Source organism: Ambystoma mexicanum, chromosome 8 (assembly GCF_040938575.1).
Source record: "Ambystoma mexicanum isolate Mex_15411 chromosome 8, UKY_AmexF1_1, whole genome shotgun sequence".
In the NCBI taxonomy this organism is placed as follows: Eukaryota; Metazoa; Chordata; class Amphibia; order Caudata; family Ambystomatidae; genus Ambystoma; species Ambystoma mexicanum.
Window position 1 is genome coordinate 807,301,178 of NC_090929.1, and position 72,089 is coordinate 807,373,266.

Sequence of the window (72,089 nt, forward strand, 5' to 3'; positions counted from 1 at the left end):
CTTGTGTGATTTTCCCGACCCCGACCGGGGGTACAGAGTGCAGCCGAAGAGGGACCATCGCCCCACGCAGTTGACCCCGCAGAGGGAGGGCGCCTGCGGCCCACTGCAGGCGCCCCCATGGTGCAGGCCCGAACCACGGCCCCAAGGAAGGGGTCGGAGCAAGCGCCGGCTGCGGAGCCAAGTGAGCGCCGGGGACAGCGAGGCCAGCCAGTCCCACAGAGCCACGGGAAGACTGGAGGGGTCATATGCACCCCCCCACCACCAGCAGAGTATGCCCGGAGGATGCGAGCCGGGGTGGCAACAGTCCTCAGGTGGCCTAGGGCGCAGGTCCACCTCACACGTACCCCGCCGAAACAAGCATCTTCAAGGGCCCGAACCACGGCCCCAAGGAAGGGGTCGGAGCAAGCGCCAGCTGCCGGAGCCGAGTGAGCGCCGGGGACCGCAAGGCCAGCCAGACCCACAGAGCCACGGGGAAACCAGAGGGGTCATATCCCCCCCACCACCACTAGCAGAGTATGCCCGGAAGACGCGAGCCGGGGGTGGCAACGGTCCTCAGGAGGCCTAGGGCGCAGTTCCACCCCACACGTACCCCGCTGAAACGAGGAACTTTAGGGGCCTGAGGGCCGAGGGAGGGCCACCCTGGGCCCCTCCTCAGATCATCACGCCGGAGCGGAGGAACTGGAGAAGAACCGCTGAAGGGACCCCAGGAGTGCCTCTCCTCAGTAGGGGCTGGGGCCCCCCGGCCCGAAGCTTGAGCTTGGAGGCCTACCCGGCCCCTCATCACTTGCAGCACCCACGCAGGAGGAGCCCAATCTAGGGCACCGGCCTGCTAGGCGACATCGAGGCTTCCTGGGCAGCGGCGCTCACACAGCAGGGCCCAACAGCGTGACAGTGCAGTTGTTAAGGTGAGGAGGCGGGGGGGGAAGCGGAACGCAGGAGACCCAGTAGTGGGGGACGCCCCCTGACCCCTCCCAGCTGATAAGCCCAAGGGCTATCCAGGGGACCTGAGAGGCCTCGGCCGTCACACACCCTTGGGGGCCCCCCCTCTCCATGGTGGCAGGGGCCCATCCTGGTGAGAGAGCCCCGGCTCTTGTCCCGGAACTTCCATAGTGCCCTGGGGACATTATTAAGTTAAACAAACGGAAACTCAGCACTCCGACAAAGAAGTAGGGCTGCGGCCCCGACCTGAACATTGCGGACACCTCAAGGAGAACCTGCGTATAGGCACCACCCCAGGTGCCTCACTTTACCAGGACCCTGGAGCAGACCCCACCCTCCGGAGCTATCACTTCCCTGCAGCGCTTTCGCCGGTATACTCCGGCCCAGACCAAGGCCCCCGGAGCCATCATGCCCGCTGTAGGAGTCCCACCCCCTGATGCACTCACCAAGGACGACCTCAGGGATATCCTCCAGGAGATTAAGGCAATTCGCACAGACATACAGGCGTCCATCGTAGACCTCAAGGGGAGATGGACACTCTGGAAGACAAAATGGAGGGGATGGAAAACAACCATCTCCAGACAGACCTTCTAGACATGAAATATGAGGCGAGGCTAACGGATTTAGAAATAAGAGAGGAGGACATGATTCTCAAGATGGACGATTTAGAAAACAGAGACCGTCGAAATAACCTGTGCGTTGTGGGCGTGACCCAAGAGAGAGGGGAGACAGCTGCCGACGTGGGGAGAAAAGTCCAGGGCCTGATCAATCAACTTTTTACACTTGAAGGGGGCAAGGAGGTCCAGCTGGAAAGAGCACATCGAGGTGGAGGAGGTGCAGGGGGTGGCCCAAGGACCATCGTGATGCGGTTCCTCCGCTATACAGAGAAAATAGAGGTCCTGAAGAAGGCAAAAAGGCTGGGGAGCTTCATCTTTGAAGGGGATACAATCAAGATTTATCAAGATCTATCAACCCTCACGCTCGCCCACAGAAGAGAATGCTGCCCGCTCACCCAGTGGCTTACAAGCCAGGACAGAAGATATAGATGGTCCTTCCCGTTTGCCTTATCCTTCAAACGAGCTGGGGTGGACTACAGGGTGATCAGTGGTCAAGAGGCCCCACAGGTGCTGCAGGTGCTTAAGGGAGACCCCCAGGAGGAGGGAGAAGGAGCGGGAACCCAGGCAAGGGCAGAACCCAGGAGAGAACTGGTGGGCCCCTGGTCGACAAAGAAGAAAACAAAGGGCAGGAGAAAATTAAAAAAACCAAACAGTCCACCGTCGGAAGCAGGAGGAGACTAGAGACATGAATATGGTCCGGCGGGGAGTGCGAGGACAGCAGCTGGATAACCCCGGCTGGGGACACGATTTTTGATCTTGAGAACTGCGGTGCACAAACATGCTTTCACTCTGGTGGCTTGCCCGTTGGTAGGTGTCTCAAACAGGGGAGGGAGGGAGTAGTGGGGAGGACAGGGAGTGGGGTAGGTGTTCTCGGGCTCAACTCAGATCCAGCTCCAAAGGGGACCAGGGCAGCTCCCACCGGACCAAGAAACTAATGAACACAATGTATAGAAGTAATAGCAGACAATGAGCGAAAGGGCCGGGTCGAGACAATCAGAATAAACTCACTCAATGTCAAGGGGCTTAATTCCCCAACAAAGCGCTCCCTTCTGGGGCGAGAAACAAAGAACGAAGGGGTAGATGTCCTCTTCATACAGCAGACCAGTACTGTGAGGGGCGAAGAGAGGGCCATCCCCGGAGCACATGTGGCCCAGGCATTTTGGGCATCCGGCCCCACAAAGAAAGGCGGGGTCGGGATACTGCTCCATAGGCACCAAAAACTAACTGAGGTAACCCGTTGGGGGAGGGAAGACGGGAGGGCTTTGGTAGTGTCCGGTAACCTGCACAACTCCAGGGTCACTCTAGTAGCCATATACTGCCCCAACGTAGGTCAGTGGCAATTCATCCAAGAGGTCATGGGAGAAGTGATGCTCAAGGCGGAAGGTTTCTTGTTCCTGGGTGGGGACTTCAACATGTGGGCAGACCAGGACTTAGACCATAGTGGGAGGATCATTCAGCCAGTGAGCATAGGGGGGAGCCCGGAACAAGGGCTCCGGGACCTGATGTGGGAACAGGGGCTGGTTGACATATGGAGGGAACTTCATCCGAGGGCAAGGGAATATACCTTTTATTCGGCAGCCCATGGAACCAGGACGAGAATAGATTATCTTTTTACAGGACACCAGTACATGAGCAGAATAGATGCATGTGAGATTCGCCCCGTCAGTTGGACGGACCACGACATGGTCTGGACAGATGTCAGCATCTCAGTTCTGAAAGCAAGGGAATCCTTATGGAAATGTAACAATTTCCTTCTGAGGGACGACGTGTTTAGGGAGGAAATGTCAACCGCAATCAGAGAATTCTTCGAGCTAAATAATAGGGAAGAAGTGGATCGGGAAATTGTATGGGAAGCAGCGAAGGCAAACTGGAGGGGTAGGCTGATAAGTGAAGGAGCTTCCAAAAAGAGGGTGGGGACCCTCCTGTCTCACAGGTTAAGGTCAGAGATCCTCTCCCTGGAAAGGTCGGAGGAGAAGGAGGAAGGAGAGAAAGAGAGGGATCTGGGCTTGACGAGAGAGAAGAGACAGGAAGTCAGGGAAATAGAGCTGGACAAAATTGTAGCAGGACTCCAACACCTGCGCCAGAGGTACTATGAAAAAGTCGACAAGGCCGATGCCATGCTGGCAGCCAAACTCTGAGGCCAAAGAGCGGACAGATGGGTGTCACAAGTTTGAAATGGCGCAGAAGGGGATAGATCAGACCCGGAAGGCATAGCAGAGAAATTTGCTAGTTTCTATGAGACTCTCTATGGGAGGGAGGGGGAAGTTGATAGGGAAGCACGAGAGACATACCTTGATGGGGTCACCCTCCCGACTCTTGGAACGCCTGAGTCTGTGGCCCTAGACACCCCAATAACAGAGGAGGAGGTGCTGAAAGCAATATCTGGGCTGAAGGTGGGCAGGGCCCCTGGGGAGGATGGATTTACCGCAGGCTTCTATAAGGCCTTCTCGGGTCTACTGGTGGGTTTTCTAGCAGGTCTATTCTCAAATATAATGATGACTGGGAAGGCGCCCCTGTCATTTGGCAAAGCGCTGATCACGGTGATCCTGAAGGAGGGGAAAGATCCAGCGGACTGTCGCTCTTATAGACCAATCTCCCTCCTCAATGTGGACGCCAAACTGTTCACGAGGATCATTGCGACGAGGTTGGAAGGCCATATGCCAAACCTAATTCATTTAGATCAGGTGGGCTTCATACAGGGGAGGCAGGGGGCCAACACGTTACGAAAAAACCCTGCACCTCATGAGGATTGCAGCTCTGAAGGGTGATAACCCGGTCTTGGTATCCATCGATGCCGAAAAAGCGTTCGATCGGGTTGACTGAGGGTTCCTACATGGGGTACTCGAGAAGCTGGGGTTCGGAATCGGGATCAGGCAGGCCATCAAAGCCTTGTACGAGTCACCATCAGCCCGAGTGACGGTTAATGGACGCCTGTCACGTACTTTCAGCCTCCAAAGAGGGACGAGGCAGGGCTGTCCCCTTCCCCCCTCCTCTTCGCCATGGCCATGGAGATACTTGCAGAATACCTCAGAGGTTCTTCTATGGTGGGGGGCATAGAGGTGGGAGACCGCACATTCAAACTTGGCCTTTATGCAGATGACATCTTGCTCCACCCGAGGGAACCCACACGATCAATCCCGGCCGCACTGCAGATAATTGAATTATTTGGCTGCTTCTCAGGCTTCAGGGTCAATGTAGGCAAGTCGATGGTCTTCCCATTTGCTTTAGATGCCAATAGATGTATAGCCGAATTGTCCCCTCTGGGTCTTCAAGTGTGCGCAATGGGATAAAATATCTGGGGATTAACATTGTAAGACCTAGCGAGGACCTGAGCCAGGCAAACTACCCCCCAAGGTTCGAGAAATTGTTCAGGGAGATGGAAGGCTGGGGGAAGGGGCAAATCTCGTGGATGGATAGAATGATATGATATGATGATATGATAGTTTATTTATATAGCGCCTATACACAATGTGTTTCAAAGTGCTTCAAGGCAAGGGAGGGAACAAGGGAAAAAACAATGACATTCTTACAAGCCATGAACAGTAAGGATGTGAAATTAACTATCATACTCGGCCTGACGACATTTCAGATAGTGCAAGAGCTAAGACATAGATAAGGAAGGGAGGGGGAGAGTGGGAAGGAAATGGAAACATACAGGCGACTACCGTACTAGGCCTGATGACATTTCTGGTAGCGCCGGGAAAAAAACAAGAGGTGAGGGAGAGGGGTGCAGAAAGGTAGGGGAGGAACAAAACAAGCGACTATCATATTAGGCCTGACGACATTTCAGATAGTGCTGGAGGAGGGGTGGGGAGGAAAAAAACAGTAAGGGGAGGGAGGAGGTTACAGACGAGGTTGCTATCATACTAGGTCCAGGGACAATTCTGATAGAGTAAGTGCATAGAAGAAAGTAAGGGGAGGAGATAGGAAAAGGAAGAAGGGAAAGGAGGAGAGAACAGAGAGTTAGCAGTCAAAAGAGTGGAGAAGCAAGAGGGGCGACCCGAATAAATGCGATAAAGATGAACCTGCTCCCTAGAGTGCTGTATTTCTTCCAGATGCTTCCCCTGGAGGGTCCCGCAATATATCTGGGAGAAGCCAGGAGGCGCATAGTGAAGTTCATATGGCAAGGCCAGAAACCCAGAATAGGGTACGAGACCCTAACCCTCCTCAAAGAAAGAGGGGGCGTCGCCCTCCCAGATCTTAATGCCTACCATAGGGCGGCCCAGCTTAGAGTTTTAGCCCCTCACCTTAGAGAGGACCCCAATAAGCAATGGGTCTACATTGAGAACTCCTTCCTAAACCCAGTCACTGTAGGCGAATGGTTATGGGTCCCATTAAAAAAGATCCCAAAAAGGATTAGGAACCACCCAATCTTAGGAACCATGTGGAAGGCATTAGCAGGGATGGGAAACAGGGAGAAAGTGACTACATGGCCCTCCCCACTAAGTCACATCTGATCCACACCAGTCCTAGAAGAGATTCCAGGCCATAAACATTACCAGTCCTGGTTTGACACAGGGCTTTGTAGGGTCGGTCAGCTGGTGAGGGAGGATTTGTTCATACCTATCCAGGAACTTGAGGAGGCACTGGGAATTGGTAGACTCTCACCACTCCTATACCTTAGACTCAAGGGAATCCTAATGAAGCCAAAACTGAAGGAATGTATACAAAGGAAGCTCACCCCGGTGAACAAATTCTGGATTCCCATACAGAAATGAAGGGGCTCTTCTCTCTCCTGTAGCAAGCCCTTTTGACCCCCCGGGAGGGAACGACTGGGAGCCTCAGAAGGAAATGGGAAAGGGATCTGGGCTGCGCCATTGGGGATGTCTCTGGGGGAAATTCTGTACTAGGGCTTTCAAGATGTCGATCTCTTGCCAATATAAGACCCACTATAACAAGGGGGTTTGTCCTACCCTCTATGAGTCAAAAAGGGTGCACACAATACATCAAGTGCACACTGGTTTTTAAACCCTTATGGGTGCCCATATGATTGGGGCAACCATGATTTGAAAAAAACACATGCTTGCTGCTGAAAAACACATATCTCGAATTTGTATGAAAGTGTCAGCATTTATTAGTTTTAGCTGATGCTTTTTCTTTTTTTGCAAAGTATTTTAGGTTTTTATATATACAGAACAGTACGAGGTGACCGTTGTAATAAACAAACAAATAGTTCTGTTGACAATTCAGTGTAACATTTTTACAGTATGACCCGATCACCCTTTCTAGGATGTTCTCTGATGTTGTCCCAGCGTGTTGGCATGGATGCGGGGGAAAAGCCGACTATTGGCACATGTGGTGGACATGCCAAAAAGTCCAAACTTACTGGTCGGAGGTGCTTAGTTGGATCAGAGAGGCGCGGGAGGGGACTACCCGCTATACCCTATCTTGATGCTATTTGGCCTACAACAAAGCGATGAGCACTGAGAGAAATTACCGGACTTGACACACTCTCTTTTGCTGGCAGCTAGAGCGGCGCGAGCCAGGACCTGGAAAAGAGAAGCCCTTTCAACAAAAAGAGAATGGGTGGCAGTGGCCAAGGACATCTACTTTATGGATAGACTAACGGCCGCGATACAGGGCTCAAGTGCGCAGATAGAAACTGACTGGCTGCAATTCATGGAGGCGTTTGTCAACACAGAGGACAGGTCCGGAGGATAACCGGAACTCTTCACTCAGCCCGAAACTATTTTTTGCATAGAACCCATTGCACAGGACTCAGGTGAGTCAAGTACACATCGACGGCCCTAGGCCCGGTTGGCGCTGCCCAAAGAGGTGAATCTCGAAAAGCGGACACTGAGTCTCGAGGAAAGGGTGTGGGGGGGAAGCGGAAGAACCACAGACTTATGACTCCTTAATGTTTTGAAGTTGTTACAGGCATGCGCCCAACTTATACTATATGCATAAGCTCTTTTGCTGTCTTGAAAAACAAATAAAAATTGTTTTTTTTTTAAAAAAAGCACAATCTTAATACACCACACCACTCCCAATAAGTTCCACCCAAGTTAAGCACACAGAATGAAATGGGAGCAAAATGGCACTCCAGCAATTTAAAATGGAAGGGAAAGACAAAGTTAATAGAAATTGAACCACACCAACAGGTAAGTACTCAGGGCAATTGAGCAAGAGGAACTACAGTGATAGAATCAGGTAGAAAAGGCTTAGGGCCAAAGTCAATGGGTCAAAAGTATTTTACTCAAGATCACACGGTTCAGGGTAGTTCGCAGTAAAGTTCGTGCCACTGATTCCGGACGAGGTTGGCTGGCAGAAAAGTTAGTTCAAAGAGAAGAGGAGGACAAGCCCTCAGATTGGAGAAAGATTTCACACACTTTCACAGCGGTTGAACGAAACGAACAACCGGATTTGCAGAGTACCTTAAAACGGAGAAGAAGCTGTAGCTGAGGCAGACGTTTCTGGTAGTTCCTGTAGGCTCACGGTTCCTGAAGTGACTGTCGGACTGACAAGAAGTAGGAAGACTGGAGAGTCCTGCACTACCCAGGGAAGAAACCAGCAGCAGAGCGAAACAACGAATAAAAGGTGCGTTCCTTAAAACCCAAGCAGGGTCCGACCTTCCTGGCTATCTGGCCCACTGTAGCTCTGTACAGCAAATTCGACCATAGAAGGAGTCCTGGCTTGCAGTTTGGGCAAACTGGTTGGTCCCACCAGCTCAAGGGGACAAGTTTCCTGGAGGATCTTCTCTGTGGTCAGATTCTGAAGATTCGGACACGCAGCACAGCAGGGCTTCAACGGGCGGTTCAGTCGTTGTACGTGTCCTCTTTCATCAGCTCCTCGTTGGTTCTTTTGTTCCAGTGGCGACTCTGCCTTTCCCGTCCCAGATACCTGCTTTTTATGCAGTTTTCCCCCATTCACACAGCCTGGCTGTCAATCACACAGCAGGGTGGCTGTCCTGGCAAGGACAGTCACCCAGCCAATCAAAGAGGAGTGTGACTTGGGTTAACAAGGGAACCCATGGCAGGGGTCCTAAAACCCCTCCCTCACATCCTGCCTACCCAGACTTTCATGCACCTTAAGGAGGGCTTCTATGCAGAAGCCCGCTAAAAAACGGCAAACAAAGAGACCAAACCTGGTTTGGCGCGCAGAGTAAAACATGAGAAAGACTTTAACAAAAAGAAATGGCAAATAAACCCAGCCAGAGCCGAAATAATATATATTTGTTCAAGCACGTTTAAGTCCAAGGCTAATAAAATAGCCTAAAACAATATCATGGTTATATAAGATAACCGCGGTATGAAAAATAGAGTAGTTACCACTGCCACCAGCGAAGTCTTGATGAAAAGGGAGCGAAACAGTGCTCCAAGAGAAACAGACAAAAAGGGATAAGAATTAACCCTTTCCAATACTCCATGTAAGATGGGTTGTACTGGGTCTGTGATTTAAAGAGACTACATAAAGTTAATGGCAACTTTACATGTTTCTGGGAGACAGTAGTCAGTCCCAGAAAAATTGAGTCAGAGGGAAGTCTAAAAGATAACCCTGTGTCACTGCACTGAAGGTGCTGTGTAACACACATAAAAATGATGCTCATGGAGTAGGTGAGGCTCCAGATCCCAAGATCACACAAATGATAAAAACACACACAGCAAAACACATATAAGAGTGGGAAAAAGGCTCACACTCTTACCAGGTGAAAAAAAGTCAACCCTAGAATTCAGGCAAAGCTGCTGAGGGACTCATTAGGTAAGGGAAATTAGCCATTTATGAGAATTCTCCCTAACAATGGACCACTTTTTCCGGCCGGAGAGGGTCCAGAGTCACTGAGTGCAGAGGCAGGTCTGTCAGTGGGTTTCCCACCACCAGAATCTAACAGGCATCCAAAGGGTCCAGGCTTGGTGAGGGTCGGTGGTTCACTCCAGTGGTTGAGTCCAGGTCACCAGAAGCCGCCCAGGCGACTGTGCTGTAGCTGCAGCACCAAAGAACCGAAGGTCAGAAAACCGTGATATTCCAAAAGCCAACACCAAAAGTGACCTATGCCCCTGTCGATGCCAGAAGTCATTGAAGGGCTAAGCAGTCGTACTCTCATCTTCCAAGCCTTTAAGGACCCCAAAGTAAGTCCCATCTTCACTTCAACAGTCAGAGAAATTGTCGACCACAGGAGAGCACCACGATCAGTAAAACTGCTGCACTTCAGAAAAACTTTGGTTAAAATGTTTTCATGAACTCAGCATCCCAGTGACTCCTTCTTCCAGGGGGGTCCATCCTCGGAGGGAATCGTCGAGCGAAACTGAGAAACCTTGCCACTTCGCCTGCCAAGGCACCAAAGGTACTGTAACTAGGAAGTGCATCTTCTAGCCTCAAGAGTCATCCAGGGGTCCCAGATTCATCTTAGATCCTGTTCTCCTGTGGCTTCTTAGGTACTTTTGGGTGGTAGAACCTTTTAAAGAAAGCAGAAGTTTGGGGGCATGGCCTGGAGCGCCGGCGATGAGGCAGCTCCTCTGATGGCCTCCGTTCGGATCCGCGGCTCAGCGTTAATTGTACCCGTTTCCAGCTAAGTTTGTTGGTCGTGATGGGGAGCTTTCACCTGCTGTGGTCCTGGGCAGTGGATGGCAGCGTTTTGAGGGCATAACGCCTTCGCTAACGGCGAAAACGCGATGGGGAGCGCGAAGGCCCGCTCCCGTAACACGACCTAAAATGGCCGCCGCATCCTCGCGACCCGTTCCAGGCTGGCGGCTGGCTGCCATCATCTGCCCATGAGACGTGTATGAGGCTCATCTCGCCCGACACCCTGCACCGGAGCGTCTCCCCCCCGTGCCTGGTCCTCGACGGTGCGAGGCCTGCTGCCGGGGCCCCTGTGATCACCCGACTCGGCGGTTTCCGCCACCGCCGCCTCGCTGGGATTGCTCTCACCCTCGTCTTCGGATTGCTCTCACCCTTGTCTTCCTGGGGCGCCCCTGCCCACTTTCTGCCTGCTGCCTCTTCCGGCTACCACCGGAGGCCCCTCCGTGATCCCGGCTCGAGTGAGAGCCACACACGTCGCCCGGCGGAGATTGGCGGCCCCTCAGCTCCACCTCAGCACCCTCTTCGATTCCTGGGGTGCCCCTGCCCATCTTCGGCCTGCTGCTCTCGGGAGTGGGGCCCTGCCTCCCCCGGCTACCATCGAAGGCCTACTTGTTGCAGCGTGGCCCCGGCTCGGGGATCGGCCACGCACAGGTGAGGTGGGCTGCCCCTCAGCCCTGCCCCAGCAACCCCCCCCGGCCAGCCTTCACTCCAGAGGCCCTCCATCTCCAGCTATAGCGTGGCCCCGATTTGAGCAACACACACCGCCCGGGGACGACTTTGTGTCTTCTGGCCCCTCTGCTACCTGCTCTCTGCCCCCCCCCTGGGGTTACCCTGAGGCCTACCACAACACCCCCTCCGGGCGCCTAATATCCCCGCCAGGAGGGCCCTCGAACTCCACCTACTCCGACCCCACACGGAGTGTGTCCCCCCCTGCGACTTCCTGGGGCGCCCCTGCCCACGTCTGCTCACCACCGGCCGGAGGTGCCGACCGCCACCTTCCTAGGCGGACGCCCAGCTCGCTGGACTGCCCAACTTTGAGGAACTGTTCTATTTCGCGAGAAGCTGGAGTCTTAACCTGTCCGATCCACCGCCTAGGATCCTCAGGCTTTGCCCACCCCGCACATCTATTTGGCCGCCCCCCTGAACCCCTTGCAAAACGTGAACTCGGGAGTCAGCCTCGGGGGACGTCCCCTCCCCGCGGAACGATGGCCAAAGCACTAAAGCCTCCTAAATCAACCGACATCTCTGCTATGCTGCAGGCCTCGGGGAAGGGTGGGAAGGCGGACCCCCTCAAGCTCACCCCCGAAAACGTCTGAGGGCGGCGGAACGCTCGCAACTAAGGAGGATCTTCAGGCTTTCATGAGCGATATTAAATCTGAATTCAGAGCCTGCATGTCGGAACTCACTGCCAAATTGGAACAGACCGAACAAAGAGTCGCCGGCATCGAACTGAGGGTTGGCGAGGTCAAGGACCTGACCACGGACCACTCCGCTTCACTGACGGAAATTCAACGCACCGTCCAATCGCTGGTGGCAAGAACCGAAATCCTCGGACATAAACAGGAGGACTTGGAGAACTGCTCTCGCCGCAACAACCTACGTCTTCGGGGGGTGCCCGCCTCGATCCCTGATCGGGAGCTCCCGGAATACATTAGCACCTTCTTCCAGTCCCTCCTGCCAGACCTGAGCGAGACTCAACTGCTGCTGGATCGGACCCACAGACTGGGCTCTCGCCGAGGGGTCGATACGGACCCCCCCGGACGTGATCACTAGGGTCCACTTCTACTCCACCAAGGAGGCCATAGCAGCAATTGGCCGCTCTAAGGACGAGCTCTCATTTCAGGGAATCCCGATACAGATCTTCCAGGACCTCTCCCCGCTGACTCTTCAAAAGCGCAGAATGCTCCGGCCTATGTCTCTCTTTCTTCGGGATCAGCAGATCCGTTATCGATGGCTCTTTCCTACGGCCCTACAGTTTTCGTACTAGGGCACTCAGCGCACCATTAGCCACCTCGACGATGCAACGTCAATCCTCCGCCCAGACTCAGCAGAGACCTTAAACCTCTCCGCTCCGGGCCGATCAAGCCCAGCCTCAGAAGCAACCTCCCCAAAACCGAAACGGACCCCATGGTCCAGAGTGCAGAGAAATCGCAAACCCAAATGACACGCCTTAATGCCTGCACTGGAACCATGACTCTGGAACGACCCTAAGCTTCACATCTTGCCGCGGTTCCGACGCGGTCCATAACCCCCTCAAAGGCGGATGACACCACTTTACCCTTGGAGAGACTTTCAAACATGTTGGTGCTGTCGAATGACAGCCCTGTTGCCTAGGGGACATGTCGATAGTTCTAAATCAACCCCCCTGGCCGCACCTTGGTCCTCCCGTTGGAGGTCGCTTTTGAATGTGTTTTCTCCCGTTGGAGACCAGTTAGACCAGTTTAAAAAACCCTCGACCACAGGAGACTCCAACTCAATCATGCTCTCACGTCCATGGCTGACCTAACCCCCCCACAACCCCCTTCCCCCCAGCAAGAGGATCGCCCGGACCAACCCCCTCACTTGAAACTCAAGTTCACCGCCTTGAACGTTAGGGGCCTGAACTCCACCCCGAAGAGGAAATCGATCCTACAGAGGCTACAAGACAACGGGTCGTCGATCGCTTTTTTGCAGGAGACGCACCGGATCCCGGCAGACTTTTCACGCCTGCGAAGCAAACTCTTCCCACTACAATTCCTCGCCTCTAACGGCACTAAGAAGGGGGGCACCGCTATTTTATTCGCAAAAGACCTGAAGCCTCAGATCCTTGACTCACTACAGTGCCAGGAGGGTCGCTTTATTGCAGTCAAATGCTCCATCCATGGCCAGCTCTACACCCTCATCTCGGTGTACGCCCCAAACGAATATCAGGAGAGTTTCTACCAGGATCTGGAGGTCTCTCTCCTCCCATTCATCGAGGGGCATGTCGTCATGGGAGGAGACTTTAACGGGGCTCCGGACCCTCTCAAGGACATATCTCACCCCCCGTCTTCTAAAGATTTGAAGTTGGCCGCTGGCTTGCTCCATCTGTTTCGCACACTAAACATTGTGGACTCTTGGAGGGTTCTGTCCCCAGACGAACGGGACTTTACCTTCTATTCATATGTGCATCATACCTTCTCCAGAATTGACCTAATCCTGACCTCCCCACAGATCCTGTCCTTCACTGATGATGTGATAATTGGCCCCCAGATCCTTTCGGACCATGCTCCAGTTGCTCTGACCCTGCGGTCTCATGACCCAGACCCCCCTGCGCGCCGCCGATGGTGCCTCTATGACCCTATCCTGGGAGACATGGCAGTGAGGGACTCAATCGCCAACTCCATTAGGAACTTTTCCATTGAAAACCGGGACGAGGACATTTCCCCGGCTAACAACTGGGACGCCATGAAGGCGGTCCTCAGAGGCGAGCTGATTGCCCAGGGAGCCGCATACCACAAAAGGAAGAGGGAGTCGCACAATGCTTTGGAAGCAGCAGTCCGAGAGGCTGAGGCTACACATAAAAGGAAGGGCTGGGCCCCTAAATCCTACAGGATCTTGCAAATGGCCAGGAAACGGCTGGAAGCCCATTACGCTGAGGCTACGGCGAATCTGCTAACCAAGTCTAAGCAATGGTACTACGTCCACAACAACAAGGCCAACAAGCTCCTGGTTAGCAAACTGGCAAAGGCGAAGAGCAGAAATACTATCTTAGGCCTCCGTGATCCACAGGGGGTGATCCACTACGCTGACAATGAGAAAATACGCTTGGCAACAGCCCACCACCTGGAAATAATGACGGCAGCCCCGAGAGATCCAATTAAGCAGCACTCATACATCCAAGAGGCAACCCTACCACACCTGACCCAGACGGCCGGGGAAGACCTGGAAGCCCCGATTACAATCGAGGAGGTGGAGGCAGCCATTAAGAGCTTAAAACCCAGAGCCCCGGGCCCGGATGGATTTTCCACTCGCTTCTACAAAATCTTCCGGCCCCAACTAGCGGCCCCCCTGGCCCGCCTCTTCAACTCATTCATGGCCACTGGCACCGTCACCCCAACGATGCAAGAATCTATTACAGTCCTTATCCCCAAGCCCGGGAAAGACCCTCACGATATTGGCTCATATAGACCCGGTGCGTTGCTAAATTTGGACGCCAACATATACTCTAAAGTATTGGCCAACCGTCTGGCACCTATCCTCCCTAATATCATAGACCCGGATCAAACAGGCTTTATAAACCACAGGTGTAAAGACAATATCCGCAGGGCCCTGGATCTCATTGAAATCGCCACTCGGGATTCCCAACAGCTAGCCCTATTGGCATTGGACGCAACTAAAGCGTTCGACAAGGTGGACTGGTCTTACCTGCGCCTCACTCTGGGGGCCTTTGGCTTCGGTCTGACCTTTCAGAAGATGATCCTGGCGAACTACCAGTCCCCCAGGACGAGGCTGAGAGTCAACGGCCGCTTGTTGGACCCAATCTCCCTCACGTGCGGAACGAGGCAGGGATGTCATCTATCCCGTCTGCTTTTCACTTTGGCCAAGGAGCCGCTGGCTCAACGAGTCTGGAAGAACCCCCGAATCAGTGGCCTGTGCACCGGCTCATAAATGGCCCTCTACGCAGATGATGTTTTGCTTACCATCACAAACATTGAGAGATCCATGAGCGAGGCCTTAACTGAAATCCACAACTTTGGGATGGTCTCAGGATTTGCGATTAACTATCAAAAGTCGGCGGCGCTGGGAGTGGGCATGACGCCAGCTGAACGGGAGGCCCTGGTGAAGAGAGGTCCGTTTCATTGGAGCATCAAATCGATCCCCTACTTGGGGGTTCATATCCCCGCACGCCCAACGGAAGTTTACCGAGCTAACTTCCCGCCACTCTTCGAGGAACTAGAAAAGGATCTAACCAGCTGGCAACCCCAATAGTTCTCCCTCCTAGACCGGATCACGGCGTGCAAAATGAACTTACTCCCGCGCTTCCTCTATGCCTGTGCCGCCCTCCCGATCACCATTCCGCTTCCCCCCTTGCAGCGGCTCCAAAGGTAGATGGTGGACTTTATCTGGAAGGGGAAGAAACTGCGCATCCCGTGGAGAACAATGATGGCCAGCACGAGATTGGGAGGCCTGGGGGTCCCTGACCTCCGCAAATACCATATGGCGGCACAGCTGGCCCACCTCCAGGCATGGGGACTTGCTACGGGTCGACCGAAATGGGTGGAGATCGAACAATCCTGCCTCTCTCTTCCCCTTCGCTTCCTCCCGTTCTTACCCACAGCTTTACGCTGCAGCTGGCTGGGCACTCTCACAGCTACAAAACAAACAATTAGGGCCTGGGAGTGGGCTCGCAGACACCGGGGCGTCCCAGGAGACTTGAGTGCACTCTCCCCAATCTTCCTCAACCCAGCTTTCTCCCCGGGGGCCCGTCCCCAAAACTTCAGAAACTGGGTCGCAGGGGGCCTCGCCACTTTAGGACAACTTTTTGAAGGGGACTCCCCCTAACCTTTGAACGCTGCAAGATGACTTTTCAGTTAGCGGAAACGGATAGATACTCCTACGCTCAGCTCAGACACTGGTGCTCTCACCCACAGACCCAAGCGGCGGCCACAAGACCCCTTACCTCACTGGAACTGACGGTGAGCGACCGACCGACCGGGGGAAAATATCAACCCTGTATAGGCTGCTACAGGAGGACTCCCTCCGGTCCAGGCCTTCCTACATGTCCCAATGGGAAACGGACCTCGGACACGCCATTGAGGACCATACATGGGTAGACATTTGGACAAGAACGCGGACGTCTTCCTGCTGTATAACCAACAGGGAGTGTGCCCATAAACTACTCCTGCGCTGGTACTACCCCCCTCTACGCCTTCATCACTTCCAACTAGCACTAAACCCTCTCTGTTGGCGACTTTGCAGCCTCCCAGGATCCTACTTCCACATGTGGTGGACCTGCCCCCGGGTGCAGGAGTTTTGGTCTCTCTGTCTAGCCACCATTAAAGACATCACCCAGGCGATCATTCCACTCACGCCCAAACAGGTCCTTTTAGGGATTCCATTGACAGGCTCATACCCGCGGTCGGGGAGAAGAGCGGCCCTGATATCCCAGTTCCTATTAGCGGCTAAGGTCACGGTGGCCCGCACCTGGAAGTCCGCGGACGGACCCTTGATGGCCCTTTGCTGGGTCAAACTTTGGGATATTTTAATAGCTGAGAAAGTCACGGCAGCCAGGGCGGGACTGCTTCATCGCTTTCGGGATGTCTGGGAACCAGTGCTAGACTATGACCGGAATTATCCGGCCCTGACCCACAAACCGCCCCTGATCGCAAGGGCCCTTCACGCTATGGAGGACCCACCAGTGCCGCCGAGCCAGTCTGACTAAGGCCGAGAACTATGCTTGCCGGGGAACGTACGGGGTGGGTGACGGGGACTCTGGGTTACATGACCTGAGATACTATATGTAATGTCCTTGTATAATCTCTCCTGTGTGTCGATTGATAAATAAACACATTTTTAAAAAAAGAAAGCAGAAGTTTATTGCACATTATTGGGCTGGGCTGTAAAAGACACAATATGTTACTCCCTAAAATTACAAGTTGCCCAGGTGGGGTGATCTTCACACAGAATTGTATATCTATTCTAATGAAATAATTCTCCCACTATTCACACCTAACCTGCCTTTCTTACCTATTCTATACTGATATACCTCACTGAAGAATGCACCAGCCCATTTAAAACTGTCTGCAGCTATTGCATCTATTACTGAATTTAAGTATTGTGTGGTACCACATAGAGTGTATATATTTTCCATTCTTTGAATAAGTATTTCCAAGTACAAAGTGTTATTAAATAAATGTTTATATATTACTGAAACTTGTTTTATATAAAGAAGCCGTAGTATCACCTAACATAGTGTGTGGAAATCCCTTTGTGGGGGCTTCTGGGGATTCACTGTACTTAAGAACCAGGCTGCTTCACCTCCTGAAAGCTTAGGTCTGGCTGCTCGTCCATTGCTACCAAATTGAGAGCCCTGGCTGGGGTGTTCTGTGCCTTTACCCTACCATATAGAGGGCAGAAGTACAGATACCCCCTCCAGTCTTTACAGCCTGCTTGTTCAGAGCTTATTCTCCCCTCACTACGCTGCCGGACTCTACTTACCTCGCAGCTCTATGACTACCCACTACATCTACTCTAGCTGCCTAACCCAGACCATAACGTATCACTGAGGATATCATTCATCCTGCTCTGTGTTACCTACTATCTGCTGTCCTCAAACTGTTGTTTTCCCTCCTCTACTTGATAGCCATAACTGGGCTTCCAGGCCCATTTGTGTTGTTAAAGCCTCTCATACTGCCTGTAGCATATTTGTATCTGCCTACTTGCATTTTCAAAAAGTATGCTTTCTTCTCTCCTGCTGGAAAGTTGAATCTGCCTATCTGCCTATTACACCTTTATGTTTTTAAGAAGTATGCTTTTTACCTGCCTGCAGGATAGTTGAATCTGCCTGTCTGCCTATTCCACCATTGTGTTTTTTAAAAGTGTGCTTTTTACTTGCCTGCAGGATAGTTGAATCTGCCTATTCCACCTGCGTTTTTAAAAAGTGTGCTTTTCCATATCATTCTTGGTTGCTCCTACTAGCTTCGCTTCTGTTCCTGTGAAATCTGTGCCCCCGGTGCCTGTTGTAACCTAGGACATTTCCCTCGTACCCTGTGGTTTTTACTGTTTTCATTTGCTGTGTACTGCATTTACTGTTTTCATTGGCTGCATAGACTTATCTCCCCTGATTGCTGCTAGGTCGCCTGGTGAGTTGGCATGTATTGTGCAATCCCCTTTCCTGTTCTCCACCCCCCCCCCCTTCAACTATGGTGCTCTCCATCCAGCCTGTGTACTCTTATTGCTATTCCTACCCCTCTATAGAAGTCTGGAAGGAAAACATTTTAAAAAAAACACTCCTGGTCTCCAAATCTGGATTTCCCATTGCTGACACCTACGTCAACGCTTCCTCCAAACAGACTATAACTGACATCCACTTCACTGTTCCCTCTCCTGGCCTATGGACACTCCATATGGTCTCTATCCTCTCCCCTTTTTCCACTTCACCCATTAATGTTGGCAGTAGATGGGAAGTGCTTCATTAATGTATATCAGAATGGCACTATCACGGCCCAGGGCTCTCAGCCCAACCTCCTCCTTCTTGACAGTTGTCTTCCCCTCTCATTAACTTCCTCCCTCCTCCTGACACTGCCTCTTCTGCCACCCCCAGGGCCTCTTCTACCCCACCAATAGATGTACCCCGTCCCTGTACCCTGCCTCGGAAGACATTTATACTTGGCAACCTGCTTCACCTCGCTACCCCCAATTCTCGCTCTGCTGTCAAACACTCCTCTGATATCTGTGACCTCCTCGAAGACTTTGACCATGACGTCCTCGCTCACACTGTGACGTGGTTCAATGCCAGCTCCCATCTATTGTATTCCCTGAATGGGTCCTTGCATCTGTCATACCCACTCAATCCTACTCCTCCTTTGAATGTCTTGTCTGTACGTTTTGCGTCTCCCCTTCCCTCTCGCTACCATCTACAGGACCCCAGGGCCAACCTTCATCTTCCTCTCGGAGTGAGCCGACCTTGCCTCTTCTCTCCTGACCCCTACCTCGAGGCTCCTCTTCCTTGGAGACTTCAACATTCACCTAGACATTTCTGATGCAGCCACTCTATCCTCTGCAACCTCTGTGACTCTCTTTACCTCATCATTCTTCCCTCTGGTCCAACCCACTAAGCTGGGCAAGACCTTCCCTTTCTCCTCCTCCTTCCCCTCTGTCTCCCCTGCAAGTTCCATCTGTCTCTATGGGCCTCATTACGAGGTTGGCAGTAGCCCATTGGTGCCACCAGCGGGTTGACGCCAACCCCGTAACACCATTTCCGGCGCCTGACTTCCCAGTGCCACTGGGACATTACAAGTCCCGGCGGATCGGGAAGTCAGGTGTCCGAAAATGTTAGTCCCCATTCCCGTGGACTCCTATTGATCTCCACGGGAATGGGGACTCAGAAATAGCAGCACTGTTGCTAACGGTGCTGGACCTTCCGTGCCAACTCTGCTTTCCGGGGCCGTTTCGCCTGGCAGGTCACACCTGCTGGAAGCAACGGCCCTGGCAGGCAGAGCTGTAGTTTGCCGGTCCAGAAAGGATGCCGGTAAATTTCTAACGGCACCCTTATTTCCGGACCGACAAACTCGGAATGAGGCCCAATGTCTGGTGACCTGTATGCCCCATGTGCCTTACTGGGGCAAGCCCTCCTTCAACCAGTCTCTCCCTTACCAGTACTTGCCTTCAGGTACCCTACTCCGACTAGCCAGAGTCTGGTCCACCTCCCCTCTCTCGCACTAGCTGGCCCCTACCCCCTTGCCTGAGCATTTGCCCTCCTGGGCCTCCCTTAGCACTTGCCCAGCCCCTGGGCCCCTTCTCCTTGCACTTCTCCCTCTTCCCCTCTCCATGCACTTCCTTTCACTGCAGTTGCACAATCCGAATGTCACAAGGATCAGTTACCGTTACTGTTACTTCTTCCATGTACCCCCCCTTGACTTGTGGTGCCTGGAAACACTTTTTGATGTATAGGCGCCATACAAATGCTCAATAAATAAACAAAATAAATAAATAAATAACTGTGCAATACCTTGAGCTGTATTAAGCAGAATCGGGAGTTATAGGAGACTGTACATGTTTGCATGCACATGACCCCCAGGTCTTGTCAGTTATGTCTAAATTCATGTCTTGCACCTATTCGGACCAGACCGCATCCAGAGGCGCTGGGGTCCGGTCCTGAACCAATCTGTATAAAGTAACAATGGCGTGAGCACTATGCACGGTCACAATGTACCCTAGTATGAGATAATTTTCGGGCTCCACCGGGAACTCAGCCCACCGTCTCCTGAATGCTTTATGCATCCCTACTTATAGAAACCGCTGCAAGGACCTATGTTGCACGATGACAGGGATATCGTCTGCAGCTAAAAACTTCCCATCCAGGTACATGCTGCCCAGGGAGGTGAAACCGCTCTGCGCCCACTGTCTCAATGTGGCTGCATCTACTTTGGGGAAGGCTGTTGTACAATTCCATAGGGGAGGTCACTGTGGTAAGGATGATCCACTAGTTTCCATAGTTACCGCCAGTCCAGAACAGTCACACTCACAGGGTCAATTGAGCATGGATTTGCGAACCAGGGAGGGAGTACAAGGGACCTAATAGCACAACCCCACGTGGAATATCTTTCGAGTTTAACTTCCTGGTTAGCCGCACCCTGTAGAAACCAGTAGGCCGCAAACTGGGACTGCGCCACCAGACAGTATAACCAAAAGTCGGGGGCAGCAAATCCCCTATGTGTGTAGGGTAATGTAATGAAAAGGTGCTGCATTTAAGGCACACTGCCCCAGGGTGCCAAGCAAATGAGTTAATACTGACTTCCAGCTCCTTGAAGAACTCTGCCCCAGGGCATAACAGTATGTTCTGAAAGAAATAGAGGAATTTCGGATGAATTACCATTTTGAGCAAGGCTATTTTACCCGCAATAGACAGCGGCCGCCGTGCTCATGCCAGTAGATTGAGAACGAGGTGTGACGTATTAATTATAGTTACGAGTCAATAAAGTGGCATGATGTCTTCCCTCCACAATCCCCAGGTATCTTATCTCAGATGGGGTCCAGGAGAAGCTGAACATGTTATAACCACGGCATCCGTCAGGGGGAATATTTCCAACTTGGCACAGTTTACGCTCAGACCGGACAGCTTCCTGAAAGCAAGAACATCGCGCATTATTGGGCCGGGTTGATCTATGGGTGCCTGACAAAAATGATCACTTCATCCGCATAAAGGGATGTGATTTCTGGTTTGCTATTCATCCGAATGCCTCTGTGTCCATGTTTATGCCTAATGAGATCTGCTGGTGGCTCTATGGTGATGGCAAATAATAGGGGTGATAAAGGGCAACTTTGAAGTGTGCCCCTATGTAAGGAACTGATGGTGGTAACAGTAAAGACAGACACAAGTGATCACGATTCAAGGCTGTTTATTTTAAACAATATACAGGTTGGGAAAACGCCTAATCTAACCTAAATCTAAAATGGGAGCAAGCTTCAACCATCAAATGAAAAATAAGGCAGTCCTTGTGGCGTCTGGTCAAATTAAAAGGGCCTATACAAAAAAAAAACTATTGCCTGTCCTTACAACTAATATAGAAAGAGTGTGGGATGGGTTTTCAATAAAGAAAGAAGTGTTCTCAAATAATATGGCAGGATGGGCTTTAGCCAGGGTTCTCCCTTTCCCACGTTTTGAGGACAGGATAAGGTGGCAGCCCTGTGCACAGCACACGCTCGAGATTTCCCAGCACAAGCTAACAGTTCCTTTACAAGTGTCAGGTTCTTCCTTGGGTAAGCCTATTTTCTCTATAAAAAGTCTCTTGCCTCCAGGGACCTGATGGGTTCCAAAAGCCACAAACAAAAGTTCCTTTCAAATGTTCGGTGGGTGATACCTTCACCCCTGGGTCACCCTCTTCCGGGTGTAAACCCCTCACAAATCGTATTCAACAATATTAATACAAAGTTCCTTTTGTACAGTAGATAGGGTGATAATGGCTTACCCCAGGGTCCCCTTCTTCCAGGGGCAGACCCTTCTCAATTTTCAGCCTCCCGCTTTCAGATTCACTATGGCTTTTCCTTGGTTCACAAATCTTAATGTCTTTTAAACCAGCTCATGGTGAGCCTCCCTTTCTTGTGTTTACCCTTGTCAGCACTACTGTTCATTGAGGCATCAGACTCTGCCCATTTCATACACAATTTTGGGGTGTGGTTCTTCACTCCTGGGTCCCCCTCTTCCGGGTGCAGACCGCTCTCGAATCACAGCCTCCCTACGCCAGGTTCACTATGGCTTTTCACACAATTTCAGGGTGATGGTTCTTCACCCCTGGTTCCCCCTCGTCTGGGCGTAGACCCCTCTCGCTGGCCTCCCTCTGCCAGTTCACTCTTGCCAATCTTCTCTCTCACCATGCAGGATTTGTTTCCTTTAGCTTTCAATTACTTACCGGTCAAAGACTTTCGACTGTACAGCGGATGTTGCCCAACCTCTGTAGGACCACTTTGACATTCTTTTTGCGGCTCTCGCACGGCCTTCTCGTTCTTGTAGTTTCAATGCAAAACAAAGGGGGATCAGCCAGAGTCTTTCACACGAGCACCCATGTGGCGCTCGAACACTCTGCAGCTGGTCGTGAAGGTTTTATTTGCATCCTGTAGTTTCACCACTGGGTCTCCCTCTGTCAGGCTCAGAACTTTCCTGAAGTTCATCAAGGTTCTCCCTCTGCAAGGCTCGGACCCTGCATCCCGGCACACCAATTCACGAAAATGCCTGGGGTAGCGGAAGTGACATCACGCGACCCTTGACCTCTGATGATATCACAGGAAGTGATGTCATTTGACCCCACAATGAAGTTATATACATTTCACACAAGAATAGATAACCATAGATATTGTTACTGTCACCCAACCTGTGTTGGTACTCATTTATTAACCTCAGCAGGATGAAAGGCTGAGTTGACCTTGCCGGGATTCGAACCTGAAACCTGCAAATCACATACACATTGCAGCAGTGAGCGCTCAAACTGCTGAGCTATCTTACTGAATATAGCTATCAGAAAACCAGCCACTTCAGAAACAAAGAGCCACATGTTGCTGGCCACAGCCCAGAAGCCTCAATTAAAAAAGAAATATATAGTTATTTTTATGGGTAGCAAGGGCGACCACAGGGGTCGCAGTGGCGACCCCTGGCAACCCCTAAATGAGTCCCTGCCTGCATCCCAAAAGTCACAATTTTAACAAAAAGGTTTAGGGACTACTTTGTTGCTCCCCGGCATGGCACTTTCTATCTTTGGGAGCTGCAAGAGCCAAAAGGGGATGTCTGTAGCAGGTCAGGATCTCTCCCTCTGCCCCTCAGAGACCTGGGTTCGCCTGCCTAGCCTAGGGGAGGAGTTTAACTGTTGGTCCCGCCAGGCAAACCCAGCTGCCCCTGGTCTTGCCTTCTGGAGTGACAGTTTCCACCTCCACACTGCAATCTCCTCTCTGGTAGCAAGGCTAGTGTGTGGGCGGTTTTCTTCTCCTCCTCCAGGCCTCCCAGGGTCTCTCCAACTCACTAGAGATCTCTCCGGTACCTTCCTGCATCCCCAACTCACTCACAATGCTGTTACGAGCTGTTGCTTTTATACTCCCAGCTAGAGTTAATTGGAGTCAGGTGTGAATAGTTGTCCCTCCCTGCCTGACTCTGCCTGACCTTGTTATCGGGACAACATTGAGACTGCCCATAGGAATCCATTGCCCATTGATTTCTATGGGTAATCCTCATGACTCCTATCTGTCTCTTCCTCCTCCCAGTCCTTGTGGATCTCAATAGGAGAATGGGATTATGGGAGCTGTAGTGTTGTCGAGAGGTAACATTCTTATTGGGTTTAGAGGTACTTTGGAGTTCCCCTGTTATTTTCTCTGTCTTTTCCGTAAGGGAAAGTACTGGGGGATGCAATTCTGAGAACATCACATAAAGAGTGCTGGGATATCTTGTAGGAGTGCATTGGAAAAATGGTATACTGCGTCTCGCCCAAGGGCGATCCTCTCGCAGTCTCCAAGGACCCGCTGCCCAGGTGATCCTCCCCCGCTCGTCCACCCCCAGGGTTGGGATCCAAGAGCGTTGGCCCTCTCCTGGCTACCTGAAAAAAGGATCCCCCGGAATAACCTGAGAGAAACGCCTCAGGTTTCTCACACCCAGGAAATGTGTATCGGGGTTGAGAGCATCCCATTTGAGCAGCCTCTTGCAAGCGGTGACTTATACAGTAGGCGTACCCCTGCTGCGAAGTTAAGGCCGAATTGACATTTCTCTAAGGTGCTATACATGAATTACCATGAGACTGAATCAAAGGCTTTTTGTATGTCGAGTGTAGCCGTAACCGTTTGAGCTTCCAGGTTGATCTGTGCAAGAATATTAAAGATTCAGGTCAAACTAAGTGCTATCGACAGCACAGGCATAATACCTGACTGATCAGGAGGAATGATATGGGACATGCATGGTGTCAGGCGCATAGTTAATATCTTATCAGAAATGTTGACATCTGAGTTTATTAGTGAAAGAGGGCAGTAAAAACCGCAGCCCTTCACTGGTTTGTTCGGGAGGACGGCAATGACTGCCTCCCTCGTGGTGATGCAGAGCGTCTGCAACTCATGGGCTTCGTCCTATATGTTATGGAGATAGGGAACCAGAGAAGCCCTGAAATGTTTGTAGAATTCAGCAGTGAGGTCATCAGGACAAAAGCTTTCCTGGTAGGTAAAGCATTGATTACTTGAGCAATTTCCTCTGGGGAGATTGGGAGGACTAACTAATTGGGAGGTCTGAATTGTCTCGGGGGACAATTGTGTGAGTGGGAGATCGTCAAGGAATCCGGCTATTTCAGCTGGTGAGCATGTGTTTTTAATCGCATATAGATCGGTATAGAAGATCTTAAAAACTCAATTAACATCAGAGAGTGTGTGCACTAAGTCACCTGAGCCGTCTTTAATGAGTGAAATGCAGCAACGCTCATTCGCCTGGCAGACCTGCGAGCCAGTAGTCTACCCAGTCGCTCACTCTTCTCTTCCCATAGCGCCTTGCTGTCGCTGTGGCATCTAAGAACTTGAGTTCCCTCTCTCCGTGGGCCATGAATGTGTCTAATGCTTTGTTGACATGCACAAGCATAGCAGAGGGGGGCTGAGCAGAATGCAGCTGCTCACGGTGGCAAAGGGGATTCTCCCTGTGGGACGTCCGCTGCAGCAGGAGTACAGCAATGCTGTCAGGATTTGAGCACGGGCTGCACAATGAAGGACCAGGGTGTGTAGAGGTGGCTGAAGCTGAGGATCAAGCAGGGTCTGGAACATTGGAATGTTACTCCAAGAGGAACAGGCGGCACGGATAAACTGGAGACCCCCTCAGGGTCAGAGGAGGACCAGCACACCAGTGGCAACCCCCCTCAGGGTCAGAGAAGGACCAGCACACCAGTGGCAACCCAGCCAAAGCACAGTAGCCACTGTGCTCTGTTTCACGTCCCTGCAGCAGCCGGAGGTCTCGGCAACGGGAAACTCTCCGGTGGCGGCACACCAAAGCAGCTGCGTCTCGGGTAGAGCTCCACAGCCAGGGGGCAGAAGGATCACCAGTAGAGACAGTGACGGGGAGTCCAACGGTAGTGATGCAGCATTCTTTCCGCTACGGGGGCAACATACAGCGTTTCTAACAGTACATTTAGTAGCTTCTTTTAACTCTTGCAGAACTCGTGTTTTTATTTGTTTACTTTTTTCTTTTTGGATTGCATTGTTTATTGATTTTATCTTGTTCGGCACTGCGCCGTTTGTTACTTCTATTTTTATTGCTTTCGTATTTGGGCTTGGATTGTATGCTGAGCTAGTGTCTGTTGGTGGCTGCTCCGGGTCACCGGGCAGCCCCATACTCAGGTCGGGGGACACCCGACAGGACACACTGGTGTGGCCCTCACGCCGCAGACTCAGGGGTGGAGAGCCACCCACCCGCTCCGGACCACCGGAGCTCCACACGTGACCGGGGGCACCCGGCTCACCGCGGCCCCGGCTCCACCCAGGCCGGGGTCGCCTCCCCAACCCGCCTCACAGGGTTAGGGGGACCCACAGGGACGGCTTTGCCCGGCAGGGGCACCGTCCGGACGGCGTTCTGCAGGGGCACCGTCCTCCAGCTGGGCCCCGTCCATGGGCCCAGCTTACGCAGCGCAGAACCAGCATGGTGCTTCCAAAGACGATGCTGGAGTCAGGATCACTCGGACTGACGAGCAGGAAGCGGGCCGTTACTTTTATTATGTTGGTCACGTGGCTACTGCCACGTGACCCATGACAACATCCTGGGAGCTACCATGCTCCCAGGGGTTTACTTTGCAACACCACTCCATTTTTTAATAAACAACCAAACAACACATATACCACTAACTACACACTACTGCTCCTACAACCACTCTACTAGTACACCCTTTATTAACCTGGGCGAGTGGTTCACCTAACACACACGGGAGGTCTAGGCTTCTCCTATATTGCACCGAAACTCTGGAACTCACTCCCTGCCACCCTTAGAGCTGAAACTTCCATCTCTGTCTTCCGCAACAACCTCAAGACCACTCTCCTCAACTAGCAAGTGGAGGACTGCCTCCTCCACTTCTGCCATTTATATTGTAATATAACACAAATGTAATATAACTATATTGTAACCTGTATATATATATATTGCTAATGACCATGTAACTAAGTAACTAAGCTTTGTACTGTAACAAGTGCCACAATGTCCTCGGGCTGTTGTGCGCTATATGAATACGAATAAAACAAAACAAAACAAACAAACACAAACCCCAGTGCGAGCCACTGGCACACCCTAACGCATTCTATGTGTACAGATGTATACCACCCAACATTGTCCGCTTGCGGAGGCTATTCCCCACCAGGCAGTGTCGGCCAGCTCTCGGACCTCACCGGGTGTCGATAGTGATGCCCATCTTCTGCCCTGGTGGAGCTGCAAGAGACCAGTTGGGGTCATCACCAATGTTCACCCTGGACCCTCACAAAAGTGAAACGAGGGCCGGCAAAGCTGCACCTGGGGAGGCCCAGGGGCCACATCGACCAACTCCACAGTCTTTGGGGGGAAGCACCCCTCAGTACGTTTCCTCTCCCTCATGGGGGTGGGCGGTAGACAAACAACGATGGTAGGGGGCCCGAGCTGCAGGCCCATAAAAACGCACACATCACCAACACTTGCTGCACCCCCAGTCCTTTCCTTCCTGCTTGCTCTGTGGGCTGCTGGCTAGATGACACCGGTGCGATGCCATGAGCCTGGCTTCTTCCTTGTTGCGCCGGACCACAGGGCTTTCTGACCTCCTTCCTCGGGTTACCCTTCTATTTTCCGTTGGGGGAGGGGTAGGCAGCTCCCCTCATTGTCGTTGTTGCAGGCCCTGTTGGATTTGGGCCTGCTTCATTATTTTTTTTTTCAGTTTTTTTTTTCTGCCGCAGCATGCCCTGGTCACTTGGGGGCTGCCGCGGGCTTCATCCCGGCTCGTGGGCCCCGATGGGGGTGGGCCCGCCTTCACTTAGGGGGGGCAGGCAGCCCACCTCTTTGTAACCGTGGGGGGGGGGCACCGGGCCTCTCCTCAGCCCGCTCCTCAGAGCGAGCCTCCAATGTCCTGCTCTTCATTGTTGGCAGCCCGTGGGGTGGGGGGCGCGGGGTGAGCTCACTCCCCCGCGCAGATGCTCCATGCACGGCCGCTCCCGCGGGGGAGGGACCGCTCCATTCTGTTGTGGCCGGGGGTCACCAGAAGTCTTATTTTCGGCCCCGGCCTCCTGCACCTCTCCGTGGCGGGGAGGCCGCCCCTCTCTCGTTGCGGGGTGGCTGCGCCACCCCCGCTGGTTCTCCTCCCCACGGGGAGCAGCGGCCACCAAAGCAGGCGCCGGCAGGTCCATCTCGCGCCCCGTGGGCGAAAGGAAAACGGGGGGGAGGGGCAGCCGCTCCCACCTTCTTGGGAGCCGCACCTCCCCTCCTCATTGCGGGCTACTACCCACATTGTCATTACAGCGGGGCCGCACCTCCCTCTTCACGGTGGGGCAAAGGCAGCCCCTGCTCACAGCGGCCGACGCCGCGGGCACTCTCACCCCCACGGGAAGAGGGAAAACGACATCCTCGCTCCTGTCGGCGATGGTGGGGGAAAAACCCTCTTCCACTTGCGGCCCACGCCGTCCATCGTTTCCTCCCCTGCCACGTCGCGGCAGAGTCCGCATCCAAGGTGAGGGAGGGGCGCAGCCACCCACTCGGCCGACACCGCGGACTTCCTCCGTCTCCCTCAGGGGACGGACGGGCAGCTCGCCCACCATGTTATCTTCGCGGGCCCAGTTGGAGTTAGGCCCGCCACCGCATCTCATCTTTGGGGCACACGGGGCCCATATCCCACCTTCGTCGCCATTGTTGGGGGCTGCTCCGGGTCACCGGGCAGCCCCATACTCAGGTCAGGGGACACCCGACAGGACACACTAGTGCGGCCTGCACGCCGCAGACTCAGGGGTGGAGAGCCACCCACCCGCTCCGGACCACCGGAGCTCCACATGTGACCAGGGGCACCCGGCTCACCGCGGCCCCGGCTCTGGGGGCACCCAGGCCGGGGTCACCTCCCCAACCCGCCTCACAGGGTTAGGGGGACCCACAGGGACTGCGTTGCCCGGCAGGGGCACCGTCCGGACAGCGTTGCCCGGCAGGGGCACTGTCCTCCAGCTGGGCCCCGTTCATGGGCCCAGCTTACGCAGTGCAGCACCAGCATAGTGCTTCCAAAGACAATGCTGGAGTCAGGATCACTCGGACTGACGAGCCAGAAGCGGCCCGTTACTTTTATTATGTTGGTCACGTGGCTACTGCCACGTGACCCATGACAACATCCTGGGAGCTACCATGCTCCCAGGGGTTTACTTTGCAACAGTGTCTGCATCCCGCTTTCGGGTTTTGAAGCAGACGTGCTTGACATAATCAGACAGTCAGGCAGCAGAAACTACACCTCCCAGACCACCTGGTAGTTCCTGTGCCATATTTGTTTGCATTCCAGGCGCAAGAACACCAAGCGGTCTGTGGCGGTCCGTGAAGGGCTGGAAGCAGGAAGCTCCCCCTCTCCCCTCAACCATGGGGATTGCAAATCCTTGCTGCTATCTCTGCGGCGAGAGCCATCTTTGAGAAGGGCAGTTTGGTGACGGATAATTCATTAAAGGTAACTTTACCTGCCAATAATGTACTGGGCAGTTTTAAGGAAATTAGTGTTGATCCCTCATCGACGGTTGTTAATACTCAATCTTTAAATACTACTCTAATGACAACAGTAGTTCGGTATGCTGAGATAGACAGTAACAGTTCCCAGGAACCTAATCTTAACAAAATGACCAAGACTGCCACACTCTGTCTCCCACGGAATCCATTCCTCCAGGAGAACCGCTTTGTGACCAGAAGAAGTCTAGTCTTCCACTGGAGAATGAGCCCATGAAACCTTCCACTAGAACAAAGATTACTCCAGTCTCTGAACTAAACATTGTGATGCTAAACACACAGTATCTGGATAACATGCAGTTGAAGTAGCTTCTTACATCATAGAGATGGAAATTGATATTTGCGCTAGCACAGAGATTTGGAGCCATGAGGCAGCCGGCCCCTCTCTTTGTGTCTTGCTATTCCAGATGGCTATAGCATGCTTCGACAGGACAAGACAGCAGGAAGAGGGCCGGGGGTGGGGGGGTTGCGTTAATCCTCAAATCTCATCTCTGCATATGGGAAGTTAAATGCCAACCTATTGAAGGTATAGCGCTAATATTTGTTAGAATCGGGTATAATGCAGAGTCCACTAACAATCTTCTTTTGCTTTATAGACCCCCTACAGCAACAGAGGATTTCACCACTGTTCTCTCTAATTTCATCCTTCCATTTCTCAAGCCCAGAACTAGATTTATAGTATTGGGCGATTTCAACCTTTGGTTGGGGGAGAAATCGGATTGTATAGCCACGGACTTGGAGGGCGCCTTGTCTAATTTGGGCTTCATACATGAGGTTTATGAACCCACCCACTGCAAGGGGCATACCCTTGATTGGGTTTCTACTCTTAAAATCACTATAAAAGATCTTCATGTATTAGTTTGCCCCTGGTCCGATAATTTCTTTGTACACTTTAAGGTACAAATTCCCAATTAAATTGAGAGGCTTGCACAAGCATGAGTTTCTATCTAGAAACCAGAGGAATCTTACTTGCGAGCGCATTGAACCCCTGCTCAGACCAGTTATTGGCAATCTATCAAATTTAGACTCAGCTGAAGAGCTTTCTAACGCTCTCTCGTCTTCTTTTGTTAACATTTCGAACGCTCTAGCACCTCTTAAAAAGAAATCGCTAAAGATGTACGTAACAGGAATACCTGGTTCTCCTCAGAACTTAAGAAATGTAAATCTTCTACTCTTAAGTGCTTTTATGCATGGAAATCCAACCATTTTCCTTTGGCTCTGGCAGCCTATACAAGAGCTGCTAAAGAATAAAACCCACCAACGTGAAACTTTTTGGATGGACCGGCTTAGCTCCTTGACACCAAAAGGGCTAAATGGGGAAATCAACTACATGTGCTTTCTATAAAATGCTAGTGTAAATATGTACCAAACCCAACGAATATCAACAGCAATGGGTTACATCACTTTTAATTGAAAAATATATTTTTCTGATTCTAATGCTAATTTTAGCAATCTGCACTTTCCCATAGCCTTTGGATATAGTAACCCTTGTCGACCAAGAGTGGGTCCTTACCACATTATTTTATTATTTTTTTATGTTGGCCATTCCCCTCCATGCATAATCAGCTCTCTGTATAATTGGCCTAACGTAACAAGAATGGACCGATACTGAATGTTTATTTAGGTAGATTTTTAACATAGGTTTGACCACTCCTGTCTTTGCTTACACATTACCCCAGGTAAAAATACAACAAGTACAACTGAGGTTCCAGCATCGCGTTCGTAAATTGAGTTTAACAAGCTTTGACAGCCCCATTGAAAGAATGGCTTCCCCAGCAGCGTTTAGTCGCCATGGAGACATCCCCACCGCAGGGTGCACGAGACGTACGTGCTCTGGCTTCTCAGCTGGACCACAGCACCTCGCACCGTCTCCATGGCGATGCTTAAAATGAGGTTTCCAGCCTGCACAAGCATGCGTCCCCGCGGCTCCCACAGCAGAAGCTGGATCCCCACACGGACAAGAGGTGAGAGCTGACACTCCCGAGAGAACTCCTTTATTGTATTAGATTTGGCGAGCGACATGCGCTGAAGGTTTGTTTGTCTCCCAGCAGGGGCAGCATAGTTTGATGCGTTCCTACACGCATTTCGATTAAGAAAATTACATGTATTCAGGTAGGATGAGCCTATGCATCAGATTTAAATATTCAAACATCACAGATTTCAATGCATGCAAACTAAAACGTACCTTTTGTTTTGTCTTTTTTCCATTATGGGACGAATCGATTGTAACAACAATGAATGGTATGTGCTGCATTATATATTATTTGTTTACTATGTTTATTTTGTATATATTGTGCATACCATTTAAACAATGATAGCCTTATTGAGCGAGATATTGCCCATATACAGCCCTGATGAAGGTTTTTCCAAAATGCATTGGTAAATGTATATTCACGGCAGCCTAAGATGATCGCTCAACTTTGTATATTGAAAATAAGCGCTACTTTGAGAATATATAACAGGAATGTGAATAAACATTTCTTGTTATACTAATATGGACTCAATACTTGTTTAAGAAGATTTAATACTGAAGAAAATCTGTTTTGAAATTGTTTTTGAAGCTTGGAGCCCCTCGGATTGGGGGCCAACTGTGAAGCACCAGATTTAATAAGGTGAAGCCACCTTATTTGTTCTATATTGTATTTTTGCGGTCCTTGTGCTACAGGACCAGTTTGGACTGGCAGCTCCAGGTTAAAACATCAAACGAATTGTTGAAAAATTCTTTACACTTACTACAAATGGATTAACAGTGTGGTGCCCTCCACTCCTCCTTTTTTCTTCAATTTAAGAAGCCATGCAGAGCAAACTGAACAAAATTAAGGCAGAGATTGCTGTAAAAAGAGGGGATCAATCCAAACCTTTGGAATCATTTGACAATGCCACCTTTGTAAAAAACCTGATTCCTCATTTCAAGTTTACGGCCATAACTGTATCTGAATTAGACAAAATCATAGAACATCTAAAAACTACAACTTGTAAAGGAGACCCCTTTTCAGAAATCATCATTAAAACGTGTTCTCCCATTCTGTTAGATGATATTTGTAAATGCCTCTTTCCAAGAAAACTCAGTGCCTTTGGGACTAAACAAGGGCTGGATAGCGCCCATCTTAAAAGAAAAACAGGCGCCCGGAGGATATCCCGCTAAATTACAGACCTATCACAAATACCCCGTTCTGCTTAAGATCTTGGATCGGATAGTTCAGGTCCAAATCTCTGCCCATCTTAATGCTCATCCTATTCTGAATAAATATCAATCGGGGTTTAGGCAGGGATTTGGGATGGAGACCGCCTTGTTGGAATTGAAGTCCAGATAACTGGAACGCATGGACAATGGCATGTCATCTCTCCTGATGCTTTTGGATTTGTCGGCAGCCTTCGACCTCGTGGATCATTCCATTCTGACCACGAGTTTGAAGGGCGTGGCAAACTTTTCGAACGAGGCAGCTCAATGGATCTCCTCATTCCTGAGTAATCGGGAATGCAGGGTCTATTGTGGTGAGGCTAAGGCTCCCCTCACTGTTTTGGCATGTGAGGTACCACAGGGAGCCTGTATTTCACCTTGTTTATACAACATCTTTACGGTACCATTCTTTGCGCTTCTAGAACAAAATGGGATAGCATTCACAAACTACGCTGATGACACTCAGTGTGTCATCCCACTCACAGGAATTCACGATAAAGATGAACTCCATCGCAACAAAGTATATAATATCATCGAAAACTGGATGGTACAGAATGCCCTCGCTCTGAACAGAGATAAAACCGAGCTCTTGGTTGTGGGTACTCCTAATATGGTTAGGAAATTGGGACCTGCCTATGAGAGCTTTTGCATAGAGGACACTAGAATTGCTGTCCATAAGCAGGTTAAGACGCTGGGCGTCGTCCTCGACCAACACAGTAACATGAAAGCTCATGTCAGCAATAATGTTGTCACGACCCTCGCCCAAAACCCTCTCTGGCAAACCCATTGGCCAGGTGGAGTCAGGACTCGGGCCTCTAGAACCTGGAATCCTCTTCAAAAGCCCTCATAGGGCCAGTCCTGGCACCTATGGTGCCAGGCTCATGCATCATGAAAAACAATGTGCTTGGGAACTACTTTATTGTATTGTCAGCCAACATGGAGGCATCCACATAACTTGGTTCCTAAGAACCCAGCTATGCAGTCTAGTGTTTTGGGTGTGGTAGCCTAGGGACTACTTTACCTGGACTATTTTGTTGGGGCTATTTAAACCACACCCGAGCAAGACAACATGCTTCACGTTAATTTGCAGCTTGCAACGTGACGCTCACGGTGTCCAGCTATTCCCTCGAACCTCGGAGAAGCAGAACCTGCAAGGAGACAAAAGGAACATCATTAGCAGCAGCATCTTACCTGCAGTCTTCATCTTTAAACACTTGCAGCTACTGAGAACAGCTTCCTGGAATCTGCACGCCTCCCGGACAGAACAACCTGAAAGAGGAAGATAGAGGCAACATTAAAGAAAGCAGTAGAGACCAGGGCTGGACTGGCCCAGCGGGACACCGGGAGTTTCCCCGCTGGGCCTCGGGGAATAGGGCCTCTTTGGGAGTTAGCTGAATGAACTGCGGAAGGATACAAATCATGTGAGAAGACACAGTCAGTCTGGGTAGTTTGCATGAAATTGGCTGCGCATTTCTTTTCTACACGGCTGGAGTAGACGGCGGCTGGGCTGGCGCATGCGCTTTTTGAGGCCAGGGCACTGCCTGCATAGGTGGAACTTCACGTGGAAGAATGTAGCCCTGGTGAGTGTGCTCGCTCGTATCATTTTGCATCACATGATGCACTAAACACATTGCTCTACAATGACTGGCAAACGCAGCAGAGCAGCATTTACACTCAGGTGCGAGGTGTGCAATTGAATCGGAACATTGCTTGGTGGTGACGAGATGGGCGGAGGTGTTGGCTGGAGGAGCTCGAGGGTGGCTGGGTAATCGAAACGAGGGGCACCTCTGTTCAGAGCGAATGCTTGGAAATATTTTCCATGGAGCTTCGGCGGCTGTGCAGACCCGTGATGCATCCTGGTGCTTGGGTAGTTTGGGCGTTGTGTGTTTTTGACATTTGCCCTCGTGCCTGGGCATTTTTCAAGGGGCGTTCTTACAGGCCAGTACTTGGGTAGGGCCCTGAAGTTTTGAGATGGTAATGGGTGCTACAAAGTCTGGAAAATGGCCGAGGAGCATTAGAAATCGCATGCATGCAAAACTATAAAAGAAAGATGGCTCTTATGATACTGACTGATGTAGAGAATTAATCATGACATTGCTTTTTACGAAAGACGCCAGTATCCCTAAAAATAAATTAGTTATGGGAAACGGTTTTGGAATCGAACATTTATAGACAAGTAATGTATTAAAATGTGGGTTACAATTTATACAGAACCCAAATATAGGGAAGTCCGCACTTTATTTACGTTTTTCTTAGTAATTGCGTTGGCTCTTTGAAAATATGGGCGATTTGGCTGTACCATAGCATCAGTTCTCACCATGTGTAACGCATTATAACTTTCATATATATCGTATGTTGGGTGTGCGAGGTACATATGAACCGAGTGCATGGTAGAAGGCCCCTCGGCTGTTTGGTTACCAGTAAGATAGACCCAGAAGGAATGTTGGCTCTAAAAATATTACCCAACTGTCGCATTTATTGGTGTGCTACCAGAAGTGCATGACTAAACTTTTGATGGGTGCGGTGCTTTGTATTCCACTTTTATTAAGTTTGGCAGAGGCAACAACTTTAACATTGCTGTGTGAAATTTGGGAGTGTGATTTTTGCCATATGTTTGTTGAAAAGTGTGTGTGTGCGTGCGTCCGTGCGCACGGATTTTGTAACTAGCTACCCTGCATAATATACCATCTTCCTTTCACCGTATCCCTGTGGGTGTTGCTGTCTTCAGTGGTTGCAAGGGGGCTGTGAACTGCAGACCCACTGTTGTCATGCGTGTCAATATTGTACGTTATGCGGTGGCTTAAAATGTGTGAGGTTTGGATTAATAGCCTTGTGCTGCGCTTTGAGGTATGCAAGTAGGATGTGAGTGGTGCAGAAGGAATGACTATTAATAAGTTGGAAGTTAATGTAGCCTTCTAGAATGAGGGAAGGGTGGTTATTGCGGGACATTGACCAATCAACAAGTTATGGCCTGAGGTGATGTCGAGGGCCATAAATTGGGGAACGGCCATTATCCTAAGCAATAACTATTCCCCTGAGGTCTATAATGCTATGGGCACATGGTGCTAATACAAATATAGATTTCAGAGTTGTTATGCATAAGTACAAAATTAAAGTTTATAGACAAAATGTGTTAGTGAATTAGCTGGTTTATTTTGTATTTAAATAACAAGGTTCTGTTTTTGTGCTAAGCAAGTTAATTGTAAAATTGGTTGAACTGAAACCTTGTTTAAGTGTGAATGCGCTTAACGATTATCTTTGTAGGAAACTGAAAGCAACGGCTCGGCTCAGTCGGGTGGAAGGTGCAGACCAGCAGAAGGTAGGCAGGCGGTCCTGAGGTGGACTTGACTGCAATAGTAGTGCAGTAAAATACACCGTGGACTGACCAGGGCTGGACTGGCCTACAGGGAACTCTGGAGTTTTCCTGGTAGGCCTCTGCACCATGGGCCTCTTAGGTAGCCTATTTTCCAATGTTCTCATAGGAAAAGGGTTGGGCTTGCTCAAAATGTGCAATATGGGGCCACTTTGAAAACAATTTCCAGGGCCTCTTTTGGTTCCCAGTCCACCCCTGGTAGAGACATTTACAAATTACGAACTGCTCAAAAGGCTTACCTGGCTGGTCACCTCTCGGCTGGCACCACTCCGGACATTCCACTCGCGCTGAAGAACACCGCGACCTACAAGGAAGGAAAACACAGGTTAGCAAAGGCAAGACTTCGCAGTGCTGCGCATAGCGCTTACTTACCGCATCATAGCGCTCTTAATGCGCCATCATTTACCAGCGGGGCTCAACCAAGCCAGTTCGCCGCGCTGAATCTCCACATACCTAAGGGAGAAAAAAGAGACATTTCTAAACAAAGAAAGGCATGCAGGATAGCAACAAAACTAAAGAACAGCAATAAGACCTATCTGAACAATACCAAACGGGCCGGCGTCAGTGAAGTAACTGGACCGCACTCGCCCATGAAAGACAACGCGCCCCTGCAAAGAAGGCAGGACGGAGAGCACACCTAATTCTACCACAAGGTGAGGAGAGGGCGCCAAAGGGTCTGAAATCATACGGGGTGGAGGGAGGATACTTACCCCAGTTGGTCAGTCTTGAACACAGTCCTCCTGTATTTTCAGGCATAACCTTCCCCGCAGACCACATCAGGGCAAAGCTGAGAAGCATACCAGATAGTAACCCGTCTGGGTGGCGTCCCTGTGGATACCAGGTGGGCGTAACAGAACGCAAAGACTACCATAACAAATCCACCTGGGCGCCATGGAGACATCAGAAATGGACCAATTGCCCAATTACTAGGAGAGCTTCGCGCTGAGGTTCATTCTGCCCGACAAGAGACTAATGCCCTCCGGAGAGACCTAATAGTGAACAAAGAATGCACTGAAGAGATTAGCAGGCAATACTTGCAATCACAGGCAGGACAGACGCCTCTACCTGGAAGCAATCCAACGATGCCATACCACCCACTCCGGTACAAATCACGTTACCTGGAACAGTGCCCCTGGCACCACCAGGAAGGTTCTCAGGCGACCCACGGAAGTATGCGGCATTCATCAATCAGTGCCACGTTCATTTTCTTTGTAGGCCTGGAGCATTTCCAAACGACCAAGCTCGAGTAGCTTTTGTTTTATCATACCTGAGGGATACGGCCTCCATTAACAAAACAAGAGCGGGACAAAAGAAGACAACAGCAGCTTTGTTTGTATTGTGGAAACCAGGACATTTCCTTAAGAATTGTCCAGTAAAACCCCCAAGAAGAACAGTCAGGGCCACAGAGAAGGATGAAGCTAAGGAATCGAAAAACTACCAAGCTCGACAAACGTAGAGGTCAGTTTGTCGAGTGAGAAGAAAGAGTTGCTGACCTCGCACTTTGCAATACCAGTGATCTTAATTAACCACCAACAGTCGTCAAGAATGGATGCCGTTGAAGAATACATCGATAGCGGAGCAGTTGGAACTTATATTGATCAAGAACTGGCAGCAGAGATGGGGCTTCCTTTGTGTTCTAAGCCAGGTATGGACAAGGTAACCACCGTGGATGGGACAGAAATCGCTTACGGACCAGTAACCCAGTGCACAGCCAGGGTAACCTTGCTGTGCCAGTACGGACATCGGGAGTCTATTTCATTCGATCTCATCAAGGCACCGCAGTTCAGGCTAATACTAGGGATGCCATGGTTGGTTGCTCACACCCTTTTGATAGACTGGCGGGCACGAAAATTAACCTTACCCGGTGACTGCTCCCCTGCCTGCTATTACCAAGAGGAGAAACCCGACGTCTGTATCCCCATGACCCCCGGAGCGACAGTATCAACCCTGGGAGCAACTAATACCTTGCCAAGTGAATACCATGATTTCCAGGATGTTTTCCGAAAGGACCAAGCCAATACATTGCCGCCGCACAGGCCCTATGACTGTCAGATTAACCTTGTTCCTGGTGCACAAATCCCTTGCGGCAGGATCTACGCTCTCACAGAACCAGAAAATCTTCATTTGAAATCCTATTTAGACCAGTACCTTGCAAACGGATGTATCCGTCCTTCGAAGTGCCCCGCAGCCAGTCCTTTGTTCTTCGTACAGAAAAAGGAAGGAGACTTGAGAACCTGTATTGACTACTGCGCATTGAACAAGATCACTGTGAAGAACCGCTACCCCTTGCCACTTATCCCTCAGATGCTAGACCAAGTTAAAGATGCCCAGTTTTATACCAAATTGGACCTTCGAGGAGCGTACCACAAGGTCCGAGTCAGAAAAGGAGATGAATGGAAAACCGCCTTCTGTACTAAGTACGGCTAGTTTGAATATCAAGTCATGCCCTTCGGGTTATGCAACGCTCCTGCGGCATTCCAATATTTCATGAAGGACGTCTTAAGGGAGTTCATTGATGTGTGCGCCTTAGTGTACATAGACGACATCTTAGCATACTCAGCCTCGGAACAAGATCATGTCAGGCATGTTCGTTCAGTCCTCACCAAGCACCGTCAACATCGCTTGTTTGCAAAGATTGAAAAATGCTTTTTTCACGTCACCGAAGTAGAATTTCTTGGTTTTATCCTTACTCCAGGAGACATCAGAATGGACGTGCACAAGGTAGATGCCATTCTGAAATGGCCTTCACTGACGTCTCTGAAAGGGGTACAAAGCATGCTGGGCTTTGCGAACTTCTACCGCCGGTTCATCCAGACTTCTCTCAGGTTGTACACCCACTCACAGTACTCTTACGAAAAAACAATAAAAAGTTTGCTTGGACCGAAGAAGCAGAAGAAGCCTTTCAGGAACTTAAACGAAGGTTTACCTCCGCTCCAATCCTGCGACATCCTCGTCCATACCTCCCTTATGTCGTTGAAACTGATGCGTCCAGTCTCGCAATGAGGGCTGTCCTTTCACAGAGAGACCCGGAAACCGGCCAGCTACATCCTGTGGCCTTCCGGTCAAAAAAGGTCTCACCTCCAGAGATTAATTATGCCATCACGGACAAGGAACTCCTGGCTATCAAATCCGCCTTTAAAGCCTGCAGGCAGTACCTTCTGGGGGACAGACACACCATTACAGTCATCATAGACCACCGAAACCTGCAATATCTCAAAACAGCCAAGGCCCAGTCCTCGCGCCAATTACGGTGGGCCCTTTTCTTTGCAGAATATGATTATGTAATCACATTTCGACCAGGAGTCAGAAATGGAAAGACCGATGCCTTATCTCGCATGGGCATAGATGAAATAGTATATACAACTCCAGACCCAGTACCTATTATACCTGAAGACAAACTCTTGGGTATCACGACAGCCTTAACACAAGCAGAACTACGAAAAGAAATCCAACGGACAATGAATCCTGATGCCTACCTCGCATGGCAAACTCAAGGAGAACAATATACCATCAAAGACCATCTACCCTTTTTTAGGGATCGCCTATATCTACCCAAGAAGGAATTACAACAGCATATTATTTCAAAATATCACGATTCACTGATCAAAGGGCATCCTGGGATCGCCAAAACCCTAGCTAAGGTGAAAGAGAACTTTTGGTGGCCTACCTGGCGTAAGGACATCATTCAGTATATTCAGTCCTGCGGTGTCTGCGCACAAAATAAATCACAGAAACAAAAACCATCTGGCCTCCTACAACCATTGGACATTCCTCCAGTTCCATGGCACACTCTTTCCCTTGACTTCATCACTGATCTACCTCCAAGCCAAGGGTTCAACACCATCCTTGTAGTTGTGGACTTATTCTCGAAGATGGCCCATTTTATTCCTCTCAAAGGCCTCCCTGACGCAGCCACTTTAGCAAAAGTGTTCCTGGAGGGCGTGGTTAAACTACATGGCATCCCTTCGGTTCTGGTCTCTGATCGAGGCAGCCAGTTTGTTTCAAACTTCTGGAAAAAATGTTGTGCAATGGCGCAGATCGGCGTTCGGCTACCTACCAGTCACCATCCCCAAACGGACGGCCAAACCGAGAGAACCAATCAGACACTCGAGCAATATTTATGGTGCATGCTGCACCACGAACAAAGGTATTGGAAAGACCTACTATGGATAGCCGAATATGCATATAACAATTCTTTGCATTCAAGCACAGGATAAACGCCCTTCTATACCCTTTATGGCAGACATCCACCTACCTCTGAACTAGACCTTCCAGCCAGCTTGGAAATGCCAGCGGTAAAGACTCTACACACAACCATTACTCAGGCTTTCAAAAGGGCAAAGGAACACCTTATTCATGCCAAAGAAAAACAAAAGAGATTTGCCCACCAACACCGGAAGGAGACAAAGTTTGGTTAGCCGCTAAATTCGTACCCACCAAGGGAACCCGGACCTTTCATCCCAGATTCTTAGGACCCTATACCATTAAGGCAATTATCAACCCAGCAGCCGTGAAACTGGATTTACCACCTAATCTACACATCCACCCGGTATTCCATGTGTCCCTCCTGAAACCAATGCAACCCGGCACACGGATTGGGACACCACCTAAACCCATACTTGTTGACGGAGAACCAGAATTTGAAGTCAAAGATATCTTGGACTCTAAATACTCTAGCACCAAGCTATATTATCTCGTCGATTGGAAAGGATTTGAACCACAAGATAGATCCTGGGAGCCCAGTGAGAATATCCACGCACCACGTCTAATCAGGAAATTCCATCGGAACTTCCCAACCAAACCTGGGCCAGACAGAACGAACACCATGGGAGGGGCCTTAGGGGGGAGTGCTGTCACGACCCTCGCCCAAAACCCCCTCTGGCAAACCCATTGGCCAGGTGGAGTCAGGACTCAGGCCTCTAGAGCCTGGCATCCTCTTCAAAAGCCCTCATGGGGCCAGTCCTGGCGCCTATGGCACCAGGCTCATACACCATGAAAAACAATGTGCTTGGGAACTACTTTATTGTATTGTCAGCCAACATGGAGGCATCCACATAGCTTGGTGCCTAAGAACCAAGCTATGCGGTCTAGTGTTTTGGGTTTGGTAGCCTAGGGACTACTTTACCTGAACTATTTTGTTGGGGCTATTTAAACCACACCCGAGCAAGACAACATGCTTCGCATTACTTTGCAGCTTGCAACGTGACGCTCACTGTGTCCAGCTATTCCCTCGAACCTCGGAGAAGCAGAACCTGCAAGGAGACAAAAGGAACATCATTAGCAGCAGCATCTTACCTGCAGTCTTCATCTTTAAACACTCGCAGCTACTGAGAACATCTTCCTCGAATCTGCACGCCTCCCGGACAGAACGACCTGAAAGAGGAAGATAAAGACAACATTAAAGAAAGCAGTAGAGACATTTACAAATTACGAACTGCTCAAAAGGCTTACCTGGCTGGTCGCCCCTCGGCTGGCACCACTCCGGACATTCCACTCACGCTGAAGAACACAGCGACCTACAAGGAAGGAAAACACAGGTTAGCAAAGGCAAGACTTTGCAGCGCTGCGCATAGCGCTTACTTACCGCATCATAGCGCTCTTAATGTGCCATCATTAACCTCAACCAATCAACCAAGCCAGTTTGCCACACTGAAGCTCTGCATACCTAAGGGAGAAAAAAGAGACATTTTTAAACAAAGAAAGGCATGCAGGATAGCAACAAAACTAAAGAACAGCAATAAGACCTATCTGAACAATATCAAATGGGCCGGCGTCAGTGAAGTAACTGGACCGCACTCGCCCATGAAAGACAATGCGCTACTGCAAAGACGGCAGGACGGAGAGTACGCCTAATTCTACCACAAGGTGAGGAGAGGGCACCAGAGGGACTGAAATCATACGGGGGTGGATGGAGGGAGGATACTTACCCCAGTCGGTCAGTCTTGAACACAGTCCTCCTGTATTTTCAGGTAGAACCTTCCCCGCAGACCACATCAGGACAAAGCTGAGAAGCATACCAGCGAGTAACCCGGCTGGGTGGCGTCCCTGTGGATACCAGGTGAGCGTAACAATTGTCTCATCCTCAGCTTACTATATTAAGCTCTTGGCCCATCTCTGTCCCTTTATTTCTCAGCCGAATATTGAGACCATTGCCAGGGCTATAGTGGGTGCCAAAATGGATTAATGCTATAGTCTATTGTCTGGCATCAACAAAGGGGATTGCAACCAATTACAGGTAATTCAGAATAGCGCTGTGAGAGTGGTAACTGGTACGGCTTGGAGAGATCATATTTCTGAAGCGAGATGAGGCTTGTACTGGCTTCCAGTCGAATCAAGGCTCTTATATCGCTTGCTGCTAATCACCCACAAATTTGGACTGGGCAGGATGCCTTTCTACTTACAGGACCTGCTCAAAGAAAAAACACATGAGAGATCCCTTAGGTCCAATATCACCAATCAGCTGGCTCTGCCTAGATGTAACACCATCAAAGCCACAAAAGGAGCCTTTCATTATACAGCTCCACGGGCTTGGAATCTTCTTCCCCCGGAAATTAGAGGCTTAATGTCTATTGAACTCTTTAGGAAGAAATTAAAAACTTTGCTATTCAACTGAACCTGTCCCTTTCTGATTTTTTTCTGTCCCGCCCAGACTTCATCAGCCTATTTGTTGTTAGTTTTCTGTGTTGTTTGGCGCCTTTAAGCCTATTGGTCAATGGTTTGCACGGTATAAATTATGAAAGTAAAGTAAAAGATGTGTGTCACTGAGCAGTGAGGCAAATTCACGGTGAAAAAAGCAGCGTTGGATCAAGCACACCCCTTTCAATTCCTGAACCCGTGTCAGGGCACCACAGTTATGCTGGTCAGGAGTCCGAATCTGCTTCCAAAGGCCTCGGGTCGCCAGAGCTCCACAGAAGAGCTGTTATGTTCCATCACAAATGCCTATCTAATATCTCAAGCCAAAACTGTTGCCTTTGTCACTGCTTGTTTTAAACAGGATGTCAGTCCATAGAAGAGATATAAATCAAGCCGCGGAAGGTATCTTGGTTAAGACATTTTTATTACTACACTAGCCATTTGCATCTGTAATTAAACCATTAACTCCTAGCAGACAGCGTTGAAATAAGAGTGACAGGCTAAGGTTTGATGTTATGTCTTGATAGAATTAACTCAAAGAGATCCCAGGAGAATGCATTTTGGGTGGGAGGGGAAGGCAGTGGGTGGTAATGGCTAGACGGATTAGCATTGCCAGTGGCAGTCAATGGGTGGGTAAATAACCAAACAACAACCACAAGTTGTGTGTCCCTCCTCACATGCAATCTCCCTGTCATGTTTTGCTTACCTGTTGGGAGGTGGAGGTTGTGGCCTTATCCATCATACGAAGCAAGAGGCGCACAAAGGGAGCGCACAGCTCACTCTGTTCACGTGCGGGTTCCTCCTCCAAGATGGCAGCCACCATACCACCATGTGACCTTACCAAGATGGCAGATGTCCGGTTCTGGGTCGCTGGGAGCGTGATTCCGGGCACCATCATTAGCGGCTTCACTGCAGGACTCAGTGTGCCTCAACCCTAAGGTTAGTGGACTTGACGGTGTCCATGTTCCTTGTCCCTGTCTTCCTGTATGTTCTACATGTTCCTTGCTTTCTGTCTCCCTGTCTGTATATTCCTGAGAACTTGTTGGCCCCTTGTACCTTACGCTGTTTGCTGCTCGCCCTGTTCGTCCTGCCTTACATGCTGAGCTACAACCTATCTCCTGCTTATTGGACTCCATTGGATTCTAATGACACCGAAGCAGCTCTGATCCATCCAAAGGGTTTTCACCCTCTCTGTGGTTTTCTTGCTCCTCTTTTTTTGAATCACTTACTGTCAGAAGGTGAGCCCTATCTCCTGGCAAAGTGGCATCAGGAGGGGGACCAATTTTCTCCAAATTCAGACGGAATCACATCGAGGTAAGGGCTGCGCTTGTCACTCGCTCTTACATGTACTCCAATGCAATAGCTTCAATTTAAGCCCCACTAAGTGCCACTTAATAGCCCAAACTAAAGAGAAAAACATTTCATAGCAGATACAAGAACTCAGATGAGCAGCCGCACAGAATGTGTAAGTGCTCAAGCTTGAGTACACAAGACAGATGTGAAGCAACATAGTAGGTACACATACCATGCATAGATAGAGGAACTGATTAGAAGTTACCCGGAAAGTGCAGCTATCCAAACATAGACTCAGATTAGAAGATGGGCATGCTTTTCAAGTGGTGTTGCCTTAAGCGAGCAAAGAAACACTTTTATTAAATATGAAACAAATCCATAGCCAGCTAGACCATGAGTGAGGCTTTTTTTAGGAGTGCATACTGAGAATCAATCATCCAAAAGAGGAGACAATTTTGAAATATTTAAGAATTGGAAATGTTGGTAGTTTAGGCACTTTGGGCCAGATTCTCAAAAAATAGGACAAATAAAAGGAGCGCAGAGAATGCACTTGTTTCATTTGCGCTATTTTCAGAAATGTTCAGGTCACCTTTTCCCAAAGGTGACCTGAGCATTTAAGGAGGGGCTGAACAAAAGCGCAAACATGCACTGTCCAGCCCCTTTGCATACATTAGTGTCGGAAGTGCGGCCCGACACTAATGTATTATGGGCTCCCAGCAACCACGCGGTTTCCGTGAGTGCATTTCACTGAGACTGCCATTTAAAGGGACTATCCCAGTGACATGACAAAAGAAAAGCCTTCACATTCACGTTTGAGGGATGAAAATGCTAGTGTGACAGCCGCGGATTAACCTCGGCTATCATACTTCAAAAGAATATCAATACAGTGTGCTAAAGGTGCTAATTCAGCACCAGACAGGGGCATGCACCTACCAATTGGGAGAGTAAAGAAGGAGGATAGTGGGGGCAGCGGCACAGGAAATGACACATGTATTTTAAGCCACAGACACCCCGTACAAAGGGCTTTACTGGCAATGGTAGGGGGTAATTATGCATTGGGTGTACACACAGTCCAAGATACTGGCTTATGATTAGGTTAAAGAAGCAGAATGACAAAATCATAAAAACATGTAGTTGGAAATCCCTCTGGCAGGCTGGACCTGGGAAACCCCGATCTGAAACACATGACCAATACGAAGGAGATCTGCAAAGGGGGGTGGGGCTCAAGCTGCTCATCACGAGAAAGCCAACATAACTAGAACTGGGTGATGTAATTACAGGGTGGTCAGCCAAACTAGCTGTCCTACATGGCAACAGGGAGGGTGGCTCTGTACCAGTGTGCTGGTCACATGACCGCCGATGTTCATCGGGAGGCTGCTGTGGGAAGGGAACACTGGACGGAGTGGCGATCCTGGGAGGAACAATCAGATGGTAGGTTCTGGAGCTCTGGGGGGATGGCCAGCCTCCAAAATATCTACTACAGAGTTCGGGTAGGTCTTTACCCAACAGGTATCTTGTGAATGTACCCTTTCCCACCAGCTGCAGGGTGTCTTGTGTTCCATTCTTAATCGTGCTGACCAATGGCAGTATTTGTTTGTTTGTTTGTTTGTTTGTTTTTTCGTTTTATTTGCTTATATAGCGTGCTGAACCCAGGGGTATCTGGGTGCTTTTCTTGGGTACACGGATCACAAAAAAGTACAACAACAGCAGATAATATGGTACAGAATACAGAGTAATGACAAAACTATACAGAATTGTGCAAGGTGCGGAAAATAGATACATGTAAATATATACAGTGGTCAGCACAAATGTTACTTCAGTAATAACAAGTTATTCCGTGGGGGTGTGTGAATAAATGTGGTACCACATGGGGAGGCATTGTAATGGGAAACTGTTAAACTATTTGCTTCAATTACGCTTTACTAATCAACTTAAACTTCAAGGAGGTGATGTCTATAAACCAATGGAATCCCTGGGAAACATAAAAAAGTGAACACTCTAACTTGCAAGTGTTTCAATGGATTTCCGACCATTGTATTTCTTGGTATAAAACTACTGTTCGTATTCCATTCAGATGTCAGCCTTTCGATCAGAGCTAATCCACTGTTCTGTTTGATTTGTGCTCACCCATCTGTAATTAACAGCGTTGCTTCTTGCCCGGTGTTTGCTTTACTTTTTAAGTATGTGGTTTTTTATTATGCTCTAATTGGTGGACCCCTGACTACATTTTTGGAGGCCCCAGCAAGATCTCTCAGTCCTTCACGGACTCTGAGGGTATCCGGGCCGCCCTCCCTGTGGGCCGGGTCTGGTGACAGCAGACCTGTTCACTGCGCGTCACAGAGGAGGCCCTGCAGACGCAGAGTTTGCAAAGGTTTGCCAGGTCCCGAGAGCCGTCCCGCGCTCAGTAGAGGGTGAGTCCGTGGTGGAGGCTCAGTGCCGAGGGGACTCGAGAGAATCCAGGACATGTGTATAACCATGCAAGAAGACGCTCCACAATAGTGCATGCCTATGGAGGAGGAGGGATGGGTTCTTTTTATGGTGTATAGGATGCATCCTCAGGGAAGGGAGGTCGATTGGCCGCAGTAGTGTAGATATTAGAGTGTACCAGCCGATAGGGCGTGGACGCTGGTGTGGGCATGCATACGGTACAGCAGCAGAGGTAGGTAGTATGTGGCGAACTCGGTTAGACAGGAGTGGCACGTAGCGCAGGCGATTGTAGAGTTGCGTCATTGGAGTACAAGTTGTGTTGTTTTTGTAGAGAGGGACATGCGTGTGGTAGTTAGAGTCATTCAGTGGTGAGTACTTGTGAGGGACAAAGGGAACACTGAGCCTGTGGAGATGGCTGCCAAGTACTAACATTGAGTGAGTGGTCGGGCTGTGGAGAGGGCCATTGCGAATGAGTGAAGTGCTTGGTAGGGTCTGTGGAAAGGGCCAGAGTGATCATTGAGAGGTGTGATTGGGAATAAAAAAGGGGAAGAGTTTGGAGAACAGGAGGGGGGGACACAGGGTAGGAGAATAAAAAGAAAGGAAATAATGACTTATGAGGGCAGCCCCCTAGACCACATGTGTTGCCAATTCCCAGTATCACGATAAACTATTAAAATACAATTTTCAGTGGCCCAGGGAGACTACATGAACTGTTTCCATGCATAGCCTGGGGAAGGGACATTTGACAGCAAAATAATAGAGAATATGTTCTCGTACCTATAAAGGTTATAAGCTAAAAAGCAGACAAAACATATAGGGTTTCTGGAAACTATACGAGGAGGCTAAAGGGCAAAAATTGAAGAAAGAAGAAAAAGAGACAGTGGGAGGGGGTGGACAGAGCTCACCGACCCCACCCTTTGGTTAATATCCCACCTTGCAATGTGCCGCAGGGTATACTAACCCACAACAAGAAACCGTAAAGGGAAACCAGGGGAAAGCAATGGGGGAGAAAGAGAAAGAAGCACAAAGAGAGGATAGGCACATGCGGGGCGAAAGAAAATATCTAGCAGACATCGAAAAGAATACACGCCAACAGGGGGACGCGTTATTCAGTGAAGTAGAACGGGTGAAAGAGGAGGAGGTGAGGAGGAAGAGCAAGTGGGACAAGGGAGAATGGCTAGCGGGAAGAATACAATTCAAATTAGATGGGGAGGATGAAGAGGAACAAACAAAAAAAGACAATGAGGGGTATGAGGAAGACACAGCCTCAGATGCAGGGTTATTAGGAGACGAATGGATTGACGGGGACAGTGACGAATGGACACACGACAAACTTAGGAGAAGGGGACAAAAATAGCAGAAACAACAGGACAATGACGTTGTGACAGGGACTGGTCCACCTCCTTACGAAGTTGGACAGCGAAGGTAAAAATGGGGTGAACACAAGCTGCTAGAGAGGGAGTACGGTATATGCATGCACATTCATCCACTCAGGGTCTCGAGGCGTGACACTAACATATTCATGCATTTTCAGTGGGGGGGCTCCCCCCTGGGTACCGGTGCCAGCCTTCGCTTCTCCAACTCCCTCAATAGTGCCCATGTTTATCAGGGTCATCATCTGCTTCTCCCAGGGGTTGAGCTCCGGTGGTGGTGGTGCTGGCCCTCCTCCAGTCCCCATGCTCTCACTCCTGTGCTGGTCCAGGAGCCCACGGACAAGCACATCGTTGACCCGCTTTCTACAGTCCTCCCCATCCCTGAGCACACAGCCCACCGCAGTCACCTTCTAGCTGATTTCTCACCAGATCAGTGTGCGACGCTGTGCGCTGGTCTTGCGCTGTAGTGGCCCGTACAGCTCATTTTGTACTGTTAGTTCTTGGTCAGAGAACTTGGGTTTCCTGACCCTTTCCAAGGCGGATTTGCCCCTGGTGCGCTCCTGGGACATTTTGGACTGTTACCAGTGGTGGATGGCTTGCAGGGGCTGCGATTTTCGGCAGATTGTAATTTCCAAAACGGCTGCCGTTTTTGTTCCCATTCCGGCAGTGATTTCCCGTGGCGCTAATAGCACACGCTATTAGCGAGGTTGCCCGACAGTAGCGCAATGCGTGCTGGATTTTAGGGTTCCCGGACAATATTCCCACCGGGCGCTATTTGCATTAATGACACGGCCGTGTGCGCGTGCACGCCAGCTCATGATCAGGCGTTGTTTACGCCACACGTTGCAGCATTAACGCAAATTGCACCAGGCGGATATTACGCCGGGATACCGCCAAACTTGTGATGAGGCCGAATGTGTGATAAGGTTAGCTGGTTGTAGTAATAACAAAGCAGTGAAGTAGTAAAGTATTTGCCAGACCCCAGTGGGACCTGCAGTGTCATATCTACTGAGCCATTGAGGAGGTGGGGGAGAGGAGTGGTGTCTAGGGCCCCAGGGTGACTGGGAGCTAGGTGGTGGAACAAGATCCCATGCCGTTGTCGCCCCTCCAGAAATATCAATTACATGTGGCAACTAATGTCTTTGCCTCCCCCCATCAGCATTGGCACTGGGGCACCGCACAGACTGCCCACGACTGAGACCGGCACTGAGGTCAGCTGGGTGTAGTCGTCGTTTTTTATAGATCTTCTACATACCAAATGTGAAGAATATGGAACGTTCCACAAAAATCAGACATGTTTTGAGGTGTCAAATAAGAAACCATGAAAATATGGGAGACTATTTAAATTCTTTCTGTGGGCAACATTTTATTTGTCTTGAAACAATGCACAGATGTGGGTAACTAACTGGAGCCTTCTGTTGGATTTCATAAGAAAATTTCAACTATTACAGATCATATCACTCAAATGTTCATTCTTTTTAGTATCTTGTCTCAATGGTTACGCCAATGAAACATGGAATAACAAATACAGTGTTAAGTAATTAAGTATTTGCAAGGCTGCAGTGGAACCTGAACAGCCAAGTCTGCTAGACATATGAATGAGGTGAGGCAGTGTCTTTTGGGCCTTATGAAGAGTGGGGTGGGAGGAGGAAGGAGAGTCTCCCTTACTAAGAAAACAGCAGCTTGACCACCAGCACCTATAACCCTTTCATGCCATTCCCCAGCTGTGCCTTCATGTGCACAGTTGCGGGAGGAGGGCCGAGAGGGTCCAGGTCTGGAGAATGCACACAAGATTAAAGTCAAAACAACAAACTCTGCGATGATAATATCAATCACCCAAAGGAATAACACATAGCTGGCAAGTAGCCCTTGCTTTGTTGAATACACTATCTCATCCCATGCTTTTGAATCAAAGGTCCCAGCTGGGACTGGAGACCTTGGGCCTCATCACGAGTTGGGCGGTATCCCGGCGATAATACTGCTGGGATACCGCCGGAGCTATTAGCGTTAGCGCCAACCCCCCCAGCGCTATTAGCGCCGGCTCACGGGTTTGGCGGAACAGTAATTCCCCATTGGGCCCATTCGGGAATTCCCCATCCAATGGGGAATTTTCGGTGCTACTACAGTCAGCGGTATTGGCGCACGGTAATAGTGCCATAAATCGCCAAATTCGTGGCAGATTTACCCCCAGCTCTGAGCTGGGGTAAATCCTGCCACACCCGTGATTTGGCGGACCCTTAAATGCAGCAGTAATAGCGTTGCTGCCGCGTTCAAGGGTTACCACCAAACTCGTGATGAGGTCCCCTGAATTTTTGCCATTATAAGACAGGACTGACTGAAAGTGTCACCCATGATGGGCCCTCATGCAAAATATCTATAATACAGCATTACAAAAGCTATATTGGGTAAAATGACAGTTGGAGGGATGAAAATAATGACTGACTGTGTGTGACCAAATTACTTCTGTTCAGCATGAGTATAAGACTAAAACACCTTCTCGGCCCTCACACCTTAACAAACTAACATTCATCCCAATCATCGAGTTAAAACAGATACAGCCAAGAGATATACCTTATTGACATTTTGTGGTAACCTTGGCAGTGGAAGGCCATATTCTCAGAAGGGGTGAGAATGTGATCCAGTATCGACCCAAACAGCAAAGTATAACATTCCAAAATAAAGGAATATTCAATAAAGTTTCTATAAACATGAATATACTTTAAAAACACCAGAGGCAATAATAACCAAATAGAAAAAACACTACACAAAACCCACCTGTGTGGAAAGAATAGCGAATATGCAATATATGCAGCACTCTGAGTAAGAAAGCAGTGATGAAAGGCAACCAAAAACCAGAATGGTTTTTAAAAAGGATATGTTTTTCAGTGAAATTGGCGCACAAGTAACCTAACCAGTCTCTAGGGCCCAAAGATGACCTAGGGGGCGCATTTATTGTTGTATGGCAGTTTGACAGCATCGAACCAGGCTTGGAGCCGTTGTGCAAATGGAACAAATCCAGTTTGGAAGCGGTGAGACATGTTGGTCAAAGCAGTGAGCTGGCACCATCGGTTCGAATGCGATGGCTTAGAGTGGCACGAAGTCAGCGTTAAAGCAATGCAGGTCAGAGTGCCCACCAGGATAGGTTCAGAGTTGAGTCGGTTCAAGACATGGTGTAGCCTCTGGTTAGGGTCAGGAAATGCTACTTCAGTGTTTGAGTCGAGGCCTGGTGATGGTTCAAAGCAGTGATTATTCCGTTGGGCTGCTCAACGAAGCAGTGGTACGAGGTCGACCCGGTACCAGTCATTCAGTAACTGCTGGTTTAGGTCGGCGAGTGGCACTCCAGTGGGTTGAGTTGAAGTCAAGTGATAAGCAGTTGATTTGAGCAGGTGACTGACTTTGTGAGGATACAATACGGCTTTGAGCTGGTCCAAAGTTGCAAGCACCTTGTTTTGAAGGATCGGTTGAATGCCAAAAACAGCACTGATGGGTTCCTCTGGTTCGAGTGCAATGAACACGGTTAGACTGCGGATTGACGGGGCGCTGTTGAGCAGCCAAACAAGATGGCCGCCTGAACGAGGAGCCCCAGCCTTGTAAAATCTGAAGGTTGAATGAATCCGTTAATGCCTGCCTGAATTAAACCTGATACTGGCTGGATGCTGATAAAGGTCCCGTGAACCTTGGGATTCATTTTTGCGCTGTTCCGGGAATGGTGTTGAGAAGCGGCATTCGACTGAAATAATGCCGCTACCAGAGACTATAATACGCAGACGAGAGGGAGCCCACTGGTCGCCCAGTCATGGAACTGCTTGGGGCTGTCCCGGTGCGGAGGTGCCCGACGTCACATCCACTAAAGATCCAGCCGTGAGCTGAAAAAACGGAGGAGCTGCCCAGATCGCCTCGAAGCCCGCACACGGCAGGGACTGGGTTCTTGGAACCGCTTGAGACTGCCCCGCTGTGGGGATGCTCGAAGCCACGTCCACTAAGGATCCTGCTGTGGGCTGCAACAACTGAGGATACACCCAGATTGCCTCGAAGCCCGCAGAATCCGAGGACTGGGTCTGGCCGTGGCGGGTCCGAGTATGCCCTCCCTGGAGGGGCAGCGGGGAGTGCAGTGCATGCCTACTGGACCGCAGCCAAAGCCAGAGGTCTGCAGCTGAAAATACTGTTGGAACGAGGGACGTGTGGTTGTGTCCTCCGCTGGCGCAGGTCCCTGAACGACCATCACCGGCTGCAATTCACAGGGCCTGCGCTGTATTAATCACCTGATGATGGGTGGCTTTGAAGGACACCGGGCTTTGGGCAAGAATACCGGCGGGCTCTCCGCAGCGTGCACGTGGCAGAAGATACATTGGCCCATACAAAGAGGATGATTTCTGAGCAGACGCAGCCCTGGGCCATACCCTGCTCCCCGGCGCTGATCCGATGGGTCTTCTACTGCAGGGGGATAGCTGAAATCAGTGGTGGACGCACTGTATACGGCAATCAGTGGCCCTGAACGGAGCTTGATGTCTGTGACGACGACGCGGGCTCGCCGGGATTGGCGCACATACCTCCAGCCATATTACTCGACCAGACCAGTCCGAACACAGGTGTTTGTTCATGCTCTACCTGTCTTCCCCTACACGGTAAGTGGCCTGGGTGCTTGGCTGTATAAGGGACCGGAGAGGCTGGCTTGCTGCCCCCGGCTTGAGGGCTACATCTAAAGGTCCTGACCCACGAGTCCCCGATACACCTTACACCCCATTAGTCCTGTGAGGTGGCACTGCTCCCACGTGGGTGATGCTCTACGCTACGGGGGGCAACCAGGACATGGATCCAAGATCAGCGAGTATGGGCCGTTAAACGTTCTTCCCACCCGAGGGCCCTACATGGCTCCCATGCAGCACAGGGCTTGATACCACTCCTGGGAGGTTTTGAAAGGTCTGTGCCGCTGGGGCGCAGTCGCATGGCCAATCCCTGCATAAACTGCTATCACAACCAAAGCGAGGACTACTACACCACTACCTATTGGGGCCACAGTGCGGAGGCACCTTCAAGTCACAGTGCACCCACCAATATTCCCACCCATATAGACCAGGTGGGCTCTCGAGGTGTGTGACGTGAGCTTGAAGCTGGACATAGCCTGTACACAGTGGTTTACCCTGCCCTGTCACTGCGAGCACAGGGCTACACTTCGCCCAAGTCCATCGCCCGGGCCCTAAGGCAGGTCACAGAGCTGAGAATATCCACACTACCTATTGGGTAGCTACACGTACCCGGTTGACCTCTGGATTTGTGCGGGAGCCATTCCTGCTCAGTGCTGGCCACAGCGACACCTTTGACTCAATTAGTCTGACTTTTCCCTGATGACTAACTGCATAACCTCAGAATAAGCGGGTGTGGAACCTGAACACTACTAAGTTGAACTGCACATCAGTACTAGAGGCAGTTGGCAGCAACTCTCCCCGTATAGACAGCAGCGCTGATTCTCAGAGGGAAACATCATGACGAAGGGATCCGGGTCCAAAAAGAAAGGCCCAATGTACGCATACACTAGCACCCCAGCTAAGCACTTGGCCCCCGCTGAGGCCCCAGCCGAGGATGAGCAGCCCTCTCCGTCCCACACCACTAGAGATGACTATCTCCTTGCTGCAATGCAGTATGGCTTTATGGTCGTGAACATGTAGCTAGACGATATTGTCTCTGCCATTGGGTCTTTGAAATCTAAACTTGAAAAGGAAGTGGCTCGCATCACGGAGGTGGAAACAAGAGTGAGCGAAATAGAAGATAGAGTCACGAAACACAAATGCAACATCACACATATACAGCACATCTTCGGCAAAGTCAGAAATAAATGCGATGACTTAGAATCGCGTTCCCGCCGAAATAACATCCGCATAGTCGGGATCCCGCAGGCGTCCTGTAAAGGGCAGATGAAACAATCTGTTGAAAGCCTGCTTAAAATGCTATTCAAGCCTTCCAGATTCTCACCATACTTCTTGGTCGAAAGGGCACACCGGGTCTTGGTCCCTGTCCCCAAACCGGGGGCTGCCCCTCGTACTACTTTGGCTAAACTTTGGAACTATCGGGACAGAGACCTAATCTTCTGCATGGCAAGAGAGAAAGGAGTGAGGCGGTACGAATCCTCAGACATACATATATACCCCAACTTCGCCGCAAATTTTCTGTCTAAACGCAAGTCATATGATCCTGTCAAAAAACTATTATGCACCCGACATGTCCAATATGCGCTACTATACCTAGCGAAACTACACATACAACAAAGTGGAAGGGCTCACTTCTTTGAGGATCCTAATGAGGCTAGAGCATACATTGAATCCAAGATTCCTATACCGCTACCGAGAAGAGATTGTGATGGCGGGGCAGCTCCCCTGCAAGCAACAATGAACCAGACAACATGGACAATGACTGACCCCCCCTGGCGGGTTAGGTCCCATCTGTGAAATGATCAGGGGCACAGGTAATTTGAGTCACAGGGCTGATGGCATAGAGGCAGCCATCTGAGCAGCTCCACGGACTGCACACAGTGCACCCCAAGGGTGATCTAAAATGTTACTTTATAGGGTGCGTTTCATCGTCAAGTTGGGGGTGATGATGTGGGTGGGGGAAGGGGCATGATTGAGGTAAATTGCAAATGTTTTGACCATATAGGTTTATTTTCAAAGTTGGTATGTTTGATTAAAAAATCAGTGCAGACAGCTCCTCAAGCACGCAACACAGTCACACTCTAGGGTTAGCCCGCCATCTACCGGGCTGCAATTTGGAATACCCCAGACATGACAGGATCTAGTATTACATTTTTGTCATGGAACATCAGGGGCTCAATCAACCTATTAAGGCGTGAAAGGTTGCGGCATACATGAAAAGACAAGCTCCCAAAGTGGTGATGCTACAGTAGACGCACGCCCAGGGGCCATTAATGACTTGTTTTGCTAAGGCATGGGGCTCACAGCGCTGCTACACTAATTACTCGTCACAGTCCCGGGGGTGATGACGCTAATCGTCGCTAATGATTCATCCCATTCCAGGAGACCAAACGTAGCATCAACCTGCTTGGCAGGTACTTAAATTTATGGGGTGAACTAGCAGGTGTCACCATAACCCTTATAAACACATATGGCCCTACTTTTGATGACCCTGAGTTCGTTGGACAGATCTTAGAGATCCTACTGGGGAACCCCTGTTCATATGTGATCTGGGGAGGAGACTTTAACTTGATATTGGACAGGTCCAGGGACACACAGCGAGAACTGACCAATACAGGCCGGATGCTGCTAAATGTAACAAAGCTTCTTGGCTTAGCGGATGCATGGCGAGTGAATAACCCATCCGCACGGGAATACACATACTACTTACAATACAGTTCATGGTGCACATTCAAGAACAGATTATTGGCTGATTCCCACCTCATTATTGACACAACTGGAGGAATCCAGGATACTCCCATGCACAATTTCAGATCATTCCCCCATCACTGTGACACTGAAATGGAGCGGGCATGCCACCCCCTGATGGTCTAGGAGCTGAATCTTATAAAGAACTGATCTCTATACTTGCCCCCAACCTACTGCAAAAATAGGAAGAGTCGTTACAAACTGGCAGACTCCCCCCGTCCCTATCAGAGGCAGTAATTACAGTATTATTAAAGCCGAACAGACCTGCCTTAGACATGGGCTCATATAGACCATTGTCACTGATTAACTCGGACACAAAGATTTTTGACAAACAGCTAGCCACTAGACTCCTCCCACATATGTCAAAACTAGTGCACTCTGATCATTCTGGGTTTATACCTGGGCTGTCGACGGCATTCAATTTGAGATGACTTTTTGGCATTATCTCACAACTCAATCTGAATGCACAAGCGGCAGCAGTCTCACTGGACGCAGAGAAAGCTTTCGACTCGGTCTCCTGGCAATTCCTGTTTTCAGCATTGCGGCATATGGGACTGGGAGAGTTTTTCATCCATTGTGTCTGCCTGTTGTATACCTCCCCAGCAACAAGGGTCCGCACAGGGGCTGCAATGTCCCCGTTGTCCCTGCTTGGGTGTGGCACGAGATAGGGTTGCCCACTATCCCCATTATTGTTTGCACTCACCATAGAGCCTCTAGTGTGCATCATGCGTCTCAAACATATACATCGAGGCCTTCGCATGACAGGGCCAACGCATATCATATCTCTTTATGCAGATGATTCACTGCTATATATTAAAAACCCTGCTGTGAACATCGCTCCAATTTTGGACAAAGTCCGTGGATTTGCTATCTACTCGGGATACCACATTAATGAAGCCAAATCTGAGATGTTTCCATTGAATGAAGCCACCACTCCACCACCCAAGTTAGCAGGACTTCGGTGGGTCCAGGATAAAATAAAATATTTGGGCATAGTGGTTACACGCCAACACCGCTCACTGTTAATGGAAAACCACGAAAAATATATGAACACTCTGGGAGACAAACTGAACCTATGGGCCACAAGGCATAAAATAAGCAGTGTCGCATAGTAATTTGCCAGGCAATTCTGTCAGTTTGCTAATCAAATGGACACTTGTGTAGCAAAGTTGCCCTCTTCAATGAAAGCACACCTCACCCTGCATTCCTCTCTTGCCCTCTGTGCTCTCATGCCTCTATTTTCTCTGTTCACATCAAGTCCTAATGGAGTCAAAGTGCAGCAGTAATCGTCTCCTCCAATCTTAAGTGCCAAAGGCATGTATGGGGGTGCTAGGCAAGAATTTCTTTTTCTTTTTCAAATAATTGCAAACCAGAAATAATCAGGATGCTACTTTTATTAAGCTTTCTATATGCTGTCTGGCAAGTATGTGTCAACTTTATATTTATTTTTAAAAGAAAGTTATGCAATGCCATTCCTAAAATGTAGGTTGTTACATAACGCATGATTAGAGTATTGATACTGTAAAACACTCCATCATCTCCATGCTTTAAAGTCATGTTTATGTTAGTGTATCTAAATGTCATTGAGCCAACTATATTTCATTTTGTTGGGGAAGATGCATCACATTGAGGAGTGAACACATTTGAAAATGTACATGATCACATGATTGAATGTTTTGATGGCAAACCTAGTTCTGTAACCTACAGGTTGCGCACATCTTGCAACTGGTGCTCAACCCAATGCGCGAACCCATACTCATGGACATTCTATATTATCACCTAGTTGCTTTATACCAGCTACCCTGAAATTAAGATGACCGCAAACTACAATATTCCATCCAGTTTGCCTGGTTATCTGCCTGCTATGCAATCCACTCTGCTAAGGCTTTTTCTTTCCTCTTACATAATGAATAAAAAAAGCAAACCAGATGCTTATGCAAAGTAGTGATCAATAGTTCCATCCAATCTGTACATTTACAGATCTATTGCAATACCAAACACTGTAGTTCGCCTCCAGAGCTCGCTTTGCTATATGATGACTGCATTATATATTACCACCTGCAGGAGACAGCTGGCCAAACTGTTTTCAGAGCATTTTTAACACCGATTTATTTGTGTCCATTTATGCAGCTTTGCTTTTACATTTTATAGACACTCAGCTGTGGCTCGCAAAGTCTTTTCGCCCACTCACATAGTCAAGTACATTTTATGATGGCCAATAGCATTATGTTTGAAACTTTTATGTAACATTTACTTTGTTTTCAGTAAATGTCAAAAAAAGTTTCACTGTGCATGGCTCGCCTCTGCGTGGATCAGTGTGCCAAACAAAGCGGGTTTGTAGTGACATGCAGCATTGTATACTAATCACATTTTTAATTTGTTGTGCTCCATTGTTATGGGTTGAGTGCATTTCTCTTAGGTTGAATAGGGAAACCAAGTTACGGAACCTGCAGGTCTAGCTGTTTTCTAAAGTTTTTTAAAGAATTTGCAAGGGCTGACTCTTCTAATGTCTTATTTCAGCCGTATGCAAAACTCCTAGATTGTTGCTCATTTCATGTCTTGGGTACAAATAGGTTCTGATGACATTAACAATATTAGTACAAAATTGCTAATCAAATTGGTCTGTTTGCTAATCAAAACATTTTTAATTAGCAAACTCTGCTAATCAATTTTTGAAAACTAATTCATGCCTTGGAGCCAGGCTTCCAATCTCACTATACGGCAGGCTGTCCCTTCTTAAAATGATCGTGGTCCCCAAATTATTATATTACTTCTTTAATATACTGGCTTGGACGTTGCGCGCATTCTTTGATAGGTTGCGGTCACTGGTAGTGGGATTTACATGGGGCACTGGAACACTGCAGATGAATTGGGAATCCATGACCAGACATATGAGCATGGGGGGCTTCAAGCCCCGGACTTCGAGTTGTACTATAAAGTGGCACAGGCACAGTTCGCCGTGTATTGGTATTCTCTGCATGACTGACCACTACATACAGGTTTAGAGGAATATAGTGCATCCCTGTCTAGCCTGCGCACAATCATACTGGCTAATCGGCACATGGACACCTGCATCTTCGATCCGGTCTGCACGACTGTGAACGCTTGGGCCTGGATATTTAAGAGGTTGGGCGTCAGTGCACCCTATGTCGGGGCAATCCCGCTTTGGTGTTGCCCAAGGCTCCCCCCAACTTATGACAAGGCCATTCACAGGGGGTGGGATCCCGACAACACTATGACATTACATGACCTCTTCCCAGGGGCTCCTATGTCACACATGCAGACTTCTCTGAGAAACTGGGCATTAGCTCTATTAAAACGCTCCAATATTATGGTATAAGAGCAACGGTCAGGGGACGATGGCCATCGTTCCCGAGTAAACCCAAGGAGTGCGAGGTGCTGAGCACGGTGATAATGGGTGGGAACCCCAAAGGGCTGGTCTCTAGGTTATATAAGAAATGGCAAGAAGTACAGAACCAACCCCAGAAAGCCAGGGGGAGGTGGCAGACAGATTTGGGAATGCCATTGGATGATACCCAGTCCGGTCCGATAGCACAGCGAGTAGAGCGCTCGCTTTGACATCTGTGAAGAGCCTGCTGATGCAGGTTCAAATACCGGCAGAGCCAAACTCAGCCTTTCATCCTTCCGAGATTGATAAATGAGCGCCACACGCCGTGGGTAATAATAAGCAGCGCTCAAATACCTGTGGGTTCGTAGTGCTATATAAATGCTAAATTGTTATTATTATTATTATTATTGGCTGATGGCGGCCTTAACCCACTATGGGATAGGCCCAGGGTACCTTAAATGGGTCAAACTACTGTATAGCGCCCCGCTAGCCAGAGTCAAAACTGGAGCCATCATATCCGAGAGATGGCAACTGAGCAGAGGTACGAGACAGGGATGCCCTTGGTCTCCAATGCTGTATATTTTAGCATTGGAACCTCTGGCGATATACCTGAGGCAGCAGTATGAGGTAATAGGGATTGGAGTAAAAGGGGAGCCGCATCTAATCTCGCTATGCGCGGATGACATGCTGTTATACTTACGATACCCTGAAGAAAATCTCCAATACGTTCTGGAAGTGATGGAGCGATTTGCGTCGTTATCGGGTATAGCGGTGAATCCCAGGAAATCATGCATATTCCCATTGGGGAGGTATATAGGGGTCCCATGTGATCAATTACCGATATTGCAAATACCATGGGAGCCGAAAACGTTTAGATACTTGGAGATAGACATCTATCATACGGTGGAAGAGGAACACCAGAATAACACAGAGAAAGCGATACAGAAAATAGAAAACAGCATGAGATTCTGGTCCAAGCTCCCCATGGCAATGATGGGCAGGGGGGCGCTGCTGAAGATGGTAGTTTTGCCGAGACTATTACATTTTTTTGGTAACATACCATGCCTGATACTGAGGCCATTCTTCTTGAAGCTACAAGGCATATGTAGGGAATTCCTATGGCATGGTACAAGAAATAGAATTGCTTTGTGGAAATTGCAGAATACACACGACAAAGGGGGCATAAAGCTGCCGAATTACGAAATGTATTACCTAGCAAGTCAACTGCAATACGTGGCCAAATGGCTATCAGAAGACCATACCTCCGAATCGAGATTGCTGTGACTAGAATGTGCCCCGTTCTTCCTAAAGGAAATAATATGGTTACCTAAAGCAGTAATAAAAGAGCGCTCTAAGATGCTGGCACTGGGATGGGGGATATGGAGAAAAGCTTGTCAGGTAATGGAGAACACGACACTGTGTTCTCCACAAATACTGCTGCTTGCATTGACGGGAAGGGATGAGCAACTAATAAAGACAATAAGGAGACACTGGGAGCCAATCGGAATTGCAAAAAATCTAGAAATGCTAGGCTACAGCAAATACAGCTATATATTACCCACAGAGCATATATGACCCCCCAAAGAATGGCCAAATTCAAAAACGTAGAATGGCAAACATGCCCCAAATGTGGGGAAGACAACGCAGGGATGACACATATGTTCTGAGCATGCCCGGAAATTGTGAAATTCTGGGAGGAAATAGCCCACCGACTCGAAGAGAAAGGGATAAAATTAATGTTGAAACCAATTAAAACATGTGAGCAAATTAAAGGATAGTTCCGGGACTTTTTTTTTATTGTTCCTACGGTTCGGCCATGTGTTTTTAAGCATAAATCGGTAGATCGTAGAAAACTTTCCTATGGACCTTACCCGACTTTTCGTCTATTAACGCACTCGAAATCAGCCGCCATTTTGTGATAATCCTATCATTTCCCCCCATCGACCTGGCTCACCTGCGTTTGCGGCACTAAATCATATCCCCCGCCCCTGAAACAGACTTTATCAAAACATTCATATTCCCCGCCTCTATCCGTGACGTGACTGTGCTGCGTAAGCAAACGCGCCCAGGCGTCTTCTACGCGACTCCACACAGAACCCGGAAAGCAACACAGATCAGCTCACAACACAGCGCGCCACAATTCGGAATATGAAACTGTACTTTTAAATCAAACCGCAAGATTGTAAATTTGGTAAAGTACATTTATTTGACATCAAATGTTTAGAGAATATTCAGCGATTTGCATTTTTCTTTGCTCTCGATCCAAAATAGTTCGTCTTGAGGCAAGCGATGTTCGTGTGCAGTACACAGGGTGTTGGTTTACGATAAAATAAGCTCTTCGGTCGCACTGATAATCGCGTGGCTGTTCCAACAACGAGGCACTAGGCCACCACAACGGTATGTATGTTGCATCTAGCCATTAGTACCGCGTTAGGGCATACTTGTACTTGGCGATCGTCCCATAAAATGGTCAGGGTGGTAACGTTGTTCACGCGGAGAAGCAACTGGCGGTTGTAAAAGCCATCCGCCGGTGTCTGGTACTTGTGACACATACAATAATGAAGGATGTACCTGTTTTAAAAACATAAAAAATGAAATTAGTCTCACCATCAGATCTTTATTAAAATTATTCATTTTATATATTAGGTCGGGAAATTATTTCATAGCTAGGACAGTGCAACTGGGTATTATACGTCATTTCCAGTAACCCACCCCCTCTCCTCCGCCTTTTTCAGAGCCGCCTGAGCGCCAGTGGACCACTTCGTCACTGATATGATATAATATGGCATTTGCAACGCGCCTATACACAAGTGTTTCAAGGCGTGGCGAGGGGGGGGGAACAAGGAGAAGACAGACAACGATCCTACTAGGCCAGGTGTCATTCAGATCGCGCAAGTGCAGGGGTAGGGGGAAGGTAAAAGTGCAAGGGGAAGGGGAGGGGGGAAGTGGAGTACAAGGTAAGTAGCATAAAATAATAAATACATAGGGCCAGCTGGTGGCGAGTGCAAGGTAAGTGCAGAACAAGTGCTGGGAAGGGGGGGCTGTAGGATACTGAGACAGTCCCCCAGTGCAGGGGTTGACAGGGAGGCAGTGCAGGTGGAGAGTGGAAGGGCCCAGGACCGTGGTCGCAGACAGTGGACCAGTTGTAGCAGGGGAGAGGGAGAGAGAAAGCAGAAGCAAAGAGGAAGGTTTTGAGGTGCTTCCGTAAAAGGAGATGGTTCTCCTCAAGATAGTGCGCGGTACAAAACAATATGCCACATAGAACGAACAAGTACAACTTAACCCGTCTTTAAAGCTACTGTATAGTAATTAAATTGCGGTATAAACTCATCTAAAGAGTTACTTACATTATATTTGCATTTTCCATTGTGTCTGTGCGTAGGGCAGCCATGCCGACGTTATTTCTTCTAATGAACGAACATTAAATGGCTTTCGTTTCTGAAATTATATTCATTATCGTTTACATTATTGCACCACTCCCCGAAAAAGAAGTCTTTCGGGATGGTCCCGGCCTGTCAAGGTCAAATAACAATAGAACCTTATACTGAGTCGTGGGCCATTCCGGCACCCGAGCAAAAAATCAAAGCAGCTGACCTTCACTTTGAACAAGCACACATTCCTAGTTAGCTACATTCAGTGTAAGGCCATCTCACAGGACTTGAAATTTACACTCCATCTTTGCATTTTGTCTGCGTGCATTTGCAGCCCCAGAGAACCATAAATACGGAGACATTCTATATTTTTTGAAAAATGATTTATATTACTGTTTGGTTTAATTTAATGCGCAAATGACCAAGGTTGGATAGACACATTGCATGTACACTGAGCAATCACTTTTATTTACACAATACATAGCTACACATATTCAATGGGCCTGCGACATGAGGAGACTCCAGAGCAAAGTCACAGGTGACACCGGGGTGGTTCGCACAACTGCACGGTGAAGGGAGGGGCAACGGTGGAGAGACACATTGCATGTACACTGAGCAATCACTTTTATTTACACAATACATAGCTACACATATTCAATGGGCCTGCAACATGAGGAGACTCGAGAGAACAGACAATCAAATTACAATCATTTAAACCGTGATGTGTATTTCTCAATGAGCTCTGCTTTAGGTGGACATGGAACAGAGGCAATGTTGGGTGGCAATGCAGTTGTCCCCTGCACAGGTTCGTTCACAACTCCATGTATGTGCCTATCTAGGACATCAACAATAAGTCTCTCAATAAACTCATATTGCATATCCTGAAACACTGGTTTGATCACCCATTGTTTACTTCTTTTAGTGAAGGCCTTATTGTAGCGAAGCGTCCCTAAAGTTCCGGTCGTCCTACTTTGTTGACGGCCAACATTATGGTTATGTGCCAAGACCGCTAGAAGAGTCCGATTTATCATGCCCTCCATGCCAAAATGCAATCGTTTTGGCCTGTACTTTAGGCACATATTGTGGAACACCTCCAAATATCCTGTGTGGCAGAATTCCGTGAGTCCCCTCAAATCTCTTGTTATAGTTTTATCAAATACAATCTTTTCAATGGCTTTGTGAGTGGGTGATGAAGGAATCAACCACTTCTTCTTACTTGCCTCCTCTGTGGACAAATGGCCATGTTCACAATTGTGGAAATGTTGGTTTGTGGTCCAGCGGTGAACGTTGCTACAGTGTAGCATTACTGACCGCCATTTTTCCAGTAGAATTTCCAACGACCCTCCACATGTTTTTGAGCTCCACCAAAGATGGTTGCTGATTGACTTGGACCACTGTGAAATACCTTGCATATCTTTTTTTTTACCTGCAGCCGACATTTTTTTATTGATTGTTTTTGCAAGATGCCATACGTCAAATTGGTGATTTATATTTTTGTACTCTTCTCTCATTGTCTTGGCAATTGAAACGTGTCTGTCCGTGGCTATCGGGTCGATCACCATTCCCCGCGATTGTAGTTCTTGCAATGATGCTACAAAGCCAACTTTCTCCATGGCCACTGAGGATGTACTTTGTGACACCTGCACGACCACCGAACTCACAATTTTCTTACTTTCCATGTCCTGAAAGTGGTAGGTGCAGTACTTGGCTGAAAATCCTGGGCTGTGGCACTGTCCATCACCGGCTAGCCTGAACCGTTTGCCCGCGAATGTACTATCAATAGACATTTTTTCGATTCTCCAAGCTTCGCTAATGGCTGGAAATAGATAATCGATTTGGTATTTGTAGAACTGAGTTTTCGCAATGAAATGGATTCCCACAAACTGAAAGAAATACTCTAACTTTTTAAAACTTGAACCACTAAAAAGTGCGGCCGCTGCACAAAGTAGATTGCCTGCTGGCAGTTGCCCCAGCATGGGTTGTGCAGACCATGAGAAAGGATGATATTTTGTACAGGTGGCATGTATTTTAAGGTTAGTGCCTCGAATTGCACGAGTCACATTAATCAATGGCTCCCCACATACTTCCCCACCACCCGAATGCCCACATTTCATCCTAATAATAATATCAATCAAACAACTATCGAATACAATGAATTTGGCCTCTTTCCTTATACTGTCACTCTGCATCCCAGCTGGTTCGGCCTGTAACGTTGAGGACATGTCACTTACATGAAAGGTAGAATCTCTGATATCGTCTTCCGCTATGTTCAGTGATATTGATGGTGTTTCATTGTCGTCCACTTCATTCTCTTCCATTGCAACATCTGTTCCTTCTCCGGCGATGGGTGAATAAAACAATTTCTTCAACTTTCTCGCGGTCTTAGTTTTTGCGGGTGTGGATTCTGTGAATTGATCTCCGACTGCATCCGAACTACCAGGTGGACATTCACTATCAATGGCTGGTGGTGGTATAGCTCCGTTGTCAATCACTTCATATTCTTCCCATTGGCACGATGCATCTCCAGTCTCAAGTCCCTGCCAAAAGGTTTGACAAGCAACATCTCTCGTTCGCTTCACTGTCTGTGTAGATCTAGTTCGTACACCCACTCGCAACTAGAGGACAGATTGGAAAAGGGATGTTCAGTTTAAACACAATTTACAGTATTGAACTATTAACAGTGAGAAACAACATAATATAGTGACCAGGACACTAACCTTCTTTTGCTTTCTTTTCTTTGAAACTTTCTTGCCTCGAACTTCAACATCAGGACGCTGTTGCTCCGACTCGTGTGTGCATGTCTCCACTTCCTCTTGCGCTGCAACGACTATATTTTCATGATAAGCACATCCATCACGCACTGACGCTCCATCGACTCCCTGAAACATAGAACTTTCATTAGTATGTATAATAATATTGAAAACACAAAATGTACTTGGGGACCAATACCCACGTACATCTCAATAGCAAAACACGAATGAACGCATTGTGTAGAACATTCAAACGACAATTATTCACGCAATGTTGATCTAGTTAGATGGAACTGTCAAGATCCATACCTCGGGCTCCGCATAGACTTCCATTGATGATATTATTGAAGATGACGCTTCAGCAACTCCCTGAAACACAGTAATTGCATTAGTATGGTTTTCTATTTTGTTAAAAAGAACATAAACTTTGTGCAGGCGTCAACGGCTCATCTAAATAGACCTGCACAAATGATCAGTTGTCTAAAATAAGTAATGGATATCTAAATATGATTCGATTTGCTCGATCGTTGGAAGTGTCACCACCCAGAGATCTGCATCAACTACTAGGGGTGATGTTCTTGTAGAACATTGCGCCGACCCGTAACTGCATGCTCCCCCTTCTTCTTGGACTAATGCTCCATCGACTCCCTGAAACATAGGACTTTCATTAGTAATGAACACAATATTGAAAAAAGAAGACACATAGGAGGGCGACGACAGAAGGACATATCAATGGCTAAAAACGAAAGAAACATTGTGTGTAACAATCACGCTACAAGAATGCAAGATCCGATGATCTCCATCGATGGAACTGTCCGGAAACGTACCTCGAGCATCTGAGTGACATCAACGGTTGTCGTCAATGCGTTGGACTCCTCAGCATCTCCCTGAAAGACAGTACTTGCATTATTTTGGATAACAATAATTATAACTGAAAACAAAGACTAGAGGACGAGTACTAGGGTGTAACATTAGGTAAAATAATTACACGATAAATTAAAACTATTGATTTACATGCCTAAAAAAAGTCAGTGGCAGAATAGCTAAGTAAGATTACCCGATAGGCGCTTGAAGTGGCTGATGACTGCAATAACGACACGGATGGAGAATCTTCCGCCTTCATATTGAGTGGATACATAAATGGGGAAATTATTGTTAGCTAATGCTACACACTACCGCAAGGCCGAGAGCTAAATACGTAAACTTGACTCACCAGTGGAGGGATGTGGACGAATAGAGTGGGAATAGCGGTTGAGAGCAATTTTCGCTTCGCTCGCGGTGTGTTCTTCTTTATTAGCAATGATGTGGAGTACATGTCTGAGCTAAAGTGCCTGCTGCAGATGCGGTATCGATCACCCCTCTTGTCCGCAAAGACTTCTAGGACTCTACTTTCAAGCTCAGATGGTGGATATCCGCAATATCGGACCCATTCTCTTATCTGATCTATTGTCTTAGGGAAAACATGCATTATAGTACCTTCAGATTTTTTATGGGTCTTCGAAGGGCAACCGCCAATGGAACAGGCAGGCATTGTGGAAAGTTCTGAAAAGTAAAGATCAACAATTCTCTATGAATACCAATGTGTTAAAAAATTAAATGACACATAAAAGGTTCAATGCAAGGTTCGTTTTGGTTCTTGGAACTATACACGTTATTCACATGCGGATAAGTATTTGAATAACTTTAAAAAAATAGAAAAATAATTTGACTAAACTCAGAACATGTGACTAGTTCCTTGCATGTACTGTCTTGAACGAAAAGAAAACATGGATGCAATTTGATGACTACTAGCAAATAGATATAAATTAAAAAATTGGACGCAAAATGATTATGGTACATGGCCTTACCTTGACGAACAAACAGTTAGATGCAGGGATCAGAGTAGTTTCTTGTCGTAGAACAGGGAGCAGTTCACAGGTTGCAAACTGACGAGTTTGCTCGAAGTGGTCACGGAAGTTCACAGAGACGAAGAGCAGATAACCAGCACCTTCACGGGTTGACTAGCAAAGCGCAACAAATTTCTCATTAGAAATATGAAGTGGGTTATAAAGAATTCGAAACAGGGGTGTGTTTGTGAATGAATGATGTGAATATGTCGTGGCATTATGCGGTTTGCAGGGGGGCGTCCAGCGTGAGGGGGGATGCTTGGCAGGAGACACGGGGTCTGGAGGTAGACATGGGTACAACAACCCATGCTCTATAGACCACTTTGAAGTGTACATGGTCTTTGGCACCACTTGGCCTTTATCGCTCCCTGACAGCTCCACTTGCCAGCGCAAGTACCCCGGTGCGAACTGCCTTTGATAGGGCGGGGGGGGGTGGATTGGGGCGGTGGTCGTGCAGACAAGACACAGGGAGACTCGTGAATGGAGACACACTTATGTGGATTGCAGGGGGGCGTCCGGCGTGAGGGGGGATGCTTGGCAGGAGACACGGGGTCTGGAGGTAGACATGGGAACAACAACCCATGCTCTATAGACCACTTTGAAGTGTACATGGTCTTTGGCACCTCTTGGCCTTTATCGCTCCCTGACAGCTCCACTTGCCAGCGCAAGTACCCCGGTGCGAACTGCCTTTGATAGGGCGGGGGGTGGATTGGGGCGGTGGTCGTGCAGACAAGACTCGTTTGCCGCAGGGCCTCACCAAGGAGAGGCCATCTAACTGCATGTAAGAGGCAGGCTGCAGGATCTAGTACATGGAAGGCAGGGGGGTGAGTTTATAAATACCTCACCCGCCCAGGAGAATATATGGGTGCAGTTCACCCTGGAGACCCTGGATGCCTAGGCAGTTAGTCAGCAGTAGGCTGGCCTGTGGTGGCAAGGCGGCACGGGCCAGAGGGGGTCATCTCTGTACCCGGTGCCCAAAAGGATGATTTATTATGATCAACCATATTGATTATTTACCTATAACCATGTTTTGTATCAATAAAATCCAACAGCCTTTTATTGCCAACGCTTGAACAAAGTGGTGTGGTAAGTATTTTTGGGGGAGGAGGCAAGGCCGGGAGGCTTGATGCCAACCCGCAAAATAACATATGTATGTCTGCTGCATATGGGTTCAACGGTTATGTGGATTGAAGGTGGGCGGCCAGCGTGAGGGAGGATGCTGGCCGGAGACATGTGGTGTGACAAGACAAGGCACAGGAAGACTATTCAATGGAGACACACTAGATTCATTTAAAAAATCAAAACAACCATTGTTAAAATATATGTTGGGTTTTATTTTAGATCTTAATTTCAATTGAACATAAATAATAAACATTACACATTGTAAAGTTCCGGTTGCAGCACCTCCAGGGAAAATCCGTGGTATTGTCCACTGTCGCTGGGGAAATGTTGTCTAATGGCAAGTACCGCACAGGCAGGTATTACTCTCCGAACGTGGTGTCCGAGCCTCCCGTGAAGCCACCAAGTGAAGCAACGATAGGCCACCAGCCTGTATCACCGGTGAAAAAGAAAGATGCAAACGGTATTAAAATGACAAAACTTTCTTATCAATGTCGATGAAGGTAAAAAATGTCATTCTGCTTTGAAAAAAATTCTATCTAGAAAATGCACAATATGGAACCAATTTACATGCGTTCGAATGATATGTAGATGTAATTTTATATGTGGGAGACGACCATGAAATAGTAGTGGCATCACTGACATCACAACCAGAGTATACTTACTCGTTACTCGGATTACGCGGACGAACAGTGCCGCGAAGTTCGTGCATAAGCACCATCATCATCCTCAACACGGTCCGTGAGAGGCAGGCTTCCCTGAACTCTGGCAGCTCGGTGATGCATTGCGGACTTGGCTCGCCTTCCGAAATGTAGGCCAAGCACCCGGAATTTTCACGGCAGCAGCAGTTTTCCTCCTCAGTTGGCATTAGCTCGCACCGATTGCACGTGCACCAGGTGGAGACGCCGTCCATGCGACATGGTCCAGGCTCTTCATCCGTTGACTGGTCCTCCCAACTGCCGTCCGAATCCCCATCGTTTTCGCGTGCTTGCCTTTCCAGTAGTTCCTCCTCAGTGTACTCGGGCTCGTACATATACGGCATTATTGTAGCCATTGTGTGGTAAAGAAAGTAAAATAATTTACAGAGATGGTACAGGTATTCACAAGGCCTAGAAGCGGCGAAGGTAGTTGACCAGAGCACAGAAACGAGTCACAGAATACTCAAAGTAACACAGAGAGAGTAATGGAATCGAAAATCTGCTGCTGTGTGTTGTGAAACTGTGTGTTTATACTTATTGAGGAAAGAGGCGTCCTGCCATTTCCATGGCGACACTTCATTAGCTGAGGCGCAGCGATTGTTGACACGAAACTTGCTTTGGCGTTGGGAAATGAGCGGTACGCGTCTGCTGATGTCAGGCTCAGGGGCGGGGGATTTGATTTAGTGCCGCAAACGCAGGTGAGCCAGGTCGATGGGGGGAAATGATAGGATTATCACAAAATGGCGGCTGATTTCGAGTGCGTTAATGGACGAAAAGTCGGGTAAGGTCCATAGGAAAGTTTTCTACGATCTACCGATTTATGCTTAAAAACACATGGCCGAACCGTAGGAACAATAAAAAAAAAGTCCCGGAACTATCCTTTAAAGGATTTGGCGTATATACTCTCCAAACGCAGAATAGCCATGGGATGGAAAGCATGTACTAGACCTAGAATAGAAGCTTGGTGGGGTGACCTACGACAATGGACCGAGGCTGAAACAGCAATATGGCATGAAACCGGGAATAGAAGGGGAGAGGAAGAAGCAGAAACCCTGACAGCATGGGAGCACCTAGGGTCTACGCTATATGGATCTGCCCAAGAATGGTGTAGTGACCAAGACTCAGAAGATGATATAGAAAAAGAAATCCCCATAACAGAATCAAGTGCAGTGCGAGAGGCAAGAGGTGAAGTAGGCTCGGACGGGGGGAGGGGCTGGCAGCAGACTGAATGTAAATATTGAAATGTTATAATGTGTGTTGTGAATTTGCTGCACCTTGTTTTGGTTGTAAAACAATACAAAATAAATTTTAAAAAAAGAGATATTATTATTATTATTATTATTATTATTATCATCTGTTGGTGTAGACTGACTAAGGAGGTATCTCTCAATGCCAGACACAGGCTTATGCAATTTAAGATACTCAACAGGCTGCATTACACTGCCATACAAATTGCTATGTTTGCCCCCACAGCGAACAGCTGATGCATCAAATGCAATGCAGACATGGCCGATGCACTCCATATTTATTGGGGCTGCCTCCGAGTAGCCAATTCTGGCAGGAGGTTGCTAATTGCTTACAGGAATGTACGGGTATCCCCCCCTCTCTCACTCCCAAAATACCTATTTGGTGATATTGGGACGGTAACAGTAAAATTGAGATGCCTCTTTAATCTTGGTTGTTTGGTGGGCAAAAATGTATATTGCTTCAATGGAAGTCTAAGTCTGCCCCAGACATCAGAATGTGGGTCAGAGAAATGGCATGTACTATTGAGTGCGAGGAGGCATATGTTTCACTTGTAACCCCAAGCTGCTGGCCTGAGGACATATGGGAGCCTTTTCGAGAATATCTCAGTAAACAAAAGAACTGTTCAGTGACAACTAAGTAAAAAGTAAATGTAATGTGATATGCTGTCCAAATAATTCATATATGTACGAGCACCGAAACCCTGTAATGATGAATATGCAGCAACATTGTTGTAGACTGTATATGAGGATGTCTGTCTGGCACTGCACTTAAATAAAGTTTTTTAAAAAAGAATGCGGATTGACCAGTTGGATGCAGCTGAATTGGGCACCTTAGATGTTCTGGTCTTCCAGATCTGTTAAACCAACTCCAGGGGCTCTAGGATGTGATGAGTCAGTGCAGGTTCTGCTCTCCCAGCCTAGGGAAGTTTGGTGCAGAGTGGCAGGTCCTTATCCTCAGAAACAGTCACCCCCAATGTGCCATGGGAGTGGGTATGGAGCAAAGCTTGCATCTGCATTCGACTGCTCCTTCTTCACTTCAATGGTCCCAACAGAAGGCTTTGGAAAGGTTAACTCTCCCAAAAGAGATGTCCAAATTAATGTCTCCTTAAGAGTTTGTCCAAAAGGGAATCGGAGAAGGAGTGGGACAGACCTCTTCATTTAAAGGCAAAAGTATGCAGGTGATTGGATCAAAGTAAATCTGCTTCAGGGATCCAATACCTGTTTTTGAGATAAGTAGCCTTTTACCTTCTAACATCATACCCAAAGCTCTTTGTGTTAAAGGAAGTGGAGGGGACAAGAACGAGGTAGAGAATTAGGGTTAAACAAGATAGTGGAATCTTCCTCCAGTGATGCAGAGCTCCCTCTGCCTACACTAACTCTGCCCTTCCCTTATCAATGGCATGAAAGGGCCCGTTTGGTATGCAGCTCGTTGGTGTAAGGCTAGTCTTTTTGGGGATCACTGTGCCCTTTGATTCCTGTTTCCCAGCACATCCCCTGCTTGGAGGCGGTCGTGCTGGCGAGAGATGTTACCAGACCTCAGAAAGGATCAAAGGAGAGGCCGAGCCATTCAGTCTCCTGCTTGCTACTAGCACGGCCGGGCAGTCTGAAGAGAATACACAATCGTTCCACAGTTGGGCTAGACTAACGGGGCTGGCCCATGTATGATAGCATTCTGATGTGGCTTTAGTAATTATGAGAGATACTAGCCACTATACCTTAAACTCAGGTATGGCTTATAGGTAAGGTTTGCAACTGCCACCAGGAAAGTAACAGTCATAGTCATGAGCTTTGGAAACAGGTGCATATATTAAATGCAGACCCGACACTGGCGTGACTTGGCTGTCTCTGCAGCTGTCAGGAGTGCACCTGTGACCCTTTAACCTGCTCTGTGCCACTGGAGAGCAGGTGCGGCAGATCAGGATACTGATTCAGCAGGGCACATGTGTACACCATGCTTTTCGCAAGGAGTTGGCTAAAAGGGGGTTCTGGTCAGCAGGCTCTCCTTACTTAGGCAGAATTACCAGCATTATTTTATTATTAATAAAAAAATAGTCCAGGGCATCTACACCCTTGTCGGATGGTATCGTGCACTGCTGCACGCTAATGCTTTGTACCTGATATCCAGTCGAAGAGACTAGGATGCTGCGCCAGGTTGTCCAAGCTTTCCAGAACTCGAAGGCTTGTGAACGTGGATAGCCAAAAAGACAGCCCAAAACTCTCTTACGTGAATGACACACATAGAGAACCCTGCACCAGTATCCCAGCAACACCAAATGATGCCCCGGCAAGATGTGGTGCAAGGGCAGTGCAAACACTGGACCCCGGGCACTGATGATATCAAAAAGTCAGTAGACTGAATAGAGATTAGAGGGAGCAGAGAGCAAGACGGAAAGCAGAAAAAAGGAGCAAGGCAAAGAGGAGGCAAGACGAAGTGGGACCAGCGGATAGGGAGAAGGCAGAGAAACAGAATCAGAGCTCCAAGAATGGAGATGAAGGATAGAGGCAACATGAGTAAGTGAAACACAACTGAAGGAGATGAGACGCAGGGAGCTGGGTCTCAGCAACGCTTTTGTAGCCCTAAAGTTGCATCTTCATTGTTGCTGTTGGTTGGCAAGCAACCGTCACCAGGGAGTGTGAGCGCACACATACCATGGGGCTGGAGGTCTCCCCGCATACACTCTAGAAGAAAGACGGCAGGGCGCAGTTGCTGAGACTGCAGTCGACCGTGGAATGGACATCATTCATAAAAGGCCCTGGTGTTCCCATAGCGCCGACCCCAGCGAGGATACAGTCTCCACTTGCCTCATACAGGTAAGGAGTCTTTCAGGCCATGATGTCTGGGGACCGATCGCATTGGGTGCATGATAGATGGCAATCTTTCACAGTAAGGAAATGTGACAGCCTGAGAAAGTGACTTTGAGTAATGTTCCTCCCTGTGGAAAATGTAGACATTGCCTGTGTGGGAAAGAGACAGATAATGGAAAGTAAAGTATATTGGACAATGCAAATACCTACTGCAAGGCATGCAAAAGACTGCAG